This window comes from Narcine bancroftii, chromosome 4 (genome assembly GCF_036971445.1).
Source record: "Narcine bancroftii isolate sNarBan1 chromosome 4, sNarBan1.hap1, whole genome shotgun sequence".
Taxonomy (NCBI): Eukaryota; Metazoa; Chordata; class Chondrichthyes; order Torpediniformes; family Narcinidae; genus Narcine; species Narcine bancroftii.
This window is the reverse complement of record NC_091472.1, coordinates 65,194,692-65,255,639: the sequence shown is the minus strand read 5'-3', so window position 1 is coordinate 65,255,639 and position 60,948 is coordinate 65,194,692. Positions and strand designations below refer to the sequence as shown.

Genomic DNA, 60,948 nt, shown 5'->3' with positions numbered 1-60,948 from the left:
TTCCAGACTCTTTTGTGTAGTCTTCCAAAGGCGCTATTTGCCTTGGCGAGTCTGTTGTCTATCTCATTGTCGATCCTTGCATCTGATGAAATGGTGCAGCCGAGATAGGTAAACTGGTTGACCGCCATGTAAAAAGCACAGGATTGAAATGAAAAGAAAGAACAATTAGCACCAAGCAAGGTGAACATGATAGCACTGTTATGGGGTGCATTCAAAACCCTGATGGCTGAACTGATAGTGGTCATGTTTGCTTGGCCACAGGCAAGGCCTTGATTATAGTTATGTTTGATTAGATAGCTGCCAGCAGGGGGCTTGCAGCCTCATGGCATGCCTCATGATGTTTACCACAACTCACACATACCAATACAAGCTAAAACAATGGCTCCTTTTAAGAAACTGTATTTCAGTCTATCTGTGTGAAATGAATCCATACTTCTAAGGCTTATCCCCAAAGAGGGAAGATTGAGGTGCCTGGGTGTGATGGGTCCTTCAGATAAATTCTTTGTATATCTCTGGAATATGTGAAGAATTTATAACTAGTAATGCATTATAGTTATTGGGTAAAATTTTGAAAAACTGCAATTACTGGGTATATGTCACAGAATGAAAAATTGTAAACACACACCCACTTTACAAGGTTTGACAGAGCAGGGGAGAAGTAGGAAGTATGCACATGAGAGAGAGAAGCTGCTTTCAGGTGCATTCTCCGCCAAGAATGTGGCTGCAGAAGCGGATTCAGACCTGTGGAATGGTCATTCAGGTGGCCAGCGCTAAAAGCGCAGCGCTGGCCACCTGAAAGGGACAGCTGCACGGGAGGTGCCTCGGTGTTCACTCCGGTTCCCATCCCTTCGGGATGTCAGGGTTGGGGCGGCCGTCATGGGATGTCAGCACTGGAGCAGCCGCTTTCAGGCGGCTGCATTCAGGTGCTTAGGGGGACGAAAGTCCTCCGGCGATGATCCCTCTCGGAGGTGCCTCCTGCTCTTTTTTTGGTGGCCTCCCAACGGCCGCATAGGGGTAGAATATGCGGCTTTACATCGGGATATTTTGGCCACCTGAAAGTGCCTCGAGGATCATGCTCCAAATTGTTTGTCTATTCCTTTGCCTTCACAAATTTTTTCCCCCTTTCGAGAGACTTTGCTGAACCTATTCTCTGAATATTACTTGGATAAACGAAAGTGAGTTTTATCCTTTCTTCAGGCCTACATTTGAAACCTTGCAATTCTTTAGTCAAATCAGTGAATGGAATGCAAATTTATAGCTAATTTAACAATACAATCTGATCTAGAATCATTTGAAAATTGTAAAGAACAAACTGATCTGGATTTTTTTTTCCTGTAAACTGGGAATTCTAAGGCGACCCGAAATTGTCCATGCACTTGGTCAGAATGAAAGGTGCTGCTGCCTTCTTCTGAGATCAAGTGAATGAATGGGGATCCTATCTCTTCGCGCGATGGTGACGTAAATTTTTTTTCCCAGCCTGAGAGTCGAGGCCCTGCACTCGAGCCGAGGAAGCCCCGTACGTCGATCGATTCGGCCGGATCGGATTACAAGATGGCGGATGTTGTGCACAGTTGAGAGGAAAGGAAGGAAGGCTGGGCCTGTCCATCTTCCACAACTCCTTCTAATTTAATTTTCCATCCTTTCGTCCATTTGCAGTACCATGTCGCACGAGTGTTTCGTAGCGTTTTCCGCCTTTGTAAAATCACGGCGGTGACGGTGTTTTTGTTTTGGGGGGTGGAAAAACGAGAACCGAAAGAGCGACGGTAGCCCCCCCGAAAGCTTGCAAAGAGGACTAATATATTAACGGAAGAAAGGAAGCATGTCAGATACGCGGCGACGAGTAAAAGTGTACACGCTGAACGAAGACCGGCAATGGGACGACCGGGGAACGGGGCATGTGTCTTCGACCTACGTCGACCGACTGAATGGAATGTCCTTGTTGGTCCGGGCCGAGTCCGATGGTAACGCCAAGGCTGGGCAACTGCCTCGGTCTCTTCGCCCATACCTTGCCTCTGTAGCTAAGTTGCCCTGTTTTTAAACCTGCCCCCGTCGTTCTGAATATTTGGGTGTTAAATTCTTAATGACAAGTATGAGAATGACCGAGGGAAAATTAGGAGCAAAGTCATGCAGGAAAGTGTGCGAATATGACGTGCGGGGGAGGGGAGACGAGGGAGGAAGGTTTAAATGATAGAGAAGTGTGTGTGAAGGGGATGTGGAGAAATGATTTCATTCTTTGTACTCCATCCTAGGTTCCCTTCTGTTAGAATCGAAAATCAATCCAAATACCGCGTACCAGAAGCAGCAGGTAAACTTGTTTAAAAATTGTGGCATTTGCCAAACTTCTGTTCATCTCTCAAAGGTGCCTCAACACGGAAACAATTATTTTCCAAATCATGTCGAGGCGTAATTGTACCCTTCATTATCAAAGGGAGTTAATCTTACTTTGTACTGTGATTCGCTCCAGGAAGGAGCAATCAATATTTTAGAGATCAAAGGTGATGTCACAAAATCGATAGTGGTCAAGTTACAGTTCTGATTATGAAAAAATCAGTTAAAAATACTTTGTAGGTGAGCAATTCTATCTGACCTTTATCTTATTGTAAATCAGGATACTTTGATTGTTTGGTCTGAAGCAGACAATTACGACTTGGCACTCAGTTTCCAAGAAAAGGCTGGATGTGATGAAATCTGGGAGAAAATTTGTCAGGTAATATATGCACTGCTGCTTCGATATACTATGAAGAATGAGACTTATTGAAGGTGCTTTTATGTTGAAATTCTGCTAATTATGACTCCATGTTGAAATCAAAATTATTTTAAAATCATTACAATTTTTTTCTTTATTTATTGTCTATTTTCAGTTTTTGTATCTGATCTGTTTTAGTTAGGAACATAGTCTTTAGAGATTTGCAGTGATGTTGCTCACTAAATCAATTTAAATACAGTAATTTCTGATTTTTGTGTATGATTACTAGGGACAGTGGTGTATGGAGAAAGAAAATGCACTTATTTTGTTCTTTAAGATTTTAAAAGCTAGTGTTTGTATGAATTAGCTTTGTAGTCACATACAGTATGTAGTCTTTTTAGAGACTCGCCTGAAACAGCTATTCAAAATATTTCCTTTTTGTCAGTTAATTGAGAAATTTGAATCTTATTTTCATCAGCGATCTATTGTTGTAGCAAGAAGGCCATGCAAATCTATATCACATCGCACCCCAGATACTTATCTCCTCCCATTGGGTAGAATGCTTAAGAGTGTGAAAGTGTGCACCAGTAAGCATAAAGACAGCGTCTTCTCTGCATCTATCAGGTTCCTGAATGATCCCTATGACTGTGCTATCATACTGCCCTTAGTTCTAATCTTTCTTTTCATTGCGATTCTAATCTCTTTAACTGCGCTCCTTACACAGGTGTATGAATGTTAGTTAAACTGTTAGCCTGTTTGCAGAAGAAACCTCATTTGTACCAGTTAGTTTGTGACAAATAAACTTAATTCCTTGGCGGAATCAGAGGAAAACACTTATGTAATGGTATTTTTTTCTTTTGCTTCACTTTGGGTGTTAAAAATAGAGAAAGTGATCTCCTTAAATTTTTATTTCATATTTCCTCTCTCTGGCTTTTTATTTCTCCTACCATCTGTCCTACTTAGTTAGGAGTTTGTAGGTGATGAGGTTCTGTTGCTGATTACAGTTCACACTGGGCTTCCTAGGATAATGAAGCTGTCACATTCATTCCATCTATTTGACTGCCTACCTTGCACTTTTCCTTCCTATTCTTTCTCTCCGTTTCCCTTATTTCCAACGTAACATTTTACCTATCTCCATCATCAACTGTGATTTTTATAAATTTGTTGCACAAGACACTTTAGTTTGACGAGAGAGGGCATGAAGTACTGTAATCTGATTGTTCAAAGTCAGATTAATGAATTTGCATTGCTGGATATCTTTCTAAACTTGTACAGGGAATTTGTATAGGATGTGATGGGGGGGAAAGAGTTATTCATACAACTTCCTCAGTTTAAGTTCCAGAGGAAAACTTTCTATTCATTGTTGAGTTAATGCACTATTTCCTGAAAACCTCTTCAGCACATTACATCTTTAATTGCTTCTGTAGTAAATACAACCCTAGTCTTTCAAATTCCTCATTGTAGCAGATTTGATGCTCTTTGTATAATTGGTTTTCCCAGTAAATTTCTGATTGTAGTGTATTTAGTTTCCTATATCAAACTCTGATCAGAATATGATTGCATAAGTTTATTTAAGGTGTTGACGCATTTCTCCATTATCCTTCCAGTGTCAAGTAATCCACAAAACTCCACAATATCAGATCTGAAGAATTAGTTCCAAACAGGCACAATGCATTGTCTGAGTTTTCTGCTTTTCCTGGTGATTTTATTATTACACATAATGCATTATAAATATTAATGTCTCCAAGTTGACTAATATTTTTCTCACTACTAAGCTCCAGTCATCACTCAAGTTTTATAAAGTTCTTAAACTATTTGCCAAACACAAATCTGTTTCCTTCTTGCCATGTGTGTCACCTTAATGTTTAAATTAATTTACTTCAGCGCTAAAGTTTGTAAGCAGACTTTGTGAGGTTCTCTTGTGAAATAATATCCATCCCACTTTCTCGCCTTGTTTCCCCATTTGATTCTTAAATGATGATGCCCTGAAAAATATAAAGGCATGAAACAGAATGTTGGGGTTTACATTATGTTTCTTCCTTGAATGCCAATTTTTGCATGTTCACACTATTAAGTGTTTAAATCACAGAGGATAGTTACAGCTCTTCGCCATCAATGCCTGGCAATGATCTCTTGTACCCGAGTTTCCCATGTCTTATTCAAAGGAGCATGAGATCGTCATTTCGGAAAACATTCTCAAAAACTAACTGTCTTCATGCAATACAAGCCATTTATCATTTTGTGAACTAGAACATAAATAAGGTCTGTGATCTAGTGAGGCAGCAATTAACAGGCAACTCTACAGAAGAAATGCAGTCCAGATAATTGACAGTTGCATGGCATCAGAAGAGCAGGGAAAAAAAAAGAGTACAGTATATTCAAAGAAAGGCAATTCTGGCATGACTAGACAGCTTAGATGCAGGAAGGATATTCTCAATGTTGGGAAGTTCAGAACAAGTGGACACAGTCGAAGGATAAGGGGTGGCAATTTAGGACTGAGTTGAGCAAAAACTTTTTCACTCAGTTGTGACCTTGTGAAATTCATTACCACCAAAAGTCAAAAAACCTTGAGGCTAACGGAATCAAGGGGCATGGAGAAAAAGGATGAATAGGGTACTGAATTTATATAATTATCCATAATAGTATTGAAAGGTGAAACAAGCTTGAAGGGCTGAATAGCTTTCTCCTATTTTCATTAGCCCCTTTCACACCTTGTGGGTCAATTTAGCTGGTCCATTCCTGGTAATCGTGTAGTGTGAAATATCCCAACCTGGCAGGGGAAGTTAAATTCAACCAGGCTCTGACATTTGCTGGGGCCAAGTGTCAGAGCCCAGCCAAGTTAACTCACTTCTGGCAGTGTGAAAGCACAACCTGCTCTCACATTCCCACCACTGGAGATGGGACACCCCCCCCCCCCCCACCTTAAAATGTCGAGTTGCTGATTAACCAGGTAAATCATGGTGTAGTGGGAATGGTTCCAGAGTGCAGCATGGCCGGTAAGTTTACCTGCTTCCCAGGAGGGTTGGCAATATGAAAGGGGCTAGTAATGTTTCTATGGATAGCAACACTTGAGCATTTTGTGAGTTTATTGAAGTTTCTTGGGGCCCAGGGCAGCTGATTACCCTTAATACAAGTCAAGTTTGTCATTATGTTTAATATTGCCTTTTTTTCCTCCTGAAATCTATCCAGGCTTTTAAAACTAATGTTGGCATATTATTGGGTGCCAATGTGGATATCTTGTGCATTAAATTTTATCTGCTTAATTGAGGAGATTATTTAGAGATGGGTAGGATAGTGCTGATGGAACGCTAATAGCCAATGACCTAGAATATGTATATATTGAAGCCATTCCTGTCAATTTGGTGTCTCAGATCATGGTACTCAAGAAAGCAAATATTGGAAACAGTAAACTACAAACACCAATTACCCGATTAGCCTCTCAGTACCTATTCCTGTGAACTCAAGAAGTGCTACATTTGCACTTGCATCTCCTCCCTGATCACTATTTGGGCCCAAAAAGTCCTTCCAAGTGAAGCAGTGCTTCATTTGTGAATCTGCAGGGATCATTTATAGCATCCTGTACTACCTATGTAGCCTCCACCGCAGACTTGGATTATCGCTTCTGGGATAGCATCTTCACTTTGACCGTTGCAACAGCAGGGATTCCCCATGGACAACCACTTAAATGCCACATACCATTGCCACACAATGTCTATTCATGGCTTCATGTACTGCCAAGTTGAAGCCACCCACAAATTGGAGGAGCATCACCTTGTATTCCATTTCACCATTTTCCAAGCAGACAACATCAAAATTGACCTCCAATTTCTGTTAACTCGCTCCCTTGGTCTCCCTCTTTACCTCATCCCACTTGCTCCCCACCCCTCTCTTCTATCAGAGAGTTATCTTTCTTAGCTCTCTGTCCTTTCTCCCTCACTTTCCTCAGCTTCTTTCTCTTGTACTCTCCCACCTGTATCCCCCTATGTTTCTCCCCCACCTACACCTTTTTATTCAGACATTTGCCTTATTTTCAGCATTCCCGAAGAAGGGCTCAGGCCGAAAATGTTGACTGTCTTTTACTTCTAATGGATGGTGAATGACCTGCTGAGTTTCTTCAGCATTGTGCATTAAATAGACTGCAGCATGTGCATATTTTCTTGTTTAACAACTGTAAACAATAGTTGACTGAAATGGACTTTGTAGAAAACTATGGATCTGCTGTCTGCTGAACAAAAGTAACATGGCTTATTGCAGCCTTTGGTGGGGGAGGGGGGGTAAGGATGAGGAAAAATATAGTTATGGGTGAAGTGACTTTTCAAGAAAATTTCTGCTTGTGGCCTGTAAACATTTCCTGTACATGAGACTTATTTTATGTTGTGATTCTTTATGTCAATATTTGCTGTTGCTTTAAGGATCACAATGTTTTTAATGATCTGGACAATCAGCCTTGAGGAATAAATTTCTAAGAGTCCCCTAATTGTGATGCTACATGGATAGGAGAGATATGGAGTGCTGTGGACTGGGTGCAAGCCAATGGGACGAGGCAGAATAATGGTTTAACACAGACTAGAAGGGTCAAAGGGCCTGTTTCTTTGCTGTAATCTATGTTTATATTAATGAGCCATCATGGGCAAATCAATGGTGATCTGTTAGTTATTAAATAAGGCTTGGGTATAAATTTTCCTTGTTGATCTAAAACATCAGAAATTGCATAGTTTAATACTGATAAATTCTATTACTGCATGTACTTTTCAGGAAATTGTTCTTTTTCTAAAAATAACAATATAAGAATTATCAATGTATATTTAAAACTACTTGTTTCCAAATATTCTTTATTCATCCAACATATAAATGATGCACTTAATTTAAAGGCTGTAAAGGCAGAATGCATATCAAATGTCTGTTTTATTATTGCAGGTACAGGGACGAGATCCATCACTTGATGTAACTCAGGATATTATAGATGAGTCTGAAGAGGAGAGGTTTGAAGAAATGCCTGAAATGACTCACACAGTTAATCTTCCACCATGTGAATTAAACAAACTGGAAGAGATTGCTGACTTAGTAACCTCCGTTCTCTCCTCTCCTATCCGCAGAGAGAAGTTAGCATTAGCTTTGGAAAATGAGGCCTATATTAAAAAGCTGTTGCAGTTATTCAGAGTTTGTGAAGACATTGACAACGCAGAAGGTTTACATCACTTGTATGAAATTATTAGAGGCATTTTGTTCCTCAATAAAGCAGCACTGTTTGAGGGGATGTTTTCAGATGAGTGCATCATGGATGTGGTTGGGTGTTTGGAGTATGATCCTTCCTTGCCTCATCCTAGAAAGCATCGGGAATTTTTGACTAAAACAGCCAAATTTAAAGAGGTTATACCAATTACAGACACTGAGCTGAAGCAAAAAATCCACCAGACATACCGGGTACAGTATATCCAGGATATAATTTTACCGACCCCATCTGTATTTGAGGAGAACTTTCTATCTACGCTAACATCATTTATATTCTTCAACAAAGTGGAAATTGTTAGTATGTTACAGGTATGTTATATGCTACTTATTTTGTAAGAATCAGTTGTATTTCATTTTCAGGTTGTGAAAAATTATGCTCTTGGCTTCAGTCAGATAATCTTTGCCCCTCTTGTATATAGGAGAGTACGCACTTCAAGATCAATAAATTATTATTTAGCATAAGAACTTGTTTTACATTCTGATATTTTATGATAATTTTAAATCAGTTGACCTGTTTTCCTTCTAGTTTTGTGCTGCAAACTTGTCATAAAGAACTGGCATAGCTTGAATTTACTAAATGTGAATGTTCTGCCAATTTGTGGAATGGAAACTATTATTTGAACGGTGGAACTTGGGTTTCATTTGTATTGCATCTTGTTGAGATAACATCAAGAGGTGCAGTTTGGTTTCAAGCACACTACACCTTGAAGAATGTCTAGCAGAAATATTTACATTTAACTTTCTGTACAGATGATAAGCCTTTCATTTCTGCCTTTTTTCCCAGTTGTAGAACATTCAAGTTTTTTAATTTCATTGTTTATGTTGCCTGGATGAAGCTTAAATTTAATTACAGAGTCTGCAAAATCACAACTTAATTCTGCTGATAGTGCCTGCCCTACCTTGATTTTTTTTTAAATTTGATTGCAGGTAAGTACAAAAGTGTCCATTTGCTCCAAGGCACATCCAACCTCTGTTGAGACTGACTTGATGGTGCATCATCAAATATAGAAGAAGGAGTGCCCTATTTTCTGGGTAACTTGCTTCATTTCAGCACAGATGTGGGCTGGGCCCTGATTCTATTCTCTTCCTCCTTGCAGCAAAATCTGCAACCAGTGTCCTTTAGTGCAGTTGAACTATCAGGAATTGTTACAAGACCAGTTACAAGCAGCTGCAGTTTATGCTTTTGCAGAGGATGTGAGATCGTCAGAAATGTATTCAAGTTTAGTGCAGTGACCATAATGAATGGGCACAAGCAATTTTTCCGCTTAGTCATGTGGCCAAGTTGTCATGTGGTTTCAGGCACAGGCACTGAGTCTCTTGACTTGAGGATTTTATTCTGATGTTCCATCAAGAAATAATTGTGACTATGACTTGATGCCAGACGAACTGCCTGATGATGCAATTGCATCGTTATCTAACTATAAATTTGAGGTATGGTCCATGTAGAGATTCATTCCGCTGTGATCTGATGGAACCAGTCTGGAAACTTTTTGTTTGGCCCCACTATATTAACAAATCTTATTTCCAACCAGCAGAGTCTACTTGTTGCCATTCTCATATTACTGCCTATTTCCACTGATACCTTATCTGCTATTGCCTGTGCAACTTAGCTCATGTTTTTGCCATTTCTAGATCACTCACATTCTCCACACGTTGCATGCTGACACATTTTAGTTACTTATACCTGGTCCATATTCATGATCCTATGATCTACACTGGTTCAAGTGCTCTTTACTGCAATCTGAAAAATTATAATCCTGCAATTTTTAAAAAATCTCTCCCAACACAATTTCCACAGGCTAGTCTGAAGCACTCGTAAAACTAATAATATTGATGTTACTACTCACAGTGAAACTGTTGTTAAAGTATGGTGAATAGTTTGGCAGGGAAAGCTATCATTAGTAATAGAGGCAGTAACATTTTCAAGAGGTTGGATATACCTTGTAGCAAATTAACACTTTTATACTTGTCTGCAGTCAAATTTAAAAAATCAAGACAGGCCAGATACTAACAGCACCATTAAACAAATAAATTGTAACCATGGTGAGAAACCACATAGTTGTGATTTTGCAGATTCTGGAATGAAATTTAAAATTCATCCAGGTAATAAACCAGGAGGGCTACAATTACTAGTATTTGAGAAATGACTGAATAATTAATGAAGATGTTTTAGTTGAAACTTTTTCTTAATACAAAGTTTACTATAGTATTTTAAGATCTGAGATTGATTTGGTTGTAATTTAACTTTGAGATTGTGGAATATCAAAATGCTAATTCTTCCATTGATCAATGTATTTTGATAATTAAGCTAGGTAAGGGTTATAGTTTAGGACAGGAAAGAGGTGCTGAGGGAAAGGATTTGCCATGGTCTTATTGAATAGAGAACAAGGCACAAGAGGCCATTTGCTCAAATCCTTTAATATCTTATGTAAATATTTATTTCTGTTTGGATTCTCCTATATTTGTCTTTTTGCCAACTTTTTTTGTAGCCTGGTATTAGATAACTGTTGGCAAACATGCATTGTCAGTCTTGAGTTAGTGAACTGTAGGTTGTGAGATGGTCATATTTTACGTGGCTTTCCTTCCAGTATTCTGAAGCACTAAATTTAGAAACCTGATCAAACTCCTCTTGTTAAGAAAACGAATTGTGCTGAAAGAATTCTAGAATAATCTGTGGTGGATCAGCTGTCAATGCCTGCTGCCTTGGATTTGATTCTTATTTTGAAAACTGCCAGTGTTGAGTTTGCAAATTCTTTCTGTAACTGTTGGGTTTCCACTGGTTTCTTTGATTTCCTTTAACATCTCTAAGATGTCCTGGTAGGTTAACTGACTCCTAAGAATTATGCTTGAGTGGCAAAAAAAATGTAGAAGAACAAATCATAGATGACAAAGGGAACACTGATGGAAGCTGGCATGGTATTGATAGGCTGATGGCTGTGTGGGTGTGCGAAACAAACAAATAAAGTTAAATTCATGATTTAAAAAATGACTAATTCCAACCCCATCATTTAATTGGCCTGGAATGTAATGTCTAACTCCTAGATTATGCAAAGAATATAATTGGAATTGTTCCCTAAAAACGTAAAAACACTGGCAAATAATAATTCAGTTCTCCAGGTTGCTTGGTCTAATTATTCCCAAACTATATTATCTCTGTTCCCATGTCCAGTTTGGTAAATGGAGTTATGATTCTTTTTAAATTGTTAATGCAAAGTTTTTAAATAACAAACAAAATTATGGTGTGAATATGTTAATTAGATAAACATTTGACCATATTGAATCGGTCAGGACTTGGAGTGTAAAAAAGCAATCAGGCAACATTAATAATTAGCTATGTGACGTTTTCAAGGTGTTGATACCTATTTTATGCACTTTTGATTTATCGTTGCACTACCTGCTGTACTTAGTATGGGTTGACTTGCTTGGATAACACTTGAAGCAATTTTTCTCAGTACTGTATATGCAAGATAACATAAATTATTTAATTCAATTTATATAGCTGTAGCTTTGTAGTTTAAACTACAGTTAAGAATTTAGTTGACTAATGGTGGCTAAAGGCAGCCATAAGTTATGTTTTCTTCAAGCCTGGCAGTTACAACTTTTAAAGTATAGAAAATGAAATTGATTAATAGAGCGGAGCATGGATTGATCATATATTTAAATAACTAATTCTTTAATTTGTACTCTGACTGAAATAATTGCCTTCCCCTTTCATATTCATACCCAAGATTCTGCTTATCCTTTCACTGCTCTTTGTATTTACATGCAATATTTTAATGATCTGTGAAGACTTGCCAAATCTCTTGACCCCTGTACCATATTTAATCTGGAATTGAAAAAAGTGAAGGAAAAATCTTTCATCGTGCAGATCTACTTGAATCTTGATCTTTAAATGGATAGGATAATTAACATTATTAAATTGCAGTTTCACAAATTGGTCTTGTATGTGATTTTGCAGGATGCAATTGTGCTTAATTTCAAAACTGAAAGTTGCAATTTATTTTGCCATAGGAAGATGAGAAATTTTTGACTGAACTCTTTGCACAATTAACTGATGAAGCCACAGATGATCATAAGAGACGTGAATTAGTAAGTTCATTATTTCAGTTTGAAAACATTAAATTTGGCACAGGACACTATTTCAGACAACTTTTTCTAAAACACAGGTGAACTTCTTAAAGGAATTTTGTGCATTCTCTCAAACACTGCAACCACAGAATCGGGATGCATTTTTCAAGACACTGGCAAATTTGGGGATTCTTCCTGCTCTTGAAATAGTTCTGGTAAGTGTATTTTAATATAATAGTATTTAATGTAATAATTATATAAATTTTAACATAATAGTATTTAATTTATTATAAGAAAATAATGATAAATTGATTTGAGTTGCCTTTGAAGGTACTGTATGCCATTAATTGATATTTTAAAACGTGCTGTTTTGAATCTAGTTTTGATACCAATTTCCCTTTTCTGTCGACCCATTAGAATAGGTCCACTGTAAATGTTTTCCATGTCATCAGGTTATTTATTAGAATTCTAGAATTCTGTGAGGAGCGCAGACTGCTTTATGGTAGACAAAAGCTAAAGAATTTCATGTACATTACATTCTAAATGTAGTATTACGAGACAATAACGGAACCTCTATCTTTAAAACTCAAATGCTGGAACTGGAGAAACTCAGCAGCTCAGATAACATCCATGGGTAGAAATTATCCACCGTTTCAGGTTTGGATCCTCGATCAAAGAAGAAGGGGACGGGGGTGATGTATCATATTTTTATGCATATAATGTATATTATATGCACATGTATGCGATACAAGAATATTTTTACATATTGACTAAAAAAGTGAACTTAATTGACCAGATCTAGTTCTTAAGTAAATTGTTTTTTTCATTGTTTTAATTTAAAATAACCATATAATACAAGTTAAAAAGCTGGACAACATGTTAAAGTTTAAAAAAAACACAATTAGACTTCATCATTTGTAACCCCTTCAAATCCTTCAAAGTCGGATTGTTCACTCTTCATTAAAATATTTTAGGGCAGCCTGCAAGTGTTCTTCTGTTACTGTAGTCAATACTGACGTATCATCGCTGTCACTGCTTTTGTCATCAGTGAGGGAATCACCATCATCATTATATAATATGCCAGCTTTTCTGAATCTACTGCAGGTAGTTTTTGGTGTAATTTTATCCCAGGATCTGGCAACTCAGTATAGGTTGCTCTTTTCAGCCATCCAGCTGGGGTGAATTCATGAGTGCCATTCTGCATCCATTCCTCCCATTCTGATCTGATGAACATCTTGAATGGATGATTTAACGGAAATATCGAGTGGCTACAGTTTGCATGTTAACCCACCCAGAATGACTGCATTGTGGGCACCACAGAATTTATAGTCCTTTGTTCTCAATGCTCTTTGTGAGCTGCCATGGAAATCAAATAAGAATAATGATTTCTTCGGTTGTGGGGGGGGGGGGGGGGGGTGCTGGGAGAAACTGCTTGGTCTAGACCTGTATCACCTTTCCACCCACACTTTCATAACGTTGGAGTCCATCGAACCTTTCTTGTTATAGTGCACAATCACAGTATTGGAAATGATTTTTTTTTTGGTTACCCATCTTCTGGAAGTCGCTAACCTACAGTTGTTCTAGTTATTAATGACCATCCTTTTCGCTTCATAAACTTCGATATCCAGGGGAACCCCACCTTGAAATTCAGGATGCCTCTTTCACTTGCTAATAGTCATACTTTCATCTGAATGGCAATTGTAGATACAGCCTGATTTTTGTTCTCTTTGACTAAGAACCCACTCCTCAAGTCAGATTCTAATGGGGCCATTTAGCTTCTGGGCCACGACATGCACGTTTTCATTGGATTCATCCTCTCAAGCTCATCTTTCTCTTTCCTTCATTCACAAATAGATGATTCGCCAACCTTGAACTCTCTTGCCAGTACAGTTTCTTCTGTTTTGGTAACAAATTAGCAGTGTAAGATTTGCATTTGGCTCCTTGCATTGTGAAAACAGCTGGTATTTTAGATCTCAAAGGTAGCACCAAATGCAAGGGCCTTTTATACTGAGAAGGTTATATAGGGTGATAATTTATCTGAGTATGAAGGAACGCGCATAATTTAAAACAAGCGTGGGAATGTAATAGCGGCTATAAAAGAACGCGCTCAATTTAAAGCTAGGGCGGATATAGCGGCAATGAAAGAAACAGGCTCAATTTAAAGCTAGCGTGGAAATAGCGGCAATGAAAGAAACGCGCTCAATTTAAAGCTAGAGCGGGAATAACGGCAATGAAAGAAGCACTCAATTTAAAGCTAGCGCGGGAATAGCGGCAATGAAAAAAGCTCAACTTAAAGCTAGTGCGGGAATAGCGGCAATGAAAGAAACACGCTTAATTTAAAGCTAGCGCGGGAATTTGGTACCGACAAAATGCCAAAATTCAAAATTTTGATCTTGGGTATATGTCTTTGAGCAGAGTCACATGGTATTCCAATAAACAGGATATTCTGGTTAGGGCACTGCACTTTATTAATGTTCATTGCCAAGACCTGTCCCCTGAGGGAGGAGATTAACAAGATAAGGTTTCTTTCAAGGAAAGGATTTGTAAATCATGACAGATTTAAAATCCTACTTAACTCTGAAGCCTGTCTTCAATATATTTAATTGATTCCTCCAAAACTTGTTAATGTGTTGCAGGAGGATACTATCTAACAGGCGATTAACACCTTTGGTGGAAGTTGATTGGATGCTAATCGTGGGAGATTAACTGTGACAGATACTGGTACTATGGGAATGTGGTTTGGCTCAAGTCCTAATTAAATGCAAATTGCATTTGTCAATCAGAATTTAGAATGCTACACTGGCGTGTTATATGCGTGTGCACGCTATATGAAAATCTTGATTTTCTGTGCGTTATATGCATGTACATGTTATATGAATAAAGATACAGTATGTAAGGAGGTAAATGAAGGAGAGGCCCAAAGGTGACTGGACTGTAGGATAGAGGGTATAAGAGGTGGCGAGATAGGTAGAGAAAGAAAGACTACTGGGAAGGATGGGTGGGGAGGGTAGGAGACCAATTGGAGATGGAAAAAAGCAAGTACAGGGGTGTATAGAGAAGTGGAAACCAAATAAGGTGAGGGTTGCCTAAAAAATTTTAAAAATCGATGTTTGTGCTGATAGGCTGTTCAGGGGAAATATGATGTGCTGTTCAAGTTTATGTTTGGTCTCACCTTGACAATGATGAGGTCTAGAATAGATGTATAGTTGTAGGGGGGGGATAAATAATTGGCAACAAGAAGCTCAACTTTAGAACCACAAACAAGAGTGTTAGTGTTTGACAAAGTGGTCTCCCAATCTGATTTTAGGAGGCCACACCAAATTAGATTTTTTAACATTTTGAGAGATGAAGCTAGTACATTCTTGATCAGATTTTGTTGCATCTGTGTCACAGTTCAAAATAAAGAATGAGAAAATTATCAGACTTAGTCAAGTCGAAGTTCAGTAAAAGTTGTTCACTCAAACGGTCACACGCAGCTTTTGAAAAAACCCGCACATTCCAAATGATGACATCACATTGTGATGTCACTTGGAACCTCTCAATTCGGTTCGATTAAGCCACCGGTGAGCCGCTACATGGCACCCCCCTCCCCCAGAACTGGCAATAGGAGGCTAAACCTCTGGTGCCTTACTGACCACCACTCTTGGATTGTCATCCATGTCTTCGCATCAGGGGTTGCGGCAAGGGCTGATCAAGTTCAAGATGAGCAAACTTTAGTCGGTCAATCATACATGTCTCTGGATGCCCCACAGTGTCCAGAACTCAAGTTGTATGATTGTTCAGTAGCACTGAAGGGTCCTCATACGGCCTCTAAAGGTGGTCCATGTGCACCTCTGCACACACACACAAACTCACAGTCCCGGAATGTGGGAACTTGGGTCAATTTTCCAAGTCGCTCCCACAGTATGCCCAAGACTTCAGTGGTGGCACCTCCTGTCCCCGTGCTGCATTTCTCTGCGGATACAAACTGCAGTTACAAAACCAACTCTGATGATGATGAGTTGAGATCCTCCTTGGGTGCCATCTTATTCCCAGGAGGATCCAGGGCAGCTCGTCCGTCCAATCAGGTCTCTGGAGGCGGGACATCAGTGTAGTTTTCATGTGCCTAAGGAACCGCTCTACCAAGCTATTCGATTGCGGGTGGTAGGCTGTCATGTGGTGGATCTGCATTCTCACCAGTCATGAGAAAAACGTCCCAGAGTGCAGAGGTAGACTGTGGGCCTCTGTCAGAGGTTGCATATGTGAGGTGACATGTGAGATACCCAGGCAGAAATAAAAGTTCTGGCGCATGAATTGGTTGATGAATTGTCATAGGAACTGCCTCTGGCCACATAGTGAACCTGTCGATGACTGTTAACAAGTACCTAGACCCTTGTGATACCAGAAGTGGGCCAACAATGTCGACATGCATGTGGTCGAATCTGCACTGCGGTGGCTAGAAAGGCTGAAGCGGCACCTTCACGTGCTTTTACAGATTGGCAGTCAGTGCACGTCTTTGCCCAGTACATGACCTGCTTTTTGAGTCCATGCCATACAAACTTGTTAGCTATCAGTGGACCGTTGCTCGAATTGAGGGGTGAGACAGTCTGTGAATGGCATCAAAAATACAATGTCTCCCTGCAGCAGGGACAATAGGGTGAGGCTGACCTGTGGAAACGTCCCATGGGAAAGTGGTACCTTGTGTTCCAAAGACTACATGTTCGAGTTGCAGGCTCATGACAGCAGTTCTATAAGCTGATAGTTTGAACAGAGGAGCGGACAGGGCATCAGCCACCACATTTACCGGAGATGCGTTTAATCCTGGTTGAAAACTCGGATACGCAAGATAGGTGGTGTCGATGGCGGGCTGACCACGGATCTTTTGCCTTCACGAAAGCGAACATTAATGGTTCTCAGTCAATAAAAACCATGATGTCCCTGCCTTCCAAAAAATAGCGGAAATGTCTGACAGCTAGGTACAGTGCCAGCATTTCCCTATCAAATGTGCTGTATTTTGTTTTCAGAGGGCGGTGGTGCCTATTTTTTTTTTAAAAAATGCTAGAGGCTGCCATTGTCCATCTGTGTATGTTCCGAGACCCCGTCTATTGCCAAGGTCATTGGTGCGTCCATTTGTGGATGGACCAGCAATGTTGCCTTTTCTCAGGCGTCTTTGGTCTGCTGGAATGCTACCGTCATCTCCTTTGTCGACTCGAAGTTCTTTGGCATCGCTGGACATGAGGTGGAAGAGGGGTAGAAAGTGACGATAGAAATTGACCATCCCCACAAATTCCAGGAGTCCTTTTATGGTATCTGGCCTCGCAAATTTGAGGATGGCTTCCACCTTGCTAGGCAATGGAACAACACCCCCAGCTACTGATCTGATGTCCCAAGAACTCGATAGAGGACTGTCTGAATTTGCACTTGGCAGGGTTCACAGTTAGCCCGATCTCCTGTAGGCAGCTTCAGAGTAAACGCAGATGCTGCAGGGGCTCTTTTCTGGAGTGGCTGGTGACAAGTATGTCATCCAAGTGTATGAAAAGGAAGTCCATGCCATGCCCCACTGCATCCATCAGTCACTGAGTGTTTGTGCAGCATTATTGAGCCCAAAAGGCTTTCTCAAAAATTCGAAAAGGCTAAATGGTGTTATGATGGCAGTCTTGGGCACATCCTCCAGGTTTACAGGAATTTGGTAATACCCACACACCAAGTCAGTTTTAGAAATACCCTGGCTCCATGAAGTTCAGCTGTAATGTATATGGGGCACAGGGTAGTGGTCCGCAGTAGCAGCATTGATGAGATGCCTGTAATCCCTGCAAGGTCTCCAGCCTCCCGTGGTTTTGGGCACCGTATGAGGCGGGCAAGCCCACGGGCTATCAGATCTGCATATGATTCCAAATTCCTCCATTTTGCAGAACTCTTGTTTTGCAAGCCACAACCTGTCGGGCAGCAGGCATTGGGCGTGTAGAGGAGGTCCTTAGGTGAGGATGTGGTGTGCGAAGCCATGTTTGGGTGTGGCATTAAGAACTGGGGAGTGACAATGTCCAGAAACTACACAAATGCTCTACTGCGTCTCGGTGTGGGGCGAGTAATTTGGCTTTTCCAAGGCAGTAAGTCTGAAACGTTGTGGTGTTCACCAACTGGTGGCCTTTTAAGTCCACCATCAGTGAGGGGGATCTGAGGAAGTCAGCACCCAGCAACGGCTGGGACACAGCAGCAAGAATAGACTTCCATCTGAACTTACTGTCACCGAATTTCTGGGGTATAGTCCGTGTGCCATACGAATGATACAAACTGTTACCACAGTGAGTACTGGACCCGCGCTTCTGGTACGGGTGTCAAAATCGAAAGGAGGAAGGATACTAATCTCCACACCCATGACAACTAGAAATTTGTGCTGAGAGAGTTCATCCCAGAAGTAGAATAGTCTGTTACGGTGGCCACCTGCCGTAGCCATTGTCACAGAGTCGTGTTTGTCCAGAGGAACGTGTGACCTCGTCGCGGTACTCGTGGAGCCTGGACCTTTGGGTGTGACACAGCATTAATTTCTCTGGGCCTTGTACCTTGCCATTTTGCGCACCAAGAATGTCCGCACAGGCGGCCACTGTTTGAGAGTTACCAAAGTCCACGTCAAGCAACATGAGGCGAATGTCTTCTGGCATATGCTCTAAAATCAACTGCTGGAAGAGCAAGCAAGGCCTGCGGCCATCTGCCAATGCCATCATCTCATTCATTAACTCCGAAGGGGTGCGGCCCTCCAAGCCATTGATATGAAGGAGCCATGCAGCTCGCTCGCCTCGTGAGAGACCGTAAATCTGGGGGGGGGGGGAGGTTTTTAGGCTTCATACTTGCTGAGAGCTGGCGAGTCCAGAAGGAAATCCACTTCTCGACCGCCGTGTCCTGGTTGAGGGCGCTTACCACATGATAGTACTTAGCGGCATCCACTTCTACCTTACGAATGTGGAACTGTGCCTCAGCCTGCCTGAACCAAACTTCAGGTTGAGTGGCCCAAAAGATAGGCAAATCCACTGCATTATCCATGTTGGGTCCAAGATCCATCAGGGTCACCAATGTAGCAATTGTGTAACAGTACAAAATGAAGAATGAGAAAATGATAAGACGTAGTCAAGTTGAAGATCAGTAATGCAGCTTTTGAAAACCCCACACGTTCCAAATTATGTCATTTCATTGTGATGTCACTCAGAACCTCCAGAGCCGGTTCGATTAAGCCTCTGGTGAGCCACTACAATTTTAACTATAACTTCAGAATTAAAGATATGAATGTTAGAAACCATTGGAAGAGTTTTTTAATCCACTTTTCAATGCATTGAAATCCCTGCATTGAACTTTGTTCCTAATTTAGAATTTAATTTAATTTTTTTTTACATTTTAATTTTTTTTAAATTTAGAGATACAGCACAGTCACAGGCCCTTCTAACCCAGGAGCCCATGCTGTCCAATTAACCATCAAACCCCATATGTTTATCGAGTTGTTTATTGCTGTGAAATACAAGAACATAAGAAACAGAAATAGATCACATAGTCATTTGAGCCTTCTCCACTATTCATCGAGATCAGAAATCATCACAATCATTTCCCCACCATCTTTCTACACTGCACACTTTCCTGATTCCTTTCTTATTATCCCAGAAACCTATCCATCTGTTTAAAATGAACTGGAGGACTGATCTTCCAGAGCACTCAGCTAAAGAAATTCCAGAGATCTACTATCCTTTCAATGAAAACATTCTAATAGTTTCTGTACTAAATTGCATAGCCCTTTGTTTCTTGACTCCTGAACCAGGAGTATTCAGCCTAGTAGTGAGCCCATAAGAATTTATACATTTCAGCAAGGTCCATGCATATTCTAAATTCTGCAGGATTGGACTAGCTAATGCCTCCTCAGTGGGAAACCCCTTTGAATCAGCTTTGTAGATCTTCACTGCACACCTTGAGTAGTAACTATCACCTTACTTGGGCAAGGAAAGAAAAACTATGCACAGTACCTCAGGTTTTTTCTTGCCAAGCCCTATATAAATGCAGTAAGACAAGTTCTCTGATCCTCTTGTAATCAAGTCGAACCAATGTAAAATTTACCTTCCTAATTGCTTGGTGCACTTGCATGTTGGTTTTCAGTGACATGTACACATTGACTTATTAAATACTCAGATTTTCTGTTTTATGCATAAAGTGGTAACCTCATATTTTTCCACAAAATAATACACTTTCTATTCACGTAGTGTGTCTACATTCTGCAGAAGCCTATTTACATCCTTTTCTCTCCTCGCATTCCCATCTAGAAATGTGACTGATCCCCTTGGCCAAATCATTTTCATAGATTGGGAAAGCTGGATATAGATTATGAATAAACTCTATCTCAATCCCAAACCATACAATACCCACCACAATCACACCTGCCAACCTGAGAAAGATTTATTTGTTCCCACTTTTTGCTTTCTATCATCAAATTTTCAATCCATGCCAATATATTACCCCTAATTCTGTGCTCTAATTTAATTAACCAATCTTCTGAGCACGACCTCCTCAAAATTCAAACAAACCATATGCAGCGATTTTCCCTACTGTTTAGAAAGTCATCATTTTAAAGATCTTCGGTCAGTTGATCAAACATTATTTTTATTTCTTAATCTCGTGCTCATTCTGCTCAGTTGTATTCTTTTCAAATTATTCCTATATTCTTATTTATTCCAGTATTTTCTCTTTATTAATGTTTGTCTACAGGTCGATGGTTACCTGTTTTCACTCTCCCTCCTTTCTTAAATCGTGGGGTCACATTTCCAACCCTTCAGTCCACAGGAGCTTCAGTTCCAGAATGTATGGAATTAGGGAAATTTTCAAAACTCTGAGGCGTAGAACATTGAATCCTTGGAATTTATCATCTTTTAGTCTCCACAACCTTTCTAGTACTTTGCATTCTCACAAGAGCCTTGGTTCTTTGGTATTTGTGATGGATATTTTTGTGCATTTCATGAAGACATACACAAAGTATTTTAATGAATTTGCCTCCTTTTCCCCCACCCCACCCCATCATAAATTCTCCAGTCTCTGCATGTAAGGGAAGTTCCTTTTGTGACATTTTCTGTTTCTTTTCTATCACACATTAGATTCTACGAGTGAATCTTTGCCTGCTCTGTTTTGAGCTGATTGGGAGATGATAAAAACATGATGTTTGTTTTATATAGGAGAAAGATTAATTTCCCACTGATACCACAGCAGACATTGCAGTTTTAAAGAGCAATGGCATATCCCATAAGTCTGGGTTTATGTGTAAATGGCATAGTTTAAAGTTTTGAGGGTTTTTTTGCTATGGAAAACATGATGTGCACTCTGAAATGATACATTGCTGAATTGTGTTCTCCAGTCTTGTTAATAAAATTAAGTGCCATTTTTATATCGAAGCAATGCTTGTTAGTTGGTTTGCATTTTACTTTGGCTTTGGGATAAACTGAAATATATGATCACGTGCATTTTAAATAAAGTTACAATTAAGCACAACCTTTTATCTTTTTATCTCCCAGGGAATGGATGATGTACAGGTGCGAGCTGCTGCTACAGACATATTTTCTTATCTGGTAGAATATAGTCCATCAATGGTACGTGAGTTTGTAATGCAGGAAGCTCAGCAGAGTGATGATGTAAGTATTGTCCTGCTACTCTGTGAGAAAAGATGAATTCTTTCAAAATAGTTGAAATAGTTTAAGTTTGAAAGTTGATTTTTTTTTTCTTTTAATCATTTAATGTCTCTGCCTCTAACTTTCATGAAGCATTGGAAATGTAGGTCCATAAGCATTTTTAGTGATGATGGACAGAACAATGTGAATTAGTACACAAACAGCAATAGATCTTGGTGTATGTTGAGAAGTTGGCATCAGAGTTTTGGGCAGGAAGGAGGGGGGCCGCGAGAGGGGCGGAGGGGCTGTGGGAGGAAGGGTTAAAAGGGCCAAGGGTAGCAGGTGCTGCAGGAAGGAGGGGGGCCTCGGGAGAGGCAGGAAGGAGGGAAGGTGGGGATTGAGGGTGGGAGCGAGGGAAGGTAGAGCTGAGGAAAGATGTGGCTGAGGGAGGGTTGGTGGGGCCGAGGGAGGGAGGGGTGGGATAATCTCTCTAATCATACGGTAATAAATCTGTGATTATGGTTTCAACAATTCAGTGCAAGCAGAAGTGGAGTTGGGCAATGTGACTATGGAAAAGTTGGTCTTAATAATATATACTCTAAATTTCAGGTTGACTCCAGATCAATAGGAGCAACCAAATGGAGTTTGTCATTCAGCCAGAGATAGCATTATGTTTTTGCCTCAGATTAAATAAGATGCCTTTAGTCTCTGGAAAGTTTGGTTGAAATTCCTATTTGTATGTATTTTCATGATGTGTGGGCTTGGCTGGCATTCATTTATTGTGTCTCCCTAATTGCCACTGAACTGAGGAGAGAGCTAACAATCCTGTTAGATCTGTCTTGTCCAGGCAAAGTTGTACGAGGACAGCAGATTTCCTTTCCTTTATGACATTTGATAGGGACTAGTGTTTTAAACATTGAAAGGAATATAATTATTTAAATTTTAACTACCATAGTTACAATGGTGGATCAGTGGCTCCTCTTCTGGCAGTATAACTGCTGTGTTACTATACTCTGGTCATTTACTTCTGGATGTTTTAAAAACCTGATGATTTTGCAACTGCACACAGGTTAAAGTTGGTGGGGAAAAAAAATGACACTTGTATCATATTAACAGAAGTCATCATAGACTTAAGTAGTGTTGTAGCCTTGTATGAAAAGATAAATCTGAACAAATAAATTTGCATGAATAGATCATCTGAACAAATAAATTTGCATGAAGAGATCATCTGAAAATCTGAGCAAACAAGTTTGTATAATTTAACTTTTATTTAGACATACAGGCCATTTTGATCCAGTCCGTGGTGCCCAATTAACCTACACTCCCACCCAGCAAGTTTTGAATATTGAGAGGAAAGGGCCCACCCCACCCCCCCCCCCACCGGGAAGACCCACACAGACATGGGCAGAATGTATAAACTCCTTACAGACAGCGTGGGATACGAACCCTGGGTGATTGCTGGCGCTGTACAGGTGTTGTGCTAACACTACCCCAACTGTGCCGCCCTTAAAAGATAAATCTGAAAATTTGAACATCTGTTAATAAAATGGCACAGTTGGCATAACGGTTAATCTTTACAGTGCCAGGGTTTGTATCCCGCGCTGCCTGTAAAAAGTTTGTATGTTCTACCCATGTCTGAATGGGTTTCCCAGGGGCTCCGGTTTCCTTCCAACATTCAAAATGTATCGGGATGTAGGTAAATTGGGCAGCCGGTATGGATTCATAGGCCTGTTATCTTGCTGTATGTCTAAATTTTTTTTAAATTGTTTTGGATTTAATGTTAGAATTTAAATGCTGATTAAATCAAACAATGTGGATTCCTATGCAGTTGTCCAAAATCATTGTTTCTGATACTCAGTAGAAGAATGCATTTGCAAAAAGGTTTCCTTTTGCTGTTGTCAAGAAGGTGACTTTGTAAAGTAATTTTATTCTTGTAAGGAATTTCATACCCAATGAAGAGAAATTAGCTCTATAACACTGATTTTATACAACATAAACAAGCTGTTTGATATGGTTGATCATAGCTAATATTTCATCCTACTTTATCCTTGCCTTTAATTGTATACATACATGTAAACATTGAGGTAGCAGGTTGTTTTGGACAAATCCCATAGGATAATATCCAGTTGGTCCAGTATTTATGCTGTATTTAGCTTTCTCTCGTCATCTTATTCAAGTTTGTCAGTAGAATCCTGCTCTCTCTCTGCTTGCCCATCGTTCTCTTAAATGCAAGTAACCTGGAGGATGGCAGTGGTACTGGAGTTCACAACAAAATTATGGGGAAAAGAGATGATAAGAGTTGCAGGACAGAAAGAAGGACCAAGTGCTCAGAGTTGTAAGGTGCAGTGAATAAAAGGGATTTAGAGATTTTGTTATTTTGCAATTTAATTGTTGATAATGCAATATTTAATTATTTCAAGTAATATTATTGATGTAGCTTTTAAGTAAATTTTTAACCAAAACTTTGAGCTCACAAATGAATCCAATGTTTTTACAAAACATTTTTTGGTTTTGAGTTTTCATATCATGAAATATTTTTTGGAACATGACCCCATTCTAAATTAAGGGATTCTGCTCTAACACTTAACATCATTGCTAGTTCCTAATTCTCCTTCATCTTAGGATAAAGAAGTTTCTTATGTATTCCCTTGTTGGAGATTTTGATAACTCTAATTGATGGCCTACAGTTATGTTCTTAATTTTTTTAAAAATTGTATCAAGTTACACCTCAACTGTTTTTCTCAAGAGAAACAAAACTAATTTTAGCATAAATCCCAAGAAAGCTTTAAGTGCATTTCTCTAGTTGGCCATAACTCGAATACTACATACTTTCATTATAATAGAAAAAGATTCAGCAAACTTAAATTGGATTGCTTATGAGAAGAGAGTAATTTATCTGCATCTTTTCTGAGAGATCAACAAGAATGAAACTTGAAAATGTGGTTTGGAACTAGATAGAAAAGTCATCCGAATAACAGGGAAAAGATACGCAAGGTCAACATGACAAAAGGGTGCCAGGCCAAAATGGGTTTCTTTGGATAAACTATAATAAGGTTGACTGCAAGGTTTGTAGATTAGCTTTCAGTTGATCATGCAACAGGAAATAATAATTTGGAAGTGTATCTGCCAATTATGTGAATGAAGAATATTGATCCTAGGATAAGCAATAATATTTGATATTATTTTCTGCCCACTAAAACTTTAATTTTAAAAAATATCTGATTTTTAAAAAATTTCTCTTCATGCAGGACATTCTTCTAATTAACGTAATCATTGAACAGATGATCTGTGATACTGACCCTGAACTTGGTGGAGCTGTTCAATTAATGGGTTTACTCCGAACTTTGATTGACCCTGAGAATATGTTAGCCACAGCAAATGTAAGACATTTACAGATATACTTGTTCAAAAAAAGAGTAATTAACTTGTAGTTAATAATCTTGTATTTCCATTCTTAATTTCAAGTCAGACTTAATAGGATATATCATTCAGTTACTTATACACATAAAATTCCCAAATTCTGGGAAAGTAATACCTGCTATATTGTAATATATACTACATAGTACACTTATTTTGTAACTTGAGAAATCTCAATTATTTTAAATGGAGTTTTCTTCAAGGCTCTTTTTAGGTCTTCATTGCTATTCAACTATCTCTCCTTGCTCCCATTTTATTCTAAAAACTGAACTATCTCCTTTTACTCTCCCCCGACTCATTTTTCTTCCCCCAACTATTCACCATTTTAAAGATTCCTGCAGACTATTTGTCATAATAACCTTAATACTGTGTTTGATGTAGATGTCTACATTACTCTGTTCTCCCTATGGTTCCTTGATTCCTCTTGGGTTCTTGCTAAATGCATCTTTGTCTTACTGCTCTTGCTTGTCAGTGTATGACCTCATTTGCATTTCAAAGTTGATTCCTTTTTCTGTCACCCATTTCTATGAACTTTGTGCATGACTCTTTGTAAAGATTCCCTCAATTTTATTTAGCAAAGATAAAGTTGTCATTTAATCCTTTTCTAGTCAATTACTCAAACTGTGTGGATCTCCTATGCTTGTTCACAGAAGTGGTTCAGGCAGAAAACTTATTTTCATTTCATCCTGTGCAGTTTGAAAAATCCTTAAAATTATAATGTTGCATTATGCCATCTGTTAAGAACACAATAAGAGCAGGAGTAGACCAGATGGCCTATCAAGCCTGCTTCACCATTCAATGAGATAATGGCTGATCTGGTTAGATGCATCTTCCCTACTTTGCTCCCATTCTTTGGCAGCAGAGCCTTGGCACTAAAATGAGATTGCTTCTGTGAAAGATATGAACCTGAGCTGGAGAGAGACCAATATATTTGCATGCAGGTTTGCAAGAGCTACTGAGGAGTATTGAAATTAGGTTGGCAAGAAACCAGTTATAGTTCAGATGATGGTGCATTAGGTAGAAAGGTAGATACAATGTGCAGTGACACTGAGGAAGAACTGGTGGTGGATGGAGCATAAATGTATGGGTTGAAATGTGTTTAATGCAATAAGTATTAAAAATAAGGGTGATGAACTTAGAGCATGGATCAGTATGTGGAATTACAATGTGTGGCTATTACAGAGACTTGCCTGCTAGATGTTCCGAGATTTAGCTGTTTCAAAGGCAATAGGGAGGTTAAAAGATGGAGGGGGAGTGGCATTGTTAATTAACAGAAGTATAACAGCTGCATAAAGGCATGATAGCACGGAGAGATTGACTAGTGAGTCAGCGTGAGTGGAAGTCAGAAACAGGAAGGAAGCAATTATTCTAATGGGAGTGTTCTAAACTTTACCCCCCTCCCCCCAAAAAAAAATCCCTTCTAGTAGCTTCTGGGCTACTAGGAAACAGTTAAGTTGGAAAATTTTGAAAAAGTTCAAAAATAATAGGGTTGCTGTCATGAGCAACTTCAATTTCTCTAATATTGATTGGCATGTCTTTAGCGCAAATGATTTTGATCAGCTTGAATTTGTGAGCTGAAACGAAGAAGGATTTCTGGCATTATATGTGGACAGGCCAAATCAAGGGGAGGCCATTCCAGATGCTGTACTGGACAGCAAAGCTAGTCACATCACAGACTTATTAGGGGTGAGCACTTCGGGGGAAGGTCACAACTCCCTGATCTTTAGCATATCTATGGACAAGGATGGAACCAATAGAACCATAGAACCCACAGTCACCACTTCAGCAATCAGCTCATTCCACACTCCCACCACTCTCTGTGTGAAGAAGTTCCCCCTACACGCTTCCCCTTTCACCCTTATCCAATGTCCTCTGGTTTGTATCTCACATACCCTCAGTGGGAAAAGCCTATCTACATTTACTCTGTCTATCGACCTCATAATTTTAAATACCTCTTTTTAAAATATTTATATTGAGCTTAACATATAAATCCTACATACAAGGACTTTTAATAAAACAAATAACAGGTCATATCATATACAAATCACAAATTAAATATAAATGTAAATTTAACAATATTACTTTCAAAATAATTTTGGATAGAAAATAAGTAAAACTACATTAGTCAATCCCTTGATCTAAACAAAGGATAATTTCTGTCTAATTTAATGTTATGATCTATGACAACCATATATAAATCCATATAAATAACTATTAAATCTCACCTAATTCTTCTATGCACCAGAGAATAAAGTCCTTTTTAACTTTTCCCTGTATTTCAGTTCCTGAAGTCCGGGCAACATCCTAGTAAATCTTCTGCACTCTTTCTAGCTTATTGATATCTTTCCTGTAGTTAGGTGACCAAAACTGCACATGATACTCCATATTTGGTCTCACCAAAGTCTTATGCACATTTACAATAACATCCCAACTCCTATGCTAAATACTAAGATTTATGAAGGCCAATATGCCAAAATCTATCTTTATAAACCCTATCCACTTGTATCTTTATTCTCCTCCCATGTGGAACCTTGTCAAAAGCCTGACTAAAGTCCATGCACACAATATCCACAAGTCTTTCCTTCGTCAGCTTTCCTGGTAACCTCAAAAAAAACTCAAGATTGGTTTAACATGACCTACCTTACACAAAGCCAAGTTGACTATCCCTAATCAATTCCTGGCTGTATATCCGATCTCTTAGAACACCTCCCATTAATTAACCTACTACTGATGTCAGACTCCCCCACTTATAATTTCCAGGGCTACCTTTGGAACCTTTTTTAAACAACAGAACAACATGAGCTACCCTCCAATCCTCCAGCGCCACACCTGTGGCTTAAAATATTTTAAATATTTCTACCTAAGCCCCTGCAATTTATACACTTGCCTTCCTCAAGGGAATATCTTGTCAAGACCTGGAGATTTATCCACCCTTATTTGCTTTCTATTTTGGTTTCATGACCTCATTGCTAATTTTCCTTACTTCCCATGATTCTGAGTGAATACTGATGAAAAATAATAATTTAAGATTTCCCCCTTCCCTTTTGGCTCCAGACAAAGCCTACTACTCTGTTCTTCAAGGGGACCAATTTTGTCCCCTACTATCCTTTTGTTCTTAATATAACTGTAGAAACTCTTAGGATACTGCGAAAGCAACCTCATGTCTTCTTTTAACCTTCCTGATTTCTTTCTTGAAATTTTTCTTGCATTTTTTTAATATATATAGTCTTCAAGTACAGATACTTGTCTATATCTACTAGACACATCCCTCTTCAGATCCCAATATCGATCAAAAACCAAGGTTCCCTGTGCCTGCTAACCTTGCCTTTAATCATGACAAGAACAAACAAACTATATACTCTCAAAATTTCACCTTTGAAGGTCTTTCACTTACCTTGCACATTCTTGCCCAAAAACAACTTAACCCAATCCACGCATTCTAGATCTTTTCACATTTCCTCAAAATTGGATTTTCTCCACTTTAGAATCTCAACCCGAGGCCCATACCTATGCTTCTCCATAACTAACTTGAAACTAATGGCATTATAATCACTGGATCCAAAATGTGCCCCTGCACATATTTCTGTCACCTGTCCTATCTCCTGTAATAGGAGATCTAATATTACACTCTCTCTAGTTGGTACTTCTATTCATTGATTTAGAAAACTTTCCTGAACGTATTTGACAAACTCCAAGCCATCAAATCCTTTTACAGTGTGGGAGTTCCAGTTGATATGTGGAAAATTAAAATCTCCTACTATCACAACCTCATGTTTCCTTCTGCTGTCCCCCTACATATTTGCTCCTCCACTGCTCGTTTACTATTGGGCGGTCTATAATATAACCCCATGAGTGTGGTAATACCTTTCCCATTCCTCAGATCCATCTATATAGCCTCAGTAGACAAGCCCTCTGGTCTGTCCTGCCTGAGCACAGCTGTGATATTTTCCCTGACGAACAATGCCACTCCGCCCCCTTTCAATCTCAGCTCCCCCTTTCAATCTCAGCTCCCCCTCTCAATCTCAGCTCCCCCTCTCAATCTCAGCTCCCCCTCTCAATCTCAGCACCCCCTCTCAATCTCAGCTCCCCCTCTCAATCTCAGCTCCCCCTCTCAATCTCAGCTCCCCCTTTCAATCTCAGGACCCCCTCACCCCCTGTTCTATCGCATCTAAAGAAAAGATAGGAGTAGACTAAATGGGAAAATTTTAATTGGGGAAGGTATAATTATGATCGTATAAGATGGAAACTTTGGAGAGTAATTTGGGAACAGATATTCTTGGGAACCATTTGCATGATTTTCAGGATAAGTTTATCCCACTGAGACAGGAAAAGAGTTGTAGGCAGAGGGAACCAAGGTTGACGAGATTGTGGAACGGTTCATCAAGAGGAAGAAGGAAGCATACAATCAACCAAGGTTCATGAGAATTGTAAGATAGCTGGAAAGGACTAAGAAAGGACTTAGGAAACCTAGAAGGGGCATGAGAAGGCCTTGGCTAGCAGGTTAAACAAAAACTCCCAAGGTATTCTACATTTACATGAAGATCAAGAGGATGACTACGGTGAGCAAGCACCGCTCGAGGATAAAGGGGCAAACCTGCCTTGAGATTGGGAGGTCCTTAATGATGATTTTGCTTCAGTGTTCAGCAGGGGGAGTGATGTTGGTGAAAGCGAGATCAGTGTAGAACGGACAACTGTACTACAGCATATTGAGGTTTTTTAAAAAAGTGATAGTGTTGGAACTTCTGAAGAACATTTGCAAAGATAAGTCCCTAGGGTCTGGTGGGATATAACCCAGGTCTTCATGGGAAACAAGGGAAGAGATTGCTGGGATGATAATTTTTGCATTTCCATAGCTACAGGAGTGGTACAGGAGATGGGGAAGTGCAGAGAGACCTAGGGGTACTTGTACACCAGTCTCTGAAGGCGAGTATGCAGGTACAGCAGGCGGTTAAAAAGGCAAATGGTATGTTGGCCTTCATATCAAGAGGGTTTGAATGTAGGAACAAGGATACCTTACTGCAGCTTTACAGGGCTTTGGTGAGACCCCACCTGGAGTATTGTGTGCAGTTTTGGTCACCTTATCTAAGGAAGGATGTTCTTGCAATGGAGGGAGTGCAGAGGCGATTCACCAGGCTGATACCTGGAATGGCAGGAATGACTTATGAGGAAAGATTGCGCAAATTGGGATTGTACTCGCTGGAGTTTAGAAGATTGAGAGGGGATCTCATAGAGACCTATAAAATTCTGGCAGGACTGGACAGAATGGATGCAGATGGGATGTTTCCAATGATGGGAAAATCCAGAACCCGGGGCCATGGTTTGAGGATAATAAGCAAACCATTTAGGACCGAGATGAGGAGGAATTTTCTTTACCCAGAGGGTGGTGAATCTGTGGAATTCATTGCCACAGAGGGCAGTAGAGGCAGGTTCATTAAATATATTTAAGAGGGAATTAGATCTATTTCTTCAGTATAAGGTTATTAAAGGTTACGGAGAGAAGGCGTGGACGGGGTACTGAACTTTAAGATCAGCCATGATCTCGTTGAATGGCAGAGTGGCCTCGAAGGGTCGAATGACCTACTCCTGCTCCTATCTTCTATGTTCCTATGATTGTAGAATGGCAAATGCAGTTCCCGTGTTCAAAAAATGTAAAGGAAAATCTTGAGAATTATAAACCAATGAGTCTCATTCATGTCAGTTGTGGGCAAATTAGTGAAGAGGGATTCTTGGGAACAAGATTTATGAGCATTTAGAGAAGTAGTGTCTTATTAGGGATAGTCAGCATGACTTTGTGAGGGTAGATTGGGCCTCACAATCCTAATTGAGTTTTCCGGGGAAGTGAAAAAAGAACTGATGAAGGTTGGGCAGCAGATGTGGGGTAATGGATTTTAGTAAAGGCATTTGACAAGATTCCCATTCTGGAAAAGTTATAACATGATATGGACAGGCTGCAGAGTTGGGCGGACAGGGAGGAGATGGAGTTTAATCTGGAAAATTACCAAGTGATACTGTTTGGAAGATTGAACTTGAAGGTGGAGTACATGGTTAATGGCAGGATTTTTAACAGTGTTGAGGAACAGAATGATCTTAGGGTCCAAGTCCATAGATTACTCAAGGTTGTCCACAAGTTAGTTAAGGTGTATGATGTGGTGGCAATTGTTAATGGGGGGATCGAGTTCAAGAGCCATGAGGTATTGCTGTAGCTCTATATTGTTCATTCTGATCACCCCATTAGAGAAAGGATGTAAAAGTTTAGTAGAGGGTACAGAGGAGATTTACCAGGGTGCAGCCTGGTTTGGAGAACATGAGGAAAGGTTGAGCTAACTAGAGCTGTTCTCTTTGGAGCATCAGAGAAGAAAAGGTGTATTGAATTATGATGTGCAGCAGCATCTTTTTCCCAGGATGCCAGTAGACAATACCGGAGGCCATCTGTTTGAGATGAATGGAGGAAAGTTGAGGGGAGATGTCAGGGGAAGGGTTTTATACACAGAATGGTGGGTGCCTGGAATGTATTGCCAGGGTTCGTGATGGAAGCTAGTACAATAGTGACATTTAAAAGACTCTTAAGAAAAAATGGAGGGTTATGGGCTAAGACGATGGGAATGGTTAGATTAATGTTAAATAGGTTTTATTTGTTAGCGTGACATTGAGGGCAAAGCACATATACTGTGCTCTACTCTTCTAAATTCTAAAATAGCCAAAAAACTTTTGAGATTGAACCTTTGCAGTGATTTGAACATTTACCTGTTGGAACACTCCTTTTGAAATTAATGCTGTGCTGTACAATCCACAGAGCAAGAGTATTGGTAAAAAATAACAGTTAGGAACTGTCTAATTACCAGTATGTTCTTGTTATTTTTAGAAAACTGAGAAAACAGAGTTCCTCAGCTTTTTCTACAAGCATTGTATGCAAGTTCTCAGTGCTCCTTTGCTGGCTAAAACAGATGAAAAACATGGCTGTAAAGGTAATTTCAGATTTATCTGTCCAATTAAATTCTATCTTCTAAAAGAAATACTGAGAAATTTTCAATATTAACTGGGTCTGCTCATTTGTAACTTTTTTTCATTTGGAATGCTTTAATCTGGAGTCACATTTTGTTATATAAATTCAGTGTGTTCCGTTCCCTTTTTAAGAACCAATGTTGATTGACATTGGTGCATCATCTAATAGGTTATATTATCACTCTTAATGCTACAGGTGGACAGATCTTGTTCAACAATGGTGGGGGGTGGTATTTATTTTCACATTAAGAGGTGAGGGCAAATTTTATTCCATCCCTCACATTTTTGGATCATATATGTGAATTCTGTAAGGTAAAATTTCCATTATGGGTTGCATCTAGTTTTAAGTAATCAACATACTTCCAGTGTTTGAATAAAAATTGCATGTAAATGTGATGTAATTTTTAAGTAATATAGTTTCCGAACATAATTAGCTTAGAGGCCTAATAATGATAATGGAGCAAGAGTGGGCCATAAAGGTCCATCCTTTAGTGAGATGGCAAATTTGATCTTTGGTCCTAGGCATTTTCCCTACCTGATCGCCATAAATTTTGATCTCCCAGCTGTTCCAAAAAGAAATTAGATTTTGGATTTTTATGATGATTTATCATTGCTCTCTGCATTAAATAATTCCAAAAAATTCTTAACTGTGGAAATCAATCCCTCCTAAACTCTGTCATTGGCACTTGATCATCCTAGTCCTATTCTCCTCAGAATATGCTTTACTTTATCAATTCACTTTAGGATTTTCATTTTTATTGAGATTAGATCAAAAACAACACATTTGCTTGTCCTTTCCTTGTAAGATGGCCCAATTTTATTTATCCAGAAATCAATCTTTTTTCCCAATTCGAAGGCAGAATAATCCTTGGAGAGAGTAATGTTATTACATCAACCAGTGACCTGTGTTTGAATCCATCGCTGTCTGTAAGGAGTTTGTATGTTTTCTGTATGTCTTTGTTGGTTTCCTTCAGGTACTCTGGTTTCCTCCAACCCTTCAACTTAATTGGTCTATTTGGGGGCATGGGTTCATGGATCAGAAGGGTCTATACTGTGCTGTATGTCAGCTATCTTCAAGTATAGTCTAATCAAAGTGCTGTACGGTTGACTTTTTTAAACACTGTTGCAATAGAAGTCAGTATTTCATTTGCTGCTTTAACTGCCTCCTGTACCTCCACCCTAATATTAAATATTTCTTGTACAGCAACAACCAGATCTCTGAATCAAAATATCAATATCTCAAATTCCCCTTTGTACTTCTTGCAATCTTTCAGTGACTGACTTGTTTATAATATTTAGCAAACTTGCTATACACTTTTTTTTTAAAGTCTGTCCTTGTATTGCCAATAAATGTGAACACAAATATTTGGAGTTCCTCAGCCAAGTTATTACTATAGATTTAAACAGGCAATGGTTCTGATACACCCTCCTAGACAGCTTGCTAACTTCATAATAATTTAATCCATTTATTTCCACTTTATTTATCTTAATAGTGTCAATAGCTCCTAATCAATGTAATAAGTTTAGATGTGGCACAGTATTGAATGTCTTTCCAAAGTCCTAATACACTACATCAAAAGTGTAGACCAGATCCTGCTCAAGTGATGTTCAGTATTGCCCATGTCAGTGAGCAGTGAAGGCATCTACACATGTCTGCAGGAGACCAAAACTTAGTGCAATGCAAAATCTCCATGCCGTATCTGTAAGAGCTACTCCAACTACAGTCATGTGTCGCTTAACATCCATGATATGTTCTTTGAAATAGGATGCTATGCGTTTTGGATACTTAGCAAACCTATACTGATATCTCTTGGTGCCTGCCACATTGACCACCGCCAGTGGGCTGATATCGCCTCAAACCGTGCATCTTGGCGCCTCACAGTTCGGTGGGCAGCAACCTGCATGAAGAAGACCGCAGAGCCCACCTCACTGACAAAAGACAAAGGAGGAAAAACCCAACACCCAACCCCAACCAACCAATTTTCCCCTGCAAACGCTGCAACCGTGTCTGCCTGTCCCGCATCGGACTTGTCAGCCACAAACGAGCCTGCAGCTGACATGGACATTTTACCCCCTCCATAAATCTTCGTCCGCGAAGCCAAGCCAAAGACTGGATACTGTAGTGTACCTGTATTGACTAAATAGCCAAGATAATGTACACATAAAGCATTTCAGCTAATGTATCTGACTGTGATTCCAGTCCTTGGCCTCGCACAGACCCAATTCAGCTTTTTCCTTCCAAAGTCAGGTCATGTATAATTTGTGCCTCAGGACTTTTAGCTCCCTGTTATTGGACATTGATTCTGGCACTTGTGTAGCAGCTTGTTCCGAGTACATCAGCTGGGAAGTCTCCAATGGAACCATGGACAAATAGGCAGTCGGAGTTTGCCCAAAGAGATGTTATGTGGCGCATAACTTTAATGCATTGCCATTAAAGTAACCATTCTCTTTGCCATGCCAGCAATGAAAAATATTTGAATTCTTTGTCTAGCTCTGATATTCACAAGCACTACAAAATATTCAATTCTATCGTACACATAAACATACTATTATTTTCTTAAAATATTTTTTAAAATATTAAAATAATTAAAACACAGCACCTGGTGTAACTCCTGAGAAATTGTCACCTGATTCCATGGAGCATGTAACATTGGAACATGTCAGGATGATGCACATAAACAAACTGCCAAAAGAATGTTGCTTTTAAATAGGCAAGAGCTCACAGTCCTGTCAAACTAACTTTTACAAGACCGAGTCATTTTGAGATACTACCTGATCTCAGGTGGCTGATCATTGCAGGTTTTATATAGCATGTACATATCGTGTTGATTGAAGCTCTGGTTCTCTGACTTAGTTTTAATCACACCTTATACTGTCAAATAATGGGCCAGTGTGAACAAGCAATGTGGCTCCACCCCACTTCCTGTATCTGTCTCTCCAGGAAGTTGAAATTTTACATGTCTCATTACACTTTTGAATTCCACAGTACAATTTGTGTATTTTTGTCATATTTATCATATTTTAGTACCATTGTTCAGTTTAATTCCACAGACTCCACAGTTTGACTCTCAGGATTGTTACATTTTTTTTAATAGCTAATTTAAAATTTTTGACTATACATGCAGTCAATTACAAAATAAAAAAATACAAGTACAAAAGTAAATCCAGTATTTATTCCATGATGGTTATACCCCAACCCCCACCCACCCAAGAAAAAGCACGAAAGAAAAAGATAGATATAGAAAAAAAGAAAAGCAAGAAAAAGATAAGAAAGAAAGCAGAATGAATTGCAGAAAAGTGTCGCACACTCCAGGGATCATAAATTCAAATTCTGTTTAATTTTCTTTGGAGAAGAAAATGCAGGTCTTCAAGATTAGGACGAACATAGCTTAAAAAATTACACCTGAGAATTGTAAATGTGGATGCCAAACTTGTAAAAATATGTCGTGCAGGGTTGTAACATTGACTATTCCTTGATTAGGCAATGTACCACACTTCTCCCAGTATTTGGAGTTTTAACAATTATTTAAATACAGGTACACAATCCTTTATCCGGACATCTAAAATCTGGAAAGCTCCCGAAACTAGCATTTTTTTCCTGGTGCTGGTACAGCAGAGAGGAGAGAGAGAGAGACAGCAGCGTGATTCGGTGGGGGGGTGATGTAGAGATGGCAGTGCAACTCGGGCAGGGGGGGAACAGAGATGCCAGCACGACTTGGGTGGGTGAGGGGAAGGAGGGGAGAGAGATGACAGCGATTCAGCTGGTCAGGGGAGAGAGAGACAGCAGCGCTACTCAGGTGGGCGGGGGGGAGGAGAAAGAGATGGCAGCCCAACTCAGGTGGGCGAGGGGGGAAGAGACGCCAGCGTGACTGGAGGGGGTGGATATGATAGCATAATTCGGGTGGGCTTAAATCTGGGGCAGCTGGCTTTTGTTCTAAAATCTGGAAAAATCCGAAATTTGGAACACGCTGTTCCCTAATTGTTCTGGATAAAGGATTTATCATTTTTAAACAATGTTCCATTTTTAAACAGTGCTAATCCTCTAAATCATGAACAGTCATGTGTCGGTTAACGGCCACGATACATTCTCTGAAATGGGACATTATGTGATTTGGACACTGTGCAAATACCATATTATTCATGGGCTAATATGTAATCTGTACTTAACACAATTGCTTGCTCTGGGCTGTGATTCCAGTCCTTGGCCTCGAACAATCCCAGTTCGGCTCTTTCCTTCCGAAACCGGGTCCTGAATAGCTTGTGCCCCAGGATTTTAATCTCTTTGTTATCAAACGTTGATTTTATTTTCCACATTTACCACCTCACAAAGCAGTCTCTGTTTATGTTCAGCTTCATGTTCATACGTTGTCTTTAGTTAATTGCAGATTTTCTTCAATACGGCAATGCCCATTACTCTTGCTCTCCCCACCGCCGCACAGAATCATATTGTTCGGCAGTCCTGCTTGATCACGCTGACCAGACAGCTCTAGTGGCATGCATTCTGCCCATATACCTTGAAACCTTCCCTTTCCATGTCCCTGTTTAAGTGCCTTTTGAACCATACAGTTGACCCGGATTCTGGCACTTACTCTGGCAGCTCATTCCATGTACATCTGCTACGTCCTTTTCTCCAATTGGAATTTCTGAACTCTATTTTAACCTTTGGGACCACGGATGTATATGCGGTCGGACATTGCCTGAACCGATGTTATGCAGTGCATGACTGTACATGTATATGAACATGCTAAGTACCTCCTATATTATATCACCTGCATGGAAGTCACTTTATGATTGAGGTTGTCAGTTTGGCTCTCTGCAAAAATTGCTGTGCATCGCAGCACTTGATCCACCAACTCTCAATCATTCTTGGTACTTCCAATTTTAAAATGTGTTAAACACTTTTCCCTTTCAAAAACCTCCATGCACTCCACTGCAGTTTAGAATGCTGCCTAAGGGTAAATTGAGCAAAAGCCTAGTCTATTCATACTCTAGAATCCTGCCTTTCATTCATTGTCATGGATCTGTAATGTCTGTTTCCTACAGAATTTTCTGAGTTTGGTCACAACTCATGCAGGTTTGATAAAACAGTCAAAATTTAAAACTCAACCCAGTCCTTCCTTTTTCATGTTTATTGAAATAAAGTAACCATTACAATGAATTTACTGCACAATTTTAAAAGAAATTACAAGAAAATACCATGTACTATGATTTCTGTCCTCAAACAATCTTGCAGGCACCCTGAAGCTTTCCTTCCTTTGCCACCTTTAACTGAGGAAGTGCAAATCCTCAACTTATCTCATGAGTAGATAATCCATACTTTCCTAGCTTGTCAGAAGAATGGCAAAATATTGACAAAACTGAATGAAGATCTTGTGAGAGTCCCTTCAGTTCCAAGACAGTTAAGGTGATTCCTGCCCACAATCTCATGAACAAATAGAGTTCGGCATTATGTGCTGGTCTCACAGGAAATGGCCACACAATATAAATGAGGAAAAAAATAAGAAAATAAGTTAACCAATCAAATTATAATTTTTTTTCCCTGAGTGGATAATTTAATTATGTGAACAGAATTGGCATTGAGTCTCCATAACATTGCATTTCCCTTAGATGCCTTTGAGGATGGATCAGACAGGAATATTGCTTTCTATTCTGGTAGGTTAGCTTCATTTTTGCTTTTTAAGATTGAATAATTATTTGCTTTATTGATATTCATTATAGATTTCAAATAAGTTTCAGCAGTTTACCACTCACTGCAATGCACCAAAAGGAATCAGTTCTGTGTACCAGATGTGTATTGACATGCTTAGTTATGAATGAAGTGATCAAACATTTACCATAAGAGTTGTAGAGTTTACAGCACAGAAACAGGCCCTTCAGCCAAACTTGTCCAGGCCAACCATGTCTCCCAGGACTTCTACAATTGATTTGTCTTACACTCTACACCTTGTTGATCTTTAAGGGATCCTATTCACATCTGAGTTAGTCATTTGCCCTTAATATACTTAGAATTGATTTAGATTATCCTTTATCTTACCTTATCCTTTACTTAACTGTTCCCACCTAAATAAAAAGTCCATATACCTTAAAATACTTTTTTGTTTGTTTCTTTTAATCTATAATGTGTCCTGTAATGACACCAAATAGTACATACTGAATTAAAAACATTTTAAATAAAGATTATTTTAATTCACTCAGTATTGATTTCAAAGCAAATGTTTACATTAGAATTTTGTATCAAAGGATGCTTAACTTGTAAATAAGCTTTCATTTGTGCATAAGCTTTGATCATATCTAGAACTATCAGTAAGTATATCAATGCAGTGTGGTGTCAAACCATCCAGATTAGGTCTGTGGTGTTAAATACTGATATAGCCATAATTGAAGAAGTATTAATATTTGGCTTTATTGATTTTGGCCTTTGTAGCTGAAGAATTGGCTGACTGGTACACTTATTTATTTGCTCTCATTCTAATTAGTAGGCACTAACTGCACAGAATACCAGGAGACTATTAAACAATAGTCCAATAAAATTGATTTCTAATAATTTTCTCCCCCTGAAATGAAGCTAACAAGCCTTGTTGTGCAGAACCACCAGGTTGTGTTTTGTATTAACAAACATGGCATTAGGAATAATATAAAAGTTTAATATCTCCATTAACTGTCAAAAATCTGTCCATAGATCTTCATCTTTTTTTTTAATCTATTTTGTTGGGATTTACATGAACAGGATGAGGTCCTGAAGAGAGAATATAGGAAATTAGTTAAAAAGCAGGACCTCAAGGATGGTAATCTTGGGAATGCTGCCAGTGTGCCAAGCATCAGGAAATTGTGGCAGATGAATGGATGGCTGAAGAGTTGGTGCAGGGGTTCAGATTTCTAGATTGTTGGGATCTCTTCTGAGGAAGGTCTGACTTGTACAAAAAGGACAGGCAGCACCTGAACTGGAGGGGGAAGATCCAGTATGGCCTCTCTTCTCGACTGTTGGAGGAAAGATGAGATTGGCTGATGTAGTCGAGAGGAGAGCCGTACTGGATCTGGTTCTGGGGAATGAACCTACTCAGGTGGGGGACCATTTTGGTGAGAGTGACCACAACTCCCTTAGTTTCAACATATGGAAAAGAATAAAAACAGTCAAAATGGGAAAGTGCATATCTGATGAAGGGCTAATTAGGAAGGAACTAGCGAGAATACGCTGAAAACATGTTTTAAGGATGAAAGCACAGAACAAATGTGGAGAAAGTTTAAGGGCCACTCATACAGGGTTCAAGATAGGTTTGTCCCACTGGAACAAGGAAAGATGGTAGGAAAGGGGAACCATGGCTGATTAAACAAGTCAGGCATCAAGAGAAAGAAGATGTAGGAAACAGTAAGGGCTCATGAGAAGTATATGGTAGCCAAGAAAGGGCTTAAGAAAGGACTTAGGAGAGCTCGAAGGGGGGATGAGAAGGCCTTGGCACGTAGAATCAAGGAGAACCCCAAGGTGTTCTATGCATATGCGAAAGACAGAAGGATGAGAATGAAGGTGGGGCCGCTAAAGGATAAAGGAGGTTAGGAAGATCCTAAATTAATACTTTGTGTCAGTATGTACAAGAGAAAAGAACCTTGGTCCAGATGAGGTTGAAATTGAACAGACCTGTGTGCTGGACAATGTGGAGATTAAGAAAGTGGACTTCTTAAAAACATCAAGATTGATGACTCCCCAAGACTGGATGCGATATACCCCAGGCTGCAGAGGGAAGTGAGAGAAGAGATAGCTAGGGAAATAGCTATGATCTTTGAATCCTCTTTGGCTGCAGGGGATGTGCCAGAGGATTGGAAAATGATAATAGGGAGAATTCTGGGTATTATAGACTGATGAGTCTTACGTCAGTGGTCCGCAAACTAATGGAGAGGATTCTTAAGGATAGGATCTATGAGCATTTGGAGAAGTACTCAAGAAGGCAAGGCTTTGTGAAGAGAAGGTCATGCTTCATGAGTCTAATTGAGGTTTTGAGGAGGTAACAAATGAAATTGATGAAGGTAGGGCGGTAGATGTGGTCTATATGGATTTTAGCAAGGTATTTGACAAGGTTCCCCACAAGATACTCATCCAAAAAGTCATGAGGCATTTGATCAGTGGAACCTTAGCTGTGTGGATTTTTTTTAAAATTTGGCTTGTAGGAAGAAAGCAGAGAGTAGTAGTGGAAGGAAAGTATTCTACTTGGAAGTCGGTGACTAGTGGAGTGCTGCAAAGATCTGTTCTGGGACCCATGCTATTTGTGATTTTTTTTATATAAGTGACTTGGATGAAGAGGCAAAAGCATGGGTCAGTAAGTTTGCAGATGACACAAAGATTGGAGGAGTTGTGGATGGAGCTGAAGGTTGTTGAAAGTTGCAAGAAAATATGGACAGGATGCAATGTTGGGCAGAAAAGTGGTGAATAGATTTAAATCCTGATAAGTGAGTTGATGCATTTTGGAAGGACACAGCCACAAAAAAACATGGAAGTGGGGAAAAAAAAACTTATTTACAATTTAAGTGACCTTATATCTTGTTAAAAGTGCTAAATAATGTATGTTGATTTTAATTTGCAATCAGTTTCTGTTTTGACTGAACTGCTTGGTTTGCACTCAATGTTCTGGCAGGACAGTAAACTGGATTTGGATGAATAACTGACTTTTGTGAGACTAATATTTCATTGGTCTGTCCAAGGGTTAAGTTGCAGCTTTGAACATTTCAGTTAGCCCTTCTGTTTCAGTTGGTTTCCAAAATAAAACCCAAGTATTGATGATAAATGCATAATTCAACTTTTTTTTAGATAATTTCCAGACGGCACAGCTGTTAGCCTTGATTTTGGAGCTGCTCACATTCTGTGTAGAACATCATACGTATCATATCAAGAACTACATCATGAACAAAGATTTACTGCGAAGGGTTTTGGTACTGATGAATTCAAAACATACTTTTCTAGCCTTATGTAAGTTGATGTTTATGAAGTAAAACTAATGACTGGTTCATCTCCATATTTACTTTTGTTACTATATTCTTCAACAATTTATATGGAATTAAATTTTATCAGACCTAAATAGTAGATGTATAGCTGGTTGTTCTACTGGTACAATATTGATTGTACCAAGCAATTAAGATGAGGATTTGTAAAATTGGGGAAGATGTGGTGGATACAAAAACTGATTTGAAAGATCCTATCTGGTTTACATAAGCAGTTCTCCTTGACCATACATTTTCATTCCTAGAACTTGGGGAAGTCCAGGATATTGTATCAAAACAAATATACATGCACACACAATTATTTGTTTATATCTTTGGATAGAAAATATACGATATGTGTTTATATACATTGTATATTTTTCTATTCAAAGTTATAAAGAAATTATTCCAAGTTGACGCCAACATTGGCATTTTCAATATTCATTTCTGTATGGTATAAAAGTGGAGAGTATTTGGAGAATTTTGACATCAAAACAAGGATGAAAGAATTCTGAAAAATTGACAACAGACAGCGTTTGAGTTAAATCTTACGATTTTGTGGATTCAGGAATTGGGGAAGGAAACTTGGCTTGAGGGTGCACTTAAGGTGCCACTGATGTTGACCAATGACGCTAATGAAATCCAGCATGAAGCCATTTGACTCTTGTGGGAGTTGGAATAGATTCAGTCTTGGAGGTAAGCTCACAGAAACCCTGATCATTAAGGATGTGATGGCATGGTCTATTTCAAAACTGGACATACTGTAAAACAATAAGAATGGAGCCCTGCAAGTCAGAGGGCAACTTCATAATTTATTAAGAATAACTATATGTTGGCTGATTGACTGGAAATGTAAGGGAGATTTATAATGAAGATTTATAATGAAGATTTTATGAGGAGTTCCAATAAAAGAGTGAATAAAGTAACAGCAGAGCTTGGTCAGTTTGAATTGAAGTTCTAGGCATGAGCGTCTGAAGGAAAGGTGATTGAGGTGGACTTGGGAATCCTGTTACTTTTGAAAAGGAGAATGCAAATATTGTAACTAATCCTGGGGTCAAACAGAAGTATATTGTTTTGGAGAAGTTAGAGAACTGGGTTTTGTAGCTGAAATGAATTTTGTAGAGTTTGGAGGAGAGGCAGAGGTGGGAGTGGATCATGAATCTTGAAGGGGATGAAGTGTTCTCTTTGATAATGCTGAAAAGACTCAATAGATTAGGCTGCAAATGTGGGAAGAGAAAGAGTTAATATTTCTAGTTCTCTGAAACCTGTAACATTAACTTTATTTTCCCACATTGTGGCCTAACCAGCATTTTCCTGCATTTTTTCTTTTTGATTCCGGTACCTTTTTTTTCTTCATTCTCACTTAAATGCTTTCTTAGATGGATTCCATGAATTGCTGATGAGTTGATATTTGTTTTCATCAGATTTGACCTCTGGAGGAGTCCAGTTAATGTGCAACACTTGGATATTTTACAACACTTTTTCTCTCTCTCTCTCTCTGAAAATAGGTGCACTGCGTTTTATGAGGAGGATTATTGGACTAAAGGATGAATTCTATAATCGTTACATTACTAAAGGAAGCCTCTTTGAGCCCGTTATAAACGCCTTTATGGATAATGGAACACGATACAATCTGCTCAATTCAGCAATAATTGAACTCTTTGAATTTATCAGGGTGGTAAGATTTTTTTTTGTAATAGCATGTAGCAAATAATTTCAACTTGGGTGTTGTTTGAAAAAAGGTTGAAATCTTGCACATAAATATTTTTACTAATTAAGGCTTTTTACAATACGAAGAAATGTGTGATCTGTTCCTTTTTTGTCACAGGAAGATATCAAGTCACTCACAACACATATTGTTGACAACTTCTACAAAGCACTTGAACATATAGAGTATGTACAAACATTTAAAGGATTGAAGTTAAGATATGAACAAGAAAGAGACAGACTTCAAAATCAGAAACTAAACAGGTATGGAGTTCATTGAAGTGCCTTTTTCACCTTTCTATCTGTTCTGATTTTGTATTTTTCAACCTTATTTGATGAATCTTTAGGTTATTAACTATAATATTTTCATTTGTTAATGTTCCTGTGTCTAATAATTAATTCACTCAATAGAACTGTAGATAATCATCTACTCTGTTCAAGACTGGTATTTTTGAAGATTGAGGGAATCAAGGAATGTAGGGTTAATGGCGGAAAGTGGCACTAAGGTTTTAAAAAAAAGATCAGCCATGATCTAACTAAATGGCAGGGCAGGCTTGAGAGGCTGAATGATTTACTGCTGCAATTTCTTACATTATTAAAACTATAAAACTGGAAGTTACAATTTTCTAACTGCTTTGTTGTTAACTAAGTTATTTAGTTTTTTAATCAGCAGGATTTGTTCCTCAGATAATTTACCTTCATCACTTTGTACCTAAACGTGGAGTTCCATTTTAATATATTATGTGAATTGTAGTACAGGTACACAATCCTTTATCCAGAACCCTTGGGGGACAGTGTGTTCCAAATTTCAGATTTTTCAGGATTTCGGAAAGCCAAATTTAAGCCCACCCAAATTGTGCTGCCATATTCACCCCCACCCCCTTCCAGTCATGCTGCCGTCTTCCCCTTGCCTGACTTGCGCTGCCAGTCTCTTCCGCTCACCCGCCCGAGTCGCATTGCCGGTCTCTCACCCACCTGACTTGTGCTGCCAGTCTCTCGCCCGCCCGACTTGCGCTGCCATCTCTCTCCCCACTTGCCGGATTTTGGAGCTTTCCAAATTTGAGATGTCTGGATAAAGGATTCTGTACCTGTATTTGATTTATGTCATGAGAAGCATACATTTTAAAAATTCCCTTAATATTATTGACATGTAGAACTTTAAAGGAATTCAGACTAATTTCACCTGAGAATGAGGTGAAGCAAATTGTCAGGATATATGAAATCAGCTTGAGCATGCCATTGATTAGGAAATTCAAATCTTGAGCACAGTGAACCAGCATCATAAGTTGCAGACCTTGGTGTCAATGTTGCAGATATTTTTCACCCGCTCAACTTCTTGTACGTCTTTTCTAATGTTGGCAATCCTGTTGGTTGCATAGCAAGGACTATGTTTTTGTTTTCGATTTATATCAATGTGAGATTCTGTGAGGAACCCTTAAATAGTCATTGAAAACATTTCAGTGTTTCAATCTGCACAAATGAAGAAGTTCATGATAAAATGAAGAGTTTATACCTTGGCCTTCAGTAAACAAGACACTGAGGTATTGTTTAACTAACTATATTAAACTAGATAAGAGATTATATATTTTAAACAAATTGAGGCAAGAAATTTCATTTTAATACAAGTACTGGTGAACCAAGGTTATAACGATGGCTTTCAATTTTTATCCTGACAACATTGTTCTACAGTTAGCTGCACTAAGAGATTTTATAGGAAGGAATGTGTGCTGCAATGACTAATCCAATGTTTTCAATATTTTACAAAAAGTAGTGAGTAACTCTGTAATCTGAACTATTTTAATTGGAGGGAAAAAAGATTTCAAGCATTTTTGCAATTTCCATACCAAACCGGCAAGAATTTATTCTTCTCAATCTATTCATGTATTTGTTCTGAAAATTGTTTAATTATCATCCCGATATATAAAAGGTGAATTTAAAATTATTCTTTAGTCTTGTAATTGGGGGTGGCACAGTTGGTGTATTGATTAGCGCAACGCCTTTATAGTGCCAGCGATTGGAACCGGGGTTTGAATCTGGCACTGTCTGTCAGGAATTGTACTTTCTACCCATTCCTGTGTTGGTTTTCCCCAGAGGTTCCAGTTTCTTCCCACTGATCAAAATGTAGTGAGTGTGTACGTTAATTGGGTATAAATTGGGTGGCATGGACTCATGGGCCAAAATGGCCTGTTCCTGTGCTGTAGTCTAAATGTTTTTAAATTTAAAAATTAGCACTTTTGTTTGCATGTGCTGTGTCTGTTCACATGAAGTTTGACACATTGGACAATTTATTAGAGAGCAGTAGCCAAGCCACAAATGAGAGCAGGACTATCTGCAGAATATACTGGGGGGTTTTGGGGGGGAAGGGGGCATGTTTAGAGGAGATTTTTTTTAAATTGCACAGGGGATTCAATAAGAATGGAATGCTTTTGTGCAATTGTATGGGAATCTTAACTCTGGTCGGATTGGAAATTGAGAACACCATCATTTGATGTCTTTGGGCTATTGTAGAATCTGCTAATTTGTTGTATGATGCACTTTTCAATTCAAGTGTACCTTCCATATTGCGTAATAACCGATACCGAAGAGATGCACGAGCCTTGGACGATGATGAAGAAATGTGGTTTAATGAGGAAGAGGAAGAAGGAGAAGCGCTAGTACCACATGTTGAGAAATCTAAAGCTGAGGATGACTATCCCGACAGTTATGAAAAATTCCTGGAGACTAAAAAGGGTACAGTAGTTTTTAACCCTCTGACAATGCATCTTGTTTTCGCTGAATTTTAATAGCAAAGATAGAAGAAATTTCTCCCTCATTATTCATACTATGCTTCCAATATTTCTGATCATTTTCTCATCATCTTCCTTTGATTTAATATCCTTTTAGTAGCAGTGGATGAATCGTATTTTGGATAATGCAAAAGTTGTGGAAAAATTCTTTATTTAAATTAGAAAACTTTTGACATAGCAAAGCAAGGAATGGGACTTCACCTTCAAAAAATGTTTTTCCAAACTAGTTTCATGGGTGGAAGTTAATGTAGACTGTCCACATGATCTATTTACATAACATGAGGCCTCATCACTATTTCAGTCCAGGGTCCAACCATTGTGAACAAGTTTGTGATAACTTACTTTGATGAATATGGGTTGGAAGGTCCACTCATTTACATCATGGTTTTGTGCCAGTAGGAAAGAAGGCATATGTGAAGTTAATAAGGATAATTAATACAATACATTTATGGACTTGCATATTTTTGTGTTGTACTTTCCAGCCAAGGTACCATTATTGAATTTTTTTAATCGAATATTTTATCAAGTAATAGTACAACTCCAATGATCCAAAATTGGATTATCCAAAAAAATTTTGGACCCCAAAGTGACATCTGTTTGCCTCCGAAAATTTTTGGATAAATGACAATATTCCAAAACAATCAGAAATCCTCATTTATCCAAAATTTTTTCAAAGCTGAATTGGCCTCACAGGTTAAAAAAAAATTCTCCCAATATGAAATTAGAACAACAATTGTCCTTGTTTCAAGTATCTCCCTCCCCCTCTCTTTCCATTTCTTCTTTACCTTCCCCTATTAACTTTTCTCTCCTATTCTCCCTCTGAAACTCTCCCATGTCACTGTCTCCTAACCACAAGCAGTTGGAAAAATTCTTTGTCCTGGCGTCAAGGAGACTGACCTCCTGGGCAGGAGTGGGACCTTGGGCTCAGTTGCATTCCCTCCCCTCCTATCCCCTTCCCTCCCTCCCTCCCTCCTCAGCATACTGGAGCTCCTGATTCCCGTCTGGTGTGCGTGTGCAGTAGGCCAGAGCTCCTGACTCTAAAACCTCTCCTCAGCCTACTGCACACGCAGACCGGACAGGCGTCGGGAGCTTTGGTATAGGCCGAGGGGAGGGTTTGGAGTCTGGCATCGGGAGCTCCTGAGACACTGATCTCACAGCACAGTTCAAAAACATGTGGATATGGGAGGGCCATGGGGTCGGGGCGCTGCTGGGCTGAAAAAGGGGTAGCAGTCGTACCCTTTGCCCCCCCTAAGCTACGCTCCTGCTTGGGTTCCTAGACAGGAGCGGGGACCTCGGTGGGGTCATGTTGGGGATCTGAGGAAGTGGTTGAGAGGTCTCGGTAATAGGTGTTGGGGACTGGTGGTGGCCAGCATTTATTTTTGATGAGAATTAAACATTTTAATGCTTAAAAATCCTTCCCTTGTTGCTGTTTCAACATTGATACAAGTGATTTGCTGTTTTTTTGAATGACCATGTATCTGAAAACTTCAGGAATCTGAAATAGGTCTGTTCCCAACCACTTTGGATAACCAGAGTTGTACTGTAACATCAATTTTTTGGTAAATGTCAACACAAGTAGATTTGTTGATGATCTTGGCAGTAAAAACTGAACAAACTGCATTGCTGAGAATTTTTTGTGTAATAGATATTAAATTATTGTCCTGACCAACATTTTTTTGTAGTCTTGTTTGCTCGCTCTGTGATTTCAGCACATTTCTTTGGAAATATAGTTTGTGATATCTCTTGGGTAAAGCATATATATTGAATATTTTAATACAATTAATTAAATTTGGAGCAAAACATCTTTTGAACATTTTGATTAAATTCACATTTAATGAATGGTTATCTGAATTGGAGTGTACTTGGAAACTCCACAGGAATTTATTGGATAGGTTAAAAATTTATTATTTATTGGTTATAGAAGTTGAGTTTACATCCTTGTTAAAATATTGTTTAAAAATTACTTGAAGAATTAAAAGTTCTATTTTTCAGTTTTTTCAGCTTTAATTTATTTTTTGTACATGTACCTTGGCAATGAAAGTTATTCATAATGTTGGAAGAGCTCAGGATCGTAGTAATGTATTAAGGGTTAAAACTATTCCTTTGTTGTATCCTATCCTTTCTCCCAAAATGTATCATCAACCCCATGAATACAATTACTGCTTATTTTACCCGTCTGCATTCTCTAATAGTGTGGTTTTCTCCTACACATTTGCTGTCACGTGTCCTCTTTGTCCAAGAGCAGAACATTAATGTATCAATTTTATTTTCTTTTTGAGCAAGCTATCTTGGTAATTTGATTTACTGTACAAGCTCATAAATGTTTCTTTCCTAGCTAAAGAAAGTGAAGACAAAGAAAACCTTCCAAAACGATCATCGAGTCCCAGCTTTAAGTTTACATTTTCACATACTTGTCCATCTAATACAGCAAATGGAACAACTGGCTCCAATGGTAAATCAACAGCAGCTCAGACCACTCCAGCCAATTCTATTAGTTCTTCTTCAAAGCATACCAGTCCACCAACTGCAGTGACTACAAAGGTCAGTTGTGTAGAAAATTTACTTCATGTCAATCTGTAACCAAACTTTTTAATTGTGTATATTTTTTGTAATTTGATTTTAAGGCTTTGGAAATTGAGATCCTCTAATTTCTCAATTAGTGAACTCATTTAAATAACGTCCCTGCTGGACTATTAATGATATAACTTTCTTTAAATATTGGCTTAGATTTATTTTAAATCAAAAAATAGTTTGGGTAATTCTGAATGAGTTAAAAATTAACTGTAATACTAGTCAATGGTTTTGACCATGTCACCATATGGGCTCCTCACTCCTTCTCCCATTTTGGTGAAAGTACCCTGGCCATTACATTCAGCTACTTAAATTAGTTGCAACTCATTTTCTTTCAGAGCTGAAATTGCATTCCTGCTGAAATTATCATTATTTTGCATCTTTTTTTCTGAATTTCTTCAGGGAGGTCTTGTGGGTCTTGTAGATTATCCTGATGACGAGGAAGAGGAGGAGGAGGAAGAAGAAGCATCACCAAGGAAACGACCTCGTCTAGGATCATAATTGATGAATTGGCTTACTTTGGGATCTGATACAGTGGTGCAACTGTTCCATGTGCATCGGGTCTGAAGTCAGGAAAGGCTCATTTACTGTGAAAACAGAAGATGCGAATAAGGAGTAGAAAAGTGTGCTTCAACCAGAGGGCTTGAGTTCTACATGACAGCAGTATGCTGATGAGGAACTGGATCTCTCTGGAATAAAGTTGGAAGGACAAACTGGCCATTAAGGCTGGTGGGACTAGCAGTTAGTAATTGGGAGTTGATTGACAGTTTCCCAAATGGGCAAGAGTTTCTGATTTGGTATGGGTTAGGGATGCTTGAACAAGACAGCAGGAGTTCCACAAAAAGGTTTTGGTGTTCTTTGTCAAGGAAAGGAAACCAAAGTCAGACATTCATACAAAGTACCATTTGGAAGCCTTTGCATTCTGAAATGAATTAAGTGCAATTCCACATTGATGTCCTCCATCTTTCCCTGTTTTCCCCCAGTTCCATATTTTATGTTTCTGGAGTAGTTGGGGGAAGGAATCCCCACAATATATTTCAACATAATAGATCTAAAGTTATTATTGGGACCATAATGATGAGATTGCAGTCATGTTCATTGGATCTTTGATCATCCACTGGGCCAGTTCAGCAACTTCTCATCAGAATGGAGAATGGTTGAAAGAGCACAAGAATGAGCACCTCAAATACTGTCCAACAGACTTTCACAAACCTGCATGGTAAAAGATGATGCTGGTGGTTGCAGCACGAAGGGTCATGAGAAAAGCTACTGTTCTTAGATCGTTTGCAAGTGATATGTTATGGAAGTTTTGGTTTGCAATGTTCCCACTCAATTATTAAATAGAGAAAAATTTATTCCGTATGACGTTTATGCATATTTTTGTCTTTGGTGTGACACAATAACATTTCATTAGAGTTGATAGATGATGGAGTTACCTGTGGGGAACACTAATTTTAATAGGCAGCTGGCCATAATGCTGGGAACTTCTCAGAAAGCTGCACCAAAACATAAATTTAAATTGTCTGTCTTTTCCCTGTTTTGGTGAATAATCAAGATTCAAGCAGAAAAAGCTTGCTCAGATTCAAACATTTTTATTGCATTTGATCATTTTAATACAGTGGTTAACGCAGGTTGTTAATCCAGCTGTAGCCAAATCAGCAAACTGGCAATATGAGACAAGCCTGAGGACGTTACAAACCAAACCCAAACCTTTTTTAAGCAGGAATTTATTTTGGAGGTCATCCATGTCCCTTGATATTTTTGGAAGTTTTATAACGTAACATAAACATTCTTTGGAAGAAGTGGGCTATCTGTCATGTAGATACAAGGTATAATTTTTCCACAAGAGAAGTTTATTTTGTATGGATGAATAACCACCACTGTAATTGTTATTTTACACTGTATACATGCGTTGATATAAATGAGGCAATGTAAAATTCAGGAATTAAAATGTGACCCTGTAATTCCATAAACATAATGCTGTTGTGTCTACTTTCTGGTAAAGGTTGTTAACATTTTTAATGGTGCTAAATTGTAAATTGAAAATCAATTAATTAATTCTTGACCAGTTTTAAATTTTTATTCTATTTATAGGATTATGCACAGTATTTAAAAGATAACCCTAATCAGAAATTAAATGTGTTTATGCTAATCCAAATTAATTTTCAGTTTTGTCATTTGGTTACTTCATTTGGATGATTGTCTTTTTGTGTTTAGAAACATTATTAACATGCATTTAGATCTTTTCTTGATTGTTGTCATTTAGTATATTTTAATATATAAAGTTTCAGTCATGATCCTTATCGCAAATCACATTTCAATTTTAAATCTCCAAACTTAGTTTGCATGCAATGCAACAAAATAAGGTATTTATGGATAGTAAAAGTTTGAATGTATACATCAGATTCAATCGAGCAAACAAAAATACTTCCATTTGTGAAATAACACTGTTGTTTGTGATCAACTGTTGTTATATTGTCATTTAAATACCATTGACTTTTTTCAAAATAACAGTAAAAATACAATTTCTGAGGTCTCCTGTTAATTCTATGTCAAACAACCTCAATTATTTTCAAGTTTTTGTGTTATTTGAAAAGGAATTTTCAACAGCCATTGGCCTAACTCCTGTGACATTCTTTTTTTTTGGCATTTTCACAATGTATGTGTTACTCAGATAATGCACTTTACCTCCATATTTTTATCTCAATTGAAAAAATTCTCAAATATTCATTTTTCACTTCTCAATGGTTGGTCCACAATTTCTCAAAAGGTGGATGTAGCCTGCTGTGAGCAATATAGTTGAATAAAATTTGTTACATCAATATTTTGTATTGCAAACCTAGCATTAGAAATGAATTCCATTAAACTATTATATCATGTCCTTGAAATGCTGTGGTAACTCCAATAGCAAATACTGTAGCTCAAGATAAGTTTAAAAGAAAAATCCTGATTAGTATTATATTCTAAATGATCTTCTCATTAATAGCATTTTATACAATGGAAAAGGTTTTAAAAAAATTCATCCCAATTTAATCACTTACTCTGATTCTCATTGTTACTGCACTTTATTGGAAGAATATTGAGCATTGCTTACTTTTCATAGTTTTAAAGGGTGTTGATGTCCAAGCAATGTATGCATATTTTAGTTTGCTTTTTAACTTCATATAATGTTGTGCAAAATCCAGTTTACCCCAATTTTTCCCAAGTACAAATAATTGATTTTTTTTTGTTGTATTAAAGTTCTATCTTGTTGGGATAAGTATTTCTCAGTTAAATGGTTTTTGCTGTTATAATGCTGATCCAACTGGGATTTTTATTATATAATTTAATTGAAAATTGCTTAATAAATTAAAGTTACTTCACTGTACATGAAGCAAGTTTTTGAGTGAGGGGTTGAGAGTAAATTGCTTAATTTTTCAGATGTACTTCATTTGGGATTTTGCTACGTTGGCAGATTTTCTGGACTATTGGATTCTATTTTGATTAATAATTTTTTTAATGTTTTACAGTTCAGTATTTTAATAAATATTCCTGAAACTCAAGTGAGTTTGAAGGAGCAGAGAAAATGCAACCAGGTGAATTTCAATGGAACATATCAATCGGCATCTAATGAACCTGATGCCAAACTATCTCAATTTTTGTGTCATGGAACAGGCCCTTTTGTCTAACTTGTCCACACTGACCAAGTTGCCAATCTGAGTTGGTCCTATTTGCATAGCTCATTCCATATATGCACTGCACTCTGGAAAAATTTGCCCCTCTGTTCTCTTAAATCTTTCCATAACATTATCTAGTTATAAACTCCCCTCCCTTGGGGGCGGGAAGGAGTATGGCTATTCGTGATTTTATATACGTCAAAGTCACCCCACCCTCAGTCACCTACATGCCAGGGCAAAATAGTACATGCTTAATTGCATTTGGTTAATTGCCAGATTAATTATTTTGGTTATTTTAAAAGATAGATTTCAGTTTTTTTCCCTGAATTTACTGAGACTTTCCAATGCTGATGAGAAAATGAAACCAGCCGAATGTGATTGCTATTCTACAATTTTGAACGGGGAGGTCATTTTAAAATGGCCTTAGCTTAACAGATGTTTCAATGCCTGTCATTTTGTTTTAAAAAGCGAATGTACATTTATTATGTGGTAATTGTTTAATGGGAAATATGGCAAAAAAAAAACAGGGTTTCAAGAAATTTGAGCTTAAATCATTCAGGTGAGATGGGTATCATCTAAGAGAAGATGATAATCAAGGATGCTCACTAAAACTTGAGCTCTTGACAGAAACACAGTATGTTCCTGATGGGGAGGAACCAGAACAAGAAGTTACAGCTGAGGGATATCAGGTTTGGGACTGAAGCATTTGTTCACCTGAAGAGTGGTGAATTCTTTACCTCTTAATATTAATGTCATATTAAATATATTCCTTTGGACCTTGAGGGAGACTAGAAATTGCTGGGGCCCTGGCAGAAATAATCAAAATGTCCTTAGCCACAGTTGAGGTGCCGGAGGATTGGAGGGTAGCTCATGTTATTCCAAGTAAACCAGGAAATAACAGGCCAGTGAATAAATTATTGAAGGTTGTTCTGAGAGAAAGGATATACAAGTATTTGGACTGTCCAAGGATAGCATAGCTTTTTACATGGTGGGTTGTGTGATAGTTTTTATGAGGTTACCAAGAAAGTAGATGAAGGAAAGGCTGTGAATGTCTACTTGGATTTTAGTAAGGCCTTTGACAAGGTCCCACATGGAGGATTATTTCAGACACAAAGTATCCATGGAGAGGTTGTAAAATGGATTTGAAATTGACTGGGTGAAGACGTAGTGGATGGTTGCTTCTCAGACTGGAGGCCTGTGATTAGTGGTGTGCCTCAGGGATCAGTGCTAGGATCATTGTCTAAAACTGAACTAGATGATAATGTGGGAAATTGGATCAGCAAGTTTGCTGATGACACTAAAGGCCTTTGTAGAGGGAAAAAAAATGTAAAAGTGGATATTCTCAGCCTTTACATCAATTCACTTACCTCCTTGAAAGCGGATTCAGCAGGCAAACTCTGATCTGCCTGGGGGGGGGGGGTGCACTCAGAGGTGGAGCAACTCTCCACCTCCCTCAAAGGCAATGTGGCTGCAAAGTGGCAGGATGATGACATCGTCAATCCACAACCCAGGACCGTGAATTTTAAAGCACTCAGTGTGTTCAGATACTTATTACTCACATCATTACTCTGTTCATATTAGTGAGAGCAAAAGTTGTTTTGTTCTTTTGGGTGGGAGGGAAATCCTTAATTTTTCACTTGTTGGTGCGCATTGATTACATCACAGTGATGGGAAGCCTACCTCGGCCCTCAAAGATGTTCTATGAAGGAAATGCAGGGTTAGCTTTATGGGCCTTCTCCATAAAAAGTTTTTTTGGTTGAGCTGTCTTTAATGTGGCATTGCACCATAAAAGGGCCTTAAGATTGGAGGTTTTATGGACACCAAGGAAGACTTTCAAAGTATGCAGCGAGATCTGGACCAACTGGAAAATGGCAGATGGAATTTAATGCAGACAAATGTGAGATGATGCATTTTAGAAGGACAAATCAAGGTAGGACATACATAGCAAAGGGATCTGGCAATACCTGAAAGTGGCTTCACAGGTAGACAGGGTTGTAAAGAAAGCTTTTTAGCATCTAGGCCTTCATAAATCAAAGTATAGGAGTTGGGATGTTAAGGTGAGGTTGTATAAGATATTGGTAAGGCCAAATATGGAGAACTGTGTGCAGTTCTGGTTGCCGGACTACAGGAAGGATAACTAAGATTGAAAGAGTGCAGAGAAAAGTTATTAGGATGCTGCTGGGGTTAAAATGTGTTGTATGCTTGCATCATCTGTTGTTTTGTTTAACATATTTCATTCTGAAGGTCATAGAATGTTTGCTAGAGATTTAGTATTTAGTCTTTGTTCAGCGAAATGGAAAATAGACAGAGATGGTCCAATAATTGATCATTTAACTACATCTAACAATGTATTAGCAACTTATAATAACATTAACAATGTTTAATAAACCTTGGAAAACTCACCTTAACTCTAGTATGAATTTGTTTGAACTAGTTTACAGAAAAGGAGTCACTAGAATTTTAGTAATAGTAAAGGAATTTTAAGTCAGTGGAAGATTGGAGCATTTTGAACTCGTGGAGGCACGAATAGCAACAGCAGCATTCGAGGCCATTAGAAGAAGTAAGCCTTACTATCAGTTCCTTCTGTGTGTTTATTGCAAGTTAGAGCACAGTTTGGAGAAACTGCTGGAGGACTGTTTTGGTATTGAGTTACCGTTGTGAATGCTTGGTGCCTACGAGCATCAGTCAAGTGGATGGTAAAGAATAAAGTGGCTACCTCAGCTGAGGCTGTAGATGTTGCCCTTGAAGTAATGTATCTAGGAGATTCAGGTAACTGAACTTAAAGAAGAATTACGACATTGGGGATTAGATTCAAGCAAGACTAAAAAGGCAATAAAAAGTGAAGGTTTCAGCTGTTGGGAATATAAATCCCACAGAAATAATGCAAAAAAAAAATCCGAGATCAACCATTTGGAAGTGTTTGAAGGTGTGCCACAAGATGGTGGTGTGGAAGATTGGCAATCCAAAAAGGAGACAAAGTCCGATATTAAAGCAACATCTGACATACAGGATGGTGTGCGACCAGAAGATAATGCATCAAATACTGGAAGCAGGAGAAGCAAGAAGAATTCTCGAGTAAGTTCCAGCATTTCAAGTACAGCATTAACACATCTAAAGATTCAGGTTGATACAGCAGCAACAAAAAAAAATGGCTTCATAATAAAATTTGACTGAGAAGAGCAAGAGATTCAGCAAAAGAGGCATTAGGACCAGGAACTGCTTCAAGGTAGATATGCCTTTGAAGAGCAGGAAGAGCTGTTAACAAGGAAAAGGGAACTGCTGGATCTGGACACAGAAATTTCTGTTAATAAGGCCAATAACAGGGGTATCTGGTTGAAGTAAATTATCTAAAGTGTCTGATGCTGTGGAGTTACATTTGGAGGAATGACATCAGAAAAAGAAAAAATATTTAATGCCAAGGCTGAGCCAGTAGCACAGTTACTAGACGTGTATGGACCTGAACAAATCACGTTAAGGCACAATGGTGCCAAATCTCAAACGTCCAATAATGAACCTAGTGGACAGAGATGTGAGCCTAATGGCATCTTATGAAACAGAATACTACCTGCTCCTGAGAGGTAACAGAAATCTGGATGAACAAAGTAACTTGGGCATGAAAAGGCAAGATGAATTGGCTGCATTGTTAATTCAGGTACAGTTTCTTTGCCCAAGAGAAAGATTCCAGTTTTTGATGGTGACCCACTTCAATTTCAAGTGTTTATGAAAAACAGTATGGAAATTAAGAGCCAGTTCACGAGTGGACATCCACAAGAACTTGTAAAGGGTTGTTGCCATCATATGGCCCCGAACAAAGGATTCGAAAAGGCTAAGGTTTTTACTAAAGAAGCATTTTGGCAACAAGCATGAAATTCCTACAGTTTATGTACAGAAGGTTCTTTCATAGTTGTCGATAAAACTGGATAGCACAAAGGCTTTGCATATTATCTTCCTAAGAGGATATGAGAGCTTGACATATCTACTAATATGCTATCAATTTAAATAAATTACCCTACTGGATGAAAGAACTATGGAGAAATTCAGTTGTTGAATACCAGAAAAGATGCAATAAAGTGGCTACTTTTAAGGATTTGGTGGAGTTCATTAAAGAGAAAGTGGACATTGTCATATCCAGTGTATGGAAATATCAAAGGCACTCAAACAGTAAGAAGTTGACAGGTCCAAAGCATACCTTCAACCAATATTTTTTTTAAAAAGTACATCTGCCACCTCACTGGAAGTGCAGGATAAAGAAATGCATAAGTTTACCTGCTGTGAAGAGATGTTTGTTCCGTAATGATAAAGCAGGCTTTGGAAAAGTAGATGCATAGTGAGAAAATTTGCTTTTTTGAAGCAAAATGGAGTACGTTTTGGCTGTCTGTGTAAAGGACATCAGCAAAAAACTGCAAAAAGCAACTCAGCTGCAGGCTATGCAGTCAAAAGCTTCCCAAAATGTTACATTATCTTCCAGGAAAAGAAGAAAATGGAAAATGAACAAATGGCAAGAAAAGAAGCAGTTGAAAACAGAGCCGAAGCCTTGGTGCAGACAAATGGTCTCACCAGGTCCAGTGAGAACAACTGCAAACTTTTAGTAGTACCCGTCCAAGTCGAGGCCAAGAAAGGAAGTGCAATATTGCATACCTTTGCACTTCTTGACCCATTTTGCACTGGGTTAGAGGCTAATGAATAAGCTTCATCTTAAAGGAAGAAGGTCAAAAATTCTATTGAGAACTGGAGATCAAGTTTAACAAATTGAAACCAACATCTTTTTGGGTTTAGAGATTGCTGGACTGGATAGCAACAATTTTTCTGAACTCCCTGCATATACATTTAGAAAATATTGCCTGTGCATAAAGGAAACACCCCACATCAAAAAGTGGATGCATTTGAAAAATGTTTGTTTATGTGAAATCAACTCTGAGATTGAGTTGCTGATTGTTTCAGATGTACCAAGAGCTCCAGAAGGAGTGTGGGAGATGGACCAGACACTGTCAAAACTATGCTTGGTTGGATAATTAGGAGGAAGAAATGTGGTTCAGTACCAGCTGGCTCTAAGTGTCAACAAGATATCGTTAAGCATGATAACCTGTGGGAGCAGTAGTTCAAGAATGACTTTCCTGAGTGCATCAGGGATAACCAAGAACCTTCAAAGGAAGACCACCAATTCTTGGAGTCAGTGACAAAAACTGCCAAGCATTGGATTGTCTTTAAAGGGAAATATGCATGCCTAATAATATAAATGCTGTCGAACAATGTGGTCTGGATTTGAAGAGAAGATGTCTGATAACATGTTTTATTGTCATCAATAGAGGATGAGTAAATGTAGGTTCTTGGGAGTCACTATCTCGGAAGATCTTTCCTGGAACCAACACACCAATGGGATCATGAAGAAAGCCTCTACTTCCTCAGGAGTTTGTGGAGGAGCTAGTGGAGTTGTTCAAGTGAACCAGTACGAACTTGAAGGGCCGACATGGCCTGTTTCTGTGCTGTAAATGGTTATATCCAAAGGATATGCAGAGAAAGTACCAGTTAATATCTTGCAACGTAGTGATGGCATCCACAGAAGAAAAAAACTTCAAGTGGTGTTTGATTGTGGAACAACCTTTTGGGGAGTTTCACTAAATTCTCAACTCTTACAGGGTCCTGGTTTGACCAGAAATTTGATAGAGGAGTCTTAACTAGATTCCATAGTATTGTCACTATTGCATATACTGAAGCAATGTTCAATCAAGTGAAGGTACTGAATGAAGACCATGACTTGTTACAATTCCTCTGGTGGCCTGATGGAGACTACAGTCAGAACATTGTAGAATACATAATGACAGAGCATATATTTGGGGTGACTTCATCACAAAGTTGTGCAAATTTTGTCCTTAGAAAGTGTGATGAGGACAATATGGAACAATTTAGCTCTCGTTATAAGTACCATCAGGAATAACTTCTATGTAGATGGAAGTGTGGCATGATGGCATAGATTGGAGACATGGACATCTCCCAGCAGAATTCAAATTTTCGAAATTCAAGATCGTTTTTTTAAGTTATTGACGAATGGCTACAAGGAAAGGCAAATTATAAGTATCAAAGAAAACTGTTGTGAAAGAAAGTACTGCAACAGAAGAAGTTGGGTCTACCTCTTTAATAAAGCCTTGCCATCAGATTTCTATTCCTCCAAGGATTACACGAACAACAAAGGCGAAGTGCATGCAACTCCAGCGCCAACTCCCCGGGGAGCTGGGGAAGATGGCGCTGGAGTTCAGAAGAGGACTGCAGAACGAACTACAGACTTCAATTGAACATGTGCAGGACTCCGCACCATGTGCTCATCGGATCAAATGACATCCACTTTAGAAGGAAAGCCCAAAGCAATCAATGTTTCTAGTCAAACGAGACCACAACAATCGATTCAATATTTCATCGATATTGAATCAACTATATCATCTAGTGATTCTAAAGAGAAAACATCAAGGAGAAATAATTGTAAGAGAGGAGGTCCAACCAGTTCAAACTATGCCATATGAATTCAAGTAACATAACTCAAGCTTTAAACAATTTAGCACAACAAATAGTCACAATGAATGAACATATGCAACAATGGTTTGCAGCTTTGAATACTAATTTTAATGGACAACTTCAAATTGTAAAAGAAACAAAGGATATTAAATATGTTGTGAAAAGATATACTGTTTCTGTGAGTAAAGTCATAATTAAAATTTGGAAGATTGAAGAAGTTCAAGAATGTCATTTTGAGGTGGAGGAATGGAAGAAGACACACACACTAGTGTAGTCAGGTTAAGCTCTGAGTTTTATTAGGGCTCAGGCCTGACTTTTATATTTGCACTGTTCCCGCCGTGGACCCCTAGGCTGATGTCACAACATGCATAACAAAAGCGGGTTTTCCACGCATGGGTACTTTCCTGCATAATGCCCTTCTTCCCTGTGTGCTGTCCCTGTCGGCTGCACAGCAAGGCCAGTGCCATTTTGGGGTCACTGGCCGTTAATCTTCCCTTGCCATTCATCGACCAGTTCGCTTGTTGGGGCCAGTGCTGCTGGCCTTTGGTTGCACTCACTGCTCAGAACACTGGCTCAATAGTCACGTCGGCATGCCGCCACATGGACCCACCCCCCAGAACTGGCGGGATTGTCCTTGTTATTGTTCGTGGTGCTATTGTCTTGACTGGGCACGCTGAGCAAGGTGTGCCAGCTTCAGCCTGTCTGTGGTGAAGACCTCCATCTTGCCTACGACCTCCAGCTCGAATGTGGCTCCAGTGAGGTGGATGACCTAGAACAGACCCTCATATGGCCTCTGAAGCAGTGGATGATGTGGACCTCTGCAAATGAAAACATACTCAGTCCTGCAGGCCTTTGGGTTTGTTGGTCTTCACGTGTCCGTGCTTGGAAGTGGAATCAGGGCCAGGTTGACGACTCTTTCCCTTAGCCTGCTGAGGAACGTTGCAGAGTCATCCTGCTGTCCGCCTGGGGATTGTACAAATTCTCCCTGAACCACCATTGGAGTTGCGTAGACAAGTTCGGTCGAAGAGGTGTTGAGTCCTCCTTGGATGCCGTGCAGATGCCCTATAGCGCCCATATTTGAGCTCTTTCCAGTTGGGTCTTTGGAGTCTGGTCATGAGGGTGGTTTTGAGGTGCCTGTGGAAGTGCTCCACCAACCCAATGGACTGTGGGTGGTAAACTGTTGTGTGAGTCAGCTGGGCACCCCAGGCTGGCGAGGTCAGACTGGAGGTGAATTGCGCCCTTCTGTCGGATGTGATGTTGGATGGTAACCCAAACCATGCCACCCAAGATGAAAGCCCTGGTGCACGAGGTTGTGGACGTGTCTGCCAGCGAGACAGTTTCTGGCCACCTTGTGAAGCAGTCGACCATCATGAACAGATAGTGGAAGCTCTGGGATACTGGTAAGGGTCCTACTATGTTCATGTCGATGTGATCAGACTTTCATTCTGCAGGCTCGAAGTGCTGAGGTGGGGTCTTGGAGTGCTGCTGTACCTTGGTTGTTTGGCACTGAATGCACGCCTTTGCCCATCCGCTGACTTGTTTACGCAATGCATGCCATATGTATTTACTGGCCACCAGCAGGTCCATGGGTGAGCCAGCCTGTGGATGAAGTTGAAAATCTGGTCATCTCCAAGCCATTGGGATGATGGGTCTGACCTAACCAGTGGCCACGTCACACAGGAGGGTAGCATTACCTGTGCCAATGGGATGTCCTGGAGCTGCAGTCCCATATTGGGGATCTCCTCGTCTTTCTGCTGTGTCTCCACTAGTGTCACGAAGTCCACTCCTCTTGATAGCGCATGGATACTTTGCATGAACAGTGCATCGACCACCAAGTTGTCCTTGACGGAGATGTAAGACTGGTGTCATTGCTGGCGAGCCGACCAGAGGTCCAAGATCTTAGCCAAGGCAAAAGTCAGGGGCTTGTGATCTGTGAAAGCCGAAGGACCTCCCTTCTAGGAAGTACCTGAAGTGGTGGATGGCTAAGTACAGTGCCAGTAGCTCTCTATGGGAAGTGCTGTACTTCAGTTCTGGAGGCTGCAGATGTTTGCTGAAGAAAGTCAGCGGCCGGCAGCCATTCCTGAGGCATCCACTGTCAGGGCCAATGGTGCGTCTGACCTGGGATGTGCCAGGAGGGCATCATCCTCCAGGGCTTCTGCTGACTCCTCCTCCCAAATGGTGTCCTTTGCCTTGCCTGCCATCCAGGCGAACAAAGGCTGCATGATCTGGGCAGCTGAGGGGATGAACCGGTGATAGAAATTAATCATCCCCACAAACTCCTGTAATCCCTTGGTCAGGTTGGATCTGGCGAACTTCTGGATGACCTCCACTAAATTGTGTTAAATGTGCTAAATTGGTAGTGGTGTAGCTCCTTCCTTGGTTATCCTTTGGCCCAGGAAGTCAATGGCTTCCAATCCGAATCGACATTTGGCTGGGTTAATTGTCAGGCCAAACTCGCTCAGCCGGGTGTAGGGGATGCGGAGGTGCACCATATGCTCCTGTTGGTTCCAGCTCACCACCAGGATATCGTCCAGTTACACAAAGGTGCCACCCAGGTCTCAACCCACTGCATCCATGAGTCACTGGAAGGTCTGTGTGGCGTTCTTTAGCCTGAACAGCATTTGGAGGAATTCAATGAGGCCGAACGGGCTCATAATGGCAGTCTTGGGGATATTATCAGGGTGTTCCAGGATCTGATGATATCCCTGTATGAGGTCCAGCTTGGAGAAGATCCTTGCCCC

General features: G+C 39.2%; 1 protein-coding gene across 4 annotated transcripts; it reads left to right on the top strand.

Moving 5' to 3' along the window:
- Positions 1–1,525: 1,525 nt before the first annotated feature.
- LOC138760642 (serine/threonine-protein phosphatase 4 regulatory subunit 3-like) lies at positions 1,526–49,404 on the top strand. Of its 4 annotated transcripts, XM_069931487.1 has the most exons (17): positions 1,526–1,961; positions 2,250–2,305; positions 2,609–2,707; positions 7,604–7,668; positions 7,783–8,227; positions 11,930–12,007; positions 12,085–12,201; positions 21,502–21,618; positions 24,843–24,974; positions 31,874–31,976; positions 37,621–37,665; positions 40,811–40,969; positions 42,489–42,658; positions 42,809–42,951; positions 45,236–45,417; positions 47,809–48,014; positions 48,447–49,404. In XM_069931487.1, exons 1-17 carry the CDS (start codon positions 1,820–1,822, stop codon positions 48,543–48,545), a joined length of 2,358 nt encoding a protein of 785 aa, XP_069787588.1. In that variant the 5' UTR covers positions 1,526–1,819; the 3' UTR covers positions 48,546–49,404. The 4 variants fall into 4 exon arrangements, with proteins under 4 accessions (XP_069787588.1, XP_069787586.1, XP_069787587.1 ...); XM_069931485.1 differs by having other exon boundaries at positions 7,604–8,227; XM_069931486.1 differs by lacking the exon at positions 2,609–2,707 and having other exon boundaries at positions 7,604–8,227.
- Positions 49,405–60,948: the final 11,544 nt, after the last annotated feature.

Bases quoted from the DNA above. Each gene is read 5' to 3' on its own strand.
- LOC138760642 (XM_069931485.1), top strand. From the start codon at position 1,820: ATGTCAGATACGCGGCGACGAGTAAAAGTGTACACGCTGAACGAAGAC. The intron at 21,619-24,842 runs GTAAGTATTGTC...CTCTTCATGCAG, and splicing joins AAGCTCAGCAGAGTGATGAT to GACATTCTTCTAATTAACGT. The intron at 24,975-31,873 runs GTAAGACATTTA...TGTTATTTTTAG, and splicing joins ATATGTTAGCCACAGCAAAT to AAAACTGAGAAAACAGAGTT.